This window comes from Rattus rattus, chromosome 2 (genome assembly GCF_011064425.1).
Source record: "Rattus rattus isolate New Zealand chromosome 2, Rrattus_CSIRO_v1, whole genome shotgun sequence".
In the NCBI taxonomy this organism is placed as follows: Eukaryota; Metazoa; Chordata; class Mammalia; order Rodentia; family Muridae; genus Rattus; species Rattus rattus.
The window spans coordinates 181,095,027-181,167,115 of NC_046155.1; the positions used below are offsets into that span (position 1 = coordinate 181,095,027).

Genomic DNA, 72,089 nt, shown 5'->3' on the forward strand with positions numbered 1-72,089 from the left:
TGTGTGTGTGTGTGTGTGTGTGTGTGCATGTGTGTGTGTGTGTGTGTGTGAAGTTGACAAGGTGTTGAGCATGATGATTAACTTTGATCATCAACTTGACACAGTGTAGAGTAAACTGAGAGAGAAGTCTTTATCGGAAATTGTTTGCATTCTGAAAGCCTGTGGAGATGATTGATTGATGTCTTAGTTGCATTGGTTGATGTGCAATGATCCAGTCCACTGTGGGTGGTGTCATTGCCTGGACAGGGTGTCATGAGCTATGTAAGGGTGAATCAGTCAGACTAAATACAAACAAACAAGCAGACAAACAGGACTGGATGCATTTGTTTCTTTCTGGTTTGACTATGAATATGAGTTATAATGTGAATATGGTGAATATGATGGTTTTTCAATGCTCCTGCCTCTGTGACTTTCCCACAACAGTGGACTATAGCCTACAAATGTGAATTAAAGCAAATGTTTTCTCCTACTTAAAAAAAAAACTGAACTAACAATAAAGAAAAAAGAAGAAAAAAGAAAAAAAGCATGTAGAGAAAAAAATCCAGAAGTGTAGAAACATGACAAATAAGTCAAGTCTCCCCCAGGTTTTGATAAAAGTCTGAACACAAGTAAATAAGGTTAATGTTTTTGAAAGATATTTTTGGTAAGCCAAAGCCACTGGGGAACTTGACTCTTTTGTTCTACACAGTCCTGAGAAGGAAATACCGTCCCACAATGTCCTTTTCTATAGAAAGGACTTACATTTTAGTGATGCTTCAGTTATTTCAGACATCTTGAGAAACTTCACAGTTTTGAATGGCAAATGGTTTCTGATGAAACTATAAAATTCCCTTCAGGAAGTCTCTTTCTGTCACAATGTCCTTATGCATCTGTTTCGTTGAATCTTGTCATAAGTTTTTCTTTACATGGTCTAGGAAGGAGAACAACTGCCCTACTGATCCACCAAAATGTTTCTAATCCATAGGAAAGTAGACCACCCTTTGCAAGATTTATAATTGGTTCTTAAGTAAAAATCTTGATAAGACTTTTTGGTATAATTGGAAGCCATGCATATGCAAGGTTGTGATAATTGGTGTAGTTAGAATTACTATATAGTATGTTGTTGCCTTTATAGCTCTGTAATTGTGCTGTTCATGTTCCTTTGCCTATTAACTGTTTTGTTTTTTCATATGTTCTCTTCACTTATCCTGTTAATCTGTGTATATATACTGAGAGTTTTCTTAAGCGATAGAACATGAAGCTTTTGGCCAAAGTGGCAACAGGGATGGCATTGACAGCAAATTTAGAAGAATTTCTGTGGCATAGCCACATAACTGAGATTGTGGATGAGGGGAGATAGAAAGAAGACAATACTTAGAACCTAGATTATTGAGGAAGATGGAAAGAGTTCAGAGGGTTCAGAGGGGTTAATACAGAGGTTTGGTAAGAACCTGTGTCTCATCATCTACTCCTTCCATCAGATCTCACCTTTTAAAGGTTCCCCAACCTTCCTAACAGTACTACCAACAAGAAAACGGTTGTTAAAAAACCATGTGTCTCCTTGTGGAATTTTTAATTGTCAAGAAATGAAAGTTGGTCAAAACAAGCAGAGGAAAGTGAACTAAGGAGGGTAATGAACATCAGATACTATAATGGATTAGTAAGAAGGACCAAGATTACAGAGTAATCAGCATAGCTCAAGTATCTGGCTTTACAGGAGTGTTCCATTTATTATTTTGACAAATTCTTGAAGTACATAAAAGTTGAGAATCAAGGCTTCCAAGGTTGTTTGTCATAAAGGACATATGGGCCTATTATGAGTTGATATATTTGAATTGCAGGCAGATACAGGATAAGCAGAAGACAGAAATGATTAGTTTATGGACAGTGCAAAAGGTACTGTCTTAGAATAATGACAAAAATTATTCCAGATGAAGTGAAGAAGTACCTCAGAGAGATGGCAGGATACATGTGGTACAGCACAGATGTGAATGGTCAAATGGAAGGCAGAAACTGTGAAAGTGTATGGATGTCTAAAGGTATCATGGGTAATGACATGGTAGATGGTGTGGGTTGAACCATGTACTCGACAGGAGCCTAATTCCATCACTATGTTGCAGCTATGATGTTATTTGGTAAAGTAGGTCCTGGGATTCCAGCCTGATCCCTCTCAGACATAGATGTGGAAGGCCCTGGCAATAACTGCACTGATTTGTATCACTTACTGGGTATAGAGGTAGTAACATAATTTTTAATCTTCTAGCTAAAAAGCATAAGTCATTGCCCCACAAAGACATATTTCATTTCATAGAGTTACTATACTGTAACAAATCTGTTAATATCATTTAGTGCTGTATGTTGGCAATACCTCTTTTCAAAAAGAGTGCAGGAATATCAGATGTGTAGATAAAATAAAATTAGGGGGCTGCAAATTGTCCACTTCCAGTTTCAGACTGAAATACACAGATACATGAACTCATACTGGAACTGAGGACACTCAAATATGTTGCAATGCGTGAATATGTCAATTCATTCTTCACGAATTATTTAAAGAAGTTCATACCCCCAAACACTAAAATTTCCTAAGTTAGTGATATAGTATAGTTACTACTATAATTGGTCATTAAGTTCTCCCTAGCCTTATATTTGTTCACCAAATATCTAGTACAATGCTAGAAAATATTCCATTTGCACCTTACCACCAAAATTATGATTGGTTTTGCAACAATTCCATTTTAGTAATTTTTCTTTATTAATTTTCTGTTTCTGTAATAAGATACAATGATCATGGACAAATAAGGGCAGTTATTATGTGTGCTCAGTTCCATAGTAATTAGAATTCATCATGGCAGGAAAGTAAGACAGGAAATGGTAGAAACCCAGCAGGAGCAGAAAGCTAGGATACACTCTCTTGACTCATTTAGTGCTGTATGTTGACTCACAAGAAATAAGCAGAGTGTGACAAAATCAGAACCTTCAAAACTTGCCCTGCGAAACAAACTTCCTTCCAAGATTCTATAAACATACTACCTCCTGGGTATGAAGTGTGCAAATGTCTAAGCCTATGATGATACTTCTCATTCAAACCAATATGATTAAAGTATTCTTAGATTCAAATTTTAATATCAAGAAGGGACCATGTCTTCTTTGGCATTTAAAGGATAAACTCTGGAGAGATAGAATAGTAGTTCAGAATACTTGAATTTGTTCCATAAGACAGGAACTGCATGATCAGCTGTTCCTGAGATGCTAAACTGCCTGTAAACAAAATTACAGGGGATCTGACAACCCTTTTCTGGCCTCTTCAGCACTAGCACAGATTGGGTATACACTTATGGAGACACATGCACATAGAAATAAGTCAAAATCAAAATGTGTTTAAAACCAACCAAAAACATAGGTGCTTTAAATAATGATGAATGCTTGATAACTTGTATTTTAAGAATGAGGCTCTGACTACCGAATTCCTTCTATGAAGCCACAATTACTCTTATACCTAAACCACACAAAGACCCAACAAAGAAAGAGAACTTCAGACCAATTTCCCTTATGAACATCGACGCAAAAATACTCAACAAAATTCTGGCAAACCGAATCCAAGAGCACATCAAAACAATCATCCACCATGATCAAGTAGGCTTCATCCCAGGCATGCAGCGATGGTTTAATATACGGAAAACCATCAACGTGATCCATTATATAAACAAACTGAAAGAACAAAACCACATGATCATTTCATTAGATGCTGAGAAAGCATTTGACAAAATTCAACACCCTTCATGATAAAAGTCCTGGAAAGAATAGGAATTCAAGGCCCATACCTAAACATAGTAAAAGCCATATACAGCAAAACCAGTTGCTAACATTAAACTAAATGGAGAGAAACTTGAAGCAATCCCACTAAAATCAGGGACTAGACAAGGCTGCCCACTCTCCCTACTTATTCAATATAGTTCTTGTTCTAGCCAGAGCAATCAGACAAAAAAAGGAGGTCAAGGGGATACAGATCGGAAAAGAAGAAGTCAAAATATCACTATTTGCAGATGATATGATAGTATATTTAAGAGATCCCAAAAGTTCCACCAGAGAACTACTAAAGCTGATAGACAACTTCAGCAAAGTGGCTGGGTATAAAATTAACTCAAATAAATCAGTAGCCTTCCTCTACACAAAAGAGAAACAAGCCGAGAAAGAAATTAGGGAAATGACACCCTTCATAATAAACCCAAACAATATAAAGTACCTCGGTGTGACTTTAACCAAGCAAGTAAAAGATCTGTACAATAAGAACTTCAAGACTCTGAAGAAAGAAATTGAAGAAGACCTCAGAAGATGGAAAGATCTACCATGCTCATGGATTGGCAGGATTAATATAGTAAAAATGGCCATTTTACCAAAAGCGATCTACAGATTCAATGCAATCTCCATCAAAATACCAATCCAATTCTTCAAAGAGTTAGACAGAACAATTTGCAAATTCATCTGGAATAACAAAAAACCCAGGATAGTTAAAACTATCCTCAACAATAAAAGGACTTCAGGGGGAATCACTATCCCTGAACTCAAGCAGTATTACAGAGCAATAGTGATAAAAACTGTATGGTATTGGTACAGAGACAGACAGATAGACCAATGGAATAGAACTGAAGACCCAGAAATGAACCCACACACCTATGGGCACTTGATTTTTGACAAAGGAGCCAAATCCATCCAATGGAAAAAAGATAGCATTTTCAGCAAATGGTGCTGGTTCAACTGGAGGTCAAGATGTAGAAGAATGCAGATCGATCCATGCTTAGCACCCTGTACAAAGCTTAAGTCCAAGTGGATCAAGGACCTCCACATCAAACCAGACACACTCAAACTAATAGAAGAAAAAACTAGGGAAGCATCTGGAAACATGGGCACTGGAAAATTTCCTGAACAAAACACCAATGGCTTATGCTCTAAGATCAAGAATCGACAAATGGGATCTCATAAAACTACAAAGCTTCTGTAAGGCAAAGGACACTGTGGTTAGGACAAAGCGGCAACCAACAGATTGGGAAAAGATCTTTACCAATCCTACAACAGATAGAGGCCTTATATCCAAAATATACAAAGAACTCAAAAAGTTAGACCGCAGGGAGACAAATAACCCTATTAAAAAATGGGGTTCAGAGCTAAACAAAGAATTCACAGCTGAGGAATGCCGAATGGCTGAGAAACACCTAAAGAAATGTTCAACATCTTTAGTCATCAGGGAAATGCAAATCAAAACAACCCTGAGATTTCACCTCACACCAGTGAGAATGGCTAAGATCAAAAACTCAGGTGAAAGCAAATGCTGGCGAGGATGCGGAGAAAGAGGAACACTCCTCCATTGTTGGTGGGGTTGCAGACTGGTACAACCATTCTGGAAATCAGTCTGGAGGTTCCTCAGAAAATTGGACATTGAACTGCCTGAGGATCCAGCTATACCTCTCCTGGGCATATACCCAAAAGATGCCCCAACATATAAAAAAGACACGTGCTCCACTATGTTCATCACAGCCTTATTTATAATAGCCAGAAGCTGGAAAGAACCCAGATGCCCTTCAACAGAGGAATGGATACAGAAAATGGGTACCTCTACACAATGGAATATTACTCAGCTATCAAAAACAACGACTTTATGAAATTCGAGGCAAATGGTTGGAACTGGAAAATATCATCCTGAGTGAGCTAACCCAATCACAGAAAGACATACATGGTATGCACTCATTGATAAGTGGCTATTAGCCCAAATGCTTGAATTACCCTAGATGCCTAGAACAAATGAAAACTTAAGACGGATGATCAAAATGTGAATGCTTCACTCCTTCTTTAAAAGGGGAACAAGAATACCCTTGGCAGGGAAGAGAGAGGCAAAGATTAAAACAGAGACTGAAGGAACACCCATTCAGAGCCTGCCCCACAGGTGGCCCATACATATACAACCACCCAATTAGACAAGAAGGATGAAGCAAAGAAGTGCAGGCCGACAGGAGCCGGATGTAGATCGCTCCTGAGACACAAGCCAGAATACAGCAAATACAGAGGCGAATGCCAGCAGCAAAACCACTGAACTGAGAATAGGACCCCGTTGAAGGAATCAGAGAAAGAACTGAAGAGCTTGAAGGGGCTCGAGACCCCATATATGTACAACAATGCCAAGCAACCAGAGCTTCCAGGACTAAGCCACTACCTAAAGACTATACATGGACTGACCCTGGACTCTGACCTCATAGGTAGCAATGAAAATCCTAGTAAAAGCACCAGTGGAAGGGGAAGCCCTGGGTCCTGCTAAGACTGAACCCCCAGTGAACTAGACTGTTGGGGGAGGGCGGCAATGGGGGGAGGGTGGGGAGGGGGATGTTTGCCCGGAAACCGAAAGGGAATAACACTCAAAATGTATATAAGAAATATTCAAGTTAATAAAAAAAAAAAAAAGAATGAGGCTCTGGTCTGATTTTTTTTTCTTTTTAAAGATTTATGTATGTATGTGAGTACACAATTGCTATGTTCAGACACACCAGAAGAGGGCGTCAGATCCCATAACAAGTGTTTGTGAGCCACCATGTGATTGCTTAGAATTGAACTCAGGACCTCTGGAAGAGAAGTCAGTGCTCTTAACTACCCCTGGTCTGAATTCTTACCATGACTCAACTAGTATTTGTAACATTTCCTAGCATATTGGCATACCACTATTTCTCAGTTAACTTGCATTCAATTGTGCAAATAAGCAGTCACTTCTAGTGTAGATGACATCATATTTTCCCTTTGACTCATACTTCAGTAAATATCTGTTGAGACTTGCTCGGAAGTTTCATGAATTAATGGAATCTTAGCTACAAAGCTCTAAAACAAAATAGTTGCAAAAAATCTCAAGTAGAAAGTTGTAAAGTCAGGACTCAGTTCAGACCTGGGCTGTTATTTTAAAGAATAGGGCCCCACTTTTTGGCATTGAAGTGTGTCTGAGCTATAGCACATGGTCACCTACTGCTGAAAAAAGCTATGAATGGTACCAATAAAGAATCAAAAACTTGACTAAAACATGATTTATTGCAGTGTGTGTGTGTGTGTGTGTGTGTGTGTGTGTGTGTGTGTGTGTCTGCAGGTAGCTAGCCCTATGCATAGATTAGTGTGGATATTAATATGAGTGCCCAAGCCAGAGGACAGTTCTGGTTCTTATGAACTTTTAGGGGCTTGTTTTGTTGTAATTTAGTACTGTGTTAATTGTGGATATGTGCCACTTCATATCTATGTTTGCATTAACTTTGAGCATTTGGTTCTCACCTTGAATTTTGTTGAGGGTAGTCTCTTGCTTTGCTCTGGAGCTTCAGCCTAATGTTTTTATCTTTCTTTCCCGTTTTATCTTAAAGATGGTTGGGGTAACAAGTACATTTCATTATATCTAATTTGTATGGATTCTAGAATCCAACTCAGTTTGTCATGTTTGTGTGGCTATTCTGTTTACTACCTGAGGTATCTCCCTGACCCTGCAGTTTTTCTTCAGAGATAGGATCTATCATTGGCCTGAATTTCACTGAAGAAAAGTAACCTGGCTTGCTAGAAAGTCCCATGGATCCACATGTTCCTCCAGTGCTGGAATCAGGATTAGATGTATATTCCCCATACCTGTGCTTTTTGTTTTTGTTTGTATGTTTTTTTGTTGTTGTTTTTTTAAGTAGTTTCTGGGGATTGAATTCAGGTCTTCTTGTTTACAACATGTGATTTGCCAACCAAACATTTGACATAGCCTTTTGTGTTTGTTTTTTATAATTGTAGTGAGGACTTTGAGGACAGCAGATTTGGTTATTTATCAACTGCTTGTAGCCAACTCTCGTTTTCTAAAGAAATCACTCATACAAAGGCACTGCTTGGATGGAACCTTGTGTTCAAGGATTTTGTATGCATCTTCTCTTTATATTTTCACAGCACGGGGAGGGATGTGTCCATCAACATCTCCTGTCTCTTGACTGTCATCCAGCCTGCCATGATCAACCCTTGGGATTCCAGCTGGGCAGAGATAAAAGGAACACTCCTAGATTCTTAGACATGTTTTCTCTTGTGTTGGATCTACAAATGATATTTAGTGTCATTTTTCTTACCTATTATTTGGGTAACTGAACAACAAAATATCACAAATGTCAAAGATTTTGGATACTGCTCTGGTGTTCTTCATGATTAACCATGGGCATACTGCATACACTGTTACTAATACTGTCAGGTGCTACCTCTGTGGGGATTATGCTGTGGGCCATTAGCTCCAGGACCATTAGCTACTTACTTTACAAACAAAACAGAGCATGCAAAGCATGCACAGGACCAAGGTGTCCTCCAGATTCTCTCTTGAATCTAGAGTTAAGAAAACCATCTTTCACCTTTCAGCACATTTGTTTGCTTTGTCACACTCTCCTGTATCGTTCAAGTTCATACGTCTCTTGCTTATAATTACAGCTACTTTCTGGAGAACATATCTACAACTGACTCTAAGTTTCTGAACCACTAGGCTCTTTGTGCTAATGAGTCCAGACCTCTGTGCATTCATTTTCAGCTTTGCCTGGACAAATAATAGAACACTCCCCCAATCATCTAAGAAACTTGTAAGTCATATGTTTTTTAAACAACTTTGTATGTTTGATTCACTTATTCACAGCAGTCATACATAGCAGTCACAACGCAACACAGTAGTGGCTCTTATGTGCCTACATAGATGAGAATACTATAATATTATTCATGTACATTTATAGAGGAAGAAAACTATTCTTATATCAAGATCAGGATCATTATCAATCAGTAATTCTGGGAAATTGTTTCAAAATATTTAATTAAGGAAAACCTTTTACTTACTTTAATAATCTTTACCTGGTATTATTTCACTCTTTTCATTTAGCTTATAAAGAATTATTTTCATTAATCTAGTTGTAATATTTTATCTTACATACATCTGATGAAAAGCCCAAATGAATATAGTAAAGCATTATTGGACTTTATAAATTTTTAATGATTAGGGGTGATAGATGGATCGGGGGTCAAGAGCACTGGCTGTTCTCACAGGAGACCCAGATTCAGTTCTAAGCACCTACATGGTGCTCACAACTGTTTTTACCTACAGTTCCAGATGATCTGTAATCCCTTTTCTTGGCCTCCTCAGACACTGTATATACACGTTGCACATACATACTTGAAGGCAAAACACTTACATACATAAAATAAAAATAAATATTTTAAAATGTTAATGTAATTAAGTATTAAGTGTTAATATAATTAATGTGTTAAGTGGACAGGTATGCATTTACTGTCCTACTCTGTAGTTTTTCTAAGCTGTACTTACTTTGTTTTCTCAACTATTTTGACTTGTTTAAAACAAGTTTTGTAGTTATGTTTCATACACTTTGTATTTATAAATGAGAAACTGTCTTCCAAACTTAATCATATGTAAAAGTAGGAAACGGTCTTTTTCTTTATTTTTCATTCGTTAATTATTTACTTTACTTTCTGACTGCAGCCCCTCCCCCTCCTCTCCTACCTGTCCCATGCCTATAAATCTCTCTGTTCAGAAAAGATGGAAGAGACTTGGGGAGTCATCATGAGGATGTTTTTTCTCGAGTTTTCTTTTTAAGTTCACATCTCAGTGTTATCTTGTTCTTCTGGCTTTGTGAATTTTCAACATATTCCATGTCCTGCCGCATGTTTCTACATACAAATCCTTTTTCCTCTCAGAGAATTATCTTGAGTCTGATAGGCTTTATAAAGTCAGATTTTGCTAGTTTTCACTAACCTTGCATTAGTTTTTATTGATTCATGATTACTGTGCATTCTAATATACACAGGACAATAATTCTTTAATATCTCCTTTCTAGCTGCAGTCATGATACTTACACATCCAAAGGTATAATTTCAAATGAATAAAGTTAATTCTCCCTCCCTTCCTATTTGTCTACGTGGATAAGAGGGGCATGAGCTGGGAAGGATGATTCAGAAACAAATGGAGAGGTATGAGAATGTATCATGAGTCATTACCATTCTGTGTAAGCAGGTTGCAAGATTTGATTTTTATATTATGTAGTACGCACTTGCTCATGTGTACCTATATATGTTTGAAAATGAATGTGTGTTCATGTGTGGAGGCCAGAGTTAATTATATGTCTTCCTCACTGACTCTCCAACTTATTTTTTGAAACAAGGTTTCTAACTGAACTTGGAGCTTGCAAATTCACCTAGCCAAGGTGGCCATCAAGCCCCAAGGATTCTTCCATTTCTGCTTCCCTGATGCTAAAGTTAACACCAGATGCCACCACGCTTGGCCTTGTTTATACATGGATTCGGGGAATTTGCAGTGAGGTCCCAAGCATATGCAATGAGACATCTCCCCAGTTCAAGATTTTAGCTTCTTAAAATGACATAAAAGTTAGTATATATTGCAAGGAGCACATTTAATACCATGCAATAATTCCCTTAAATATTGTGAAGTCTTTAGTACCTCAATAACATAAATTCATAATAGAATGACAGATGTAAAAATGAACAAAGTTTCAGGAAGCAAAGAAGTTGAATGTTTCTCTAAACAGTGATATTACCTTCTTGGTAATCAAGCTTTCAGGAACACATTGAAAGATACAAGAGCCCATTTGTAGTGTAACTGGAGCATGGACATCATCTAAGCATCTCTACATCTTCCAAAGACCCACTACAAATGTATCTTTCAAAATGCATCTGAAATCTTGAATTCTAAGCTCAAGCACTCGCAAAAATAGCAGAGATAGCTCCTGGGATGACTCTTGAGACTGTCTCCATAATTCTCATATGGGTAGTCCAGGGTTCTCATACTCCTGAAGGTCACACAGAAGACATCAAGTGTAGTGGGTACTGCGGTGCAACTGCCAGATCCACCCTCCTCCAGAACCAATGTGTACACCCTCCTTTGATTCTAAATCTTTTCGGGGATTTATCTTAAATTAATTCTAATGACAATGGTATAAGTTTCTTCTCTCTAAATCCACTTTCTTAAATCCATCTCAGCAAGGACCATAGGTTTTCCAGTTGAACCTCTACATGCAAACCTCAGCCTTGGTATTTGCTCTGAGGTGTGGCACTCCAAACCAACTCTTGATATCATACCTTATTTCTTACAAGTGTTCTACATACCTCTTCCTACACCATACCTGCCTATTCCCCTATGCATCTGGGGAATAGAACATTTCAATGGGACATGCATATCTCAGGAGGATACTACATACCTATACACATCTTCTCACCTAGGATAGGGAAACTATACAAATTAATGATTCTATCAAAGTTGAACATGGGTGAATCAATGAGTTTTTATTGGAGTTGCCTAAAGGAGTGTGTGTGTGTGTGTGTGTGTGTGTGTGTGTGTGTGTGTGTGTGTGTATACACGGGTATTTTCAAGAGTAGGAATAAATAAAATCTACCTGTATCACCAAAAATGCCACCCCAACATAAGTCTCATCTTATTAAAGCTGCAACCATGGATTTTCTGCATGGCTTGTAGGTGCCCACAGCTCACAATGTCTGACTGAGTTGGTCTATTCAGAGTTAATTCCCCCAGCAATTGTTTAATGTTTCTCTAACCCTGAGGAGGGTCAGTAGTCAATCTTACTAAGTTTGTTCACTCTCTGAGTCTTAGGAGCTTCCCAGGGCCTTCAAAGAGCAAATGTTTCAACTCAGAGGAAATTGCTACACATTCTCTGAAATGCACTATGACTCACTGTTCCTTAATTGTACTACATAGTATCCTATGACACTTACATAGTATTTGTATCTGTGTAAGGCAGGACACATGGCACAGCAATAGACCATGGTCTAGGGAATTAATATTATGTGCCCATCAGTACATACACGGAACCAATAATATTTTTCCTCCTTTTCCTGCCACCTGCTGAGACATACTATAGCTGTTATCGCTTTTACATGTAAATGAAAATATTCATGGTAGACTAATTAATTCTTTGGTAACAGATGGCACCACTTCCTCCCTCAACACAAACCAAACAAAACCCCCAAAAAAAGAAAAAAATTAGATAGAACATGCCAACCCAAGCCAAAATAGCATGGAATCTATTTTGTTTTTGTCAACTATTCCCAGGAAGTATCAATCGGAAACAGCTTTTTAGCTTGGGGGTGGGACTTTGTGTCACTTTTTCTTCTCAGTACTGGGACTTTGAGCCTGTGCAGACTTTGTGCATGCTGTCTCAGTTTCTATGAGTTCATATGTTCATCAGCCCTGTTGTATCTGGAAGATACCTGTTTCCTTGGAGTTATTCATTACCTGTGGCTCTTACAATCTGTGTTTTCTGGTTCTTTTTCCATATAAATCCTTGAGCTTTGAGGGGAGGAGTTTGACAGAGACATCCCATTTAGAACTGAGTGTTCTATAGTCTCTCACTTTCTGCATATTGTCCAGTTATAGATCTCTGTGTTAACTGCCATCTACTGAAGGAAGAATTTTTTCTGATGAAGATTAAAAAATGCACTGAGTCCCAGCCAGGTACTGGCAGAGACATATTAAGAACAGCTGTTAAAAAAAATGACATACTCACACATTGTGGATATGGGTGGCACAGAAGAAACAAAACAAAACAAACACCTAGGAAATCATCCATGCAGAATTCATGCTGAACAGGCAGGATGATCTCTACCTACCCCTCTCCACTTACAGAGCTCTCATGTTAGCCAGGTTGCCTTTTGAATATATACCCAAAGACAACCTTTAACTTCTGATCCTATGTCTGTCTATCCAATTTTGGGATTACTGGTGTTTACACTCAATTTTCCATGGTGCTAAGGTGTCACAGCTAGTTTTTGTCAACTTGACAAAAATCTAGATATATCTGGGAGGGACTCAATCCTTTTCTTCTTCTCTATGCCTCTAAGCTTCCATCTCTATCCTTTCATCATAGCAAATACACATACCTGAAACTATTTCATATGGAACTGCTTAGCACTGTCTGGAGAATGATCTATGATAGTTGTGCTTTTGATTTGAATGAGCGAGTTTACTATGAATATAGTAAGGGAAGTAAAAGAATCAATAGTGGGGAATGGGGGAAGCTCCAAAGACTCAATGTGACTGACCTTAGCCAAAATGCCCAGCAGTGGGGATATGGAACCTGAAGAGACCATCTGCCGTAATTGGACTGGGCCCTGAGTTGAGGAATAAGGACACAAACCCACCTACAAAACTCTCAACCCCAAATTGTTCCTATCTAACAGAAATGCAGGGATGAAAATAGAGCAGAGGCTAAAAGAAAAGGTCATCCAGTGACTGGTCCAACTTGGGATCTATCCCATGGGCAGGCACCAAATCCTGACACTATTACTGATACCATACTGTGCTTATACACAGGAGTCTAACATGGCTGTCTGTGAGAGGCTCTGCCAGTAGCTGACTGATACAGATACAGATACTCATAGCCAAGCATTGGACTGAGGAAGGGGACCCATATGGAAAAGTTATGGGAAGGGTTGAAGGAGCTAAAGGGGGTGGCAACCCCATAGGAAGAATAAGTGTTAACTTATCAGGACATCTGGAAAGCTCCCAGAGATTGAGCCACCAACCAGAGCATTCAAGGGCTGGTCCAACCCCCTCCTCCCAACATATGTAGCAGAGGACTGTCTTGTCTGATTTCAGTGGGAAGGGATGAGCCTAATCCTGTAGAGACTTGATGCCCCAGGGTAGGGGGATACCTAGGGGTTGGGGAGGCACCCTCTCAAAGGCAAAGGGGAGTAGGGATGGAAGAAAGAACTCTGTGACAGGTGAACAAAGGGGGTTGACATTGAGGATATAAATAATTTTACAAAAGCAAAACAAAACAGAGACACATTGAGCAAGAACTGGTAGGATGACTAATAACTCTAGCCATTGAAACTACTTACTAATAATGTTTTTTACCTAATTTCCTAATATACAGAACCTGCGATTATGTAACATGCATTTCTATTATATTGTATATAATTGCACTTGGTCCAGATGGTCTGTAGTTCCTTTCTCAAGCAACCCTGACCCAGATGTGGTTTCCTGATTGAAAAACTGGAAGCAAGAGATAAAATCTAGGAGGAATGTCTTCTGGGGTAAAAGAAGCCAACAAGGGCAGTGAAAAAAAAAAAAAAAGACAGAATTAGATAATGGAACCAACTCTACTTGAAATTTCCAGGTATAAGCTAAACAATATGTAAACAAAACTGGGAAAAATAAGAATTATTCATTCTTAAAGTGAACCTAGAGTCTTGTGTCTCTGTCTCCCATTACTTCCCTTGCTAGTCCCTGTTGATGCCCAGCTGTGCTGGCCATGGCATAACTGCTTAACAGTTAATAGTTTTAAAGACCCTAAAATGGAATCTTTAATCATATATATGATTATGTCAATGTCGCTAAACATTTAGTGTTCTTCAGCATAAGAGATAAAGAATATAAACTTAAAATAATAAAAGTAAATGAAAACCTTATTTTTTGTTGTCATAATTCACATAAATTGATTAGAAATGTCAATGCTAACTCACCTAGCCCTTGAAAAATCCAGGACCAATTACAGCCTTATATTAACTAATTAAACTTACCCTCATCTTGTACTTGTTAAGAAATCCAGTGCTGGAGTTGGGGATTTAGCTCAGAGGTAGAGCGCTTGCCTAGCAAGCACAAGGCCCTGGGTTTGGTCCCAGGGGGTTTGGGGGGGAAGAATGTAAAAGAAATTCAGTGCTTCCTACAATCTAGGGCAGTTCAAAATGAGACTAAAAACCTTTACTATGTCTGAAAGGAGAGGAGACAGGCAAGAGAGCATTTTTTTTCCATAAAGATCTGTCAAATCAAAAACAAAACAAAACAAAAAGAAAGTGTCTAGGAAGGCACTGTTTAGAGTTCCTCTCCATACCCTTCCCTGAGCTCCCCAGTTCCTGTATTTACTGTTGATTGATTTCAGATGAAACATATAGTACAGTAATAGAAGAAAATGAAGAATGGACAGAGAGATTACAAAGAAAGTACACTCACAAAGAATGAACAATGGTACCACTGTGCCAAACCCATATTGAGGTAGAGTATAAACTGAAGTTTCTAGAACAGACAGACCATTTGGATTAACTCTAATGGGATGGGGCAATGGTATGGCTCTCTTCTGAGGGTTACACCATATAGCTCTGACTGGCCTGGGGATCACTATGTAGAACAAGTTTTTGCTTCCAGAGTTTCAGTATTGAAAGCATGTGCACTTTCACACATGGTTAAGCCTTTTGTTCTTTATCACAAGACCATGTGTTTACCATTCAGGGCCAGGGATACATGATACTCAAATATGTATCACTGATTACGAATGCCCACTCTCTGTGAGAGTGGGTGCTTTTTCCTTTGTTTCCACTCTCTGTGAGGGTGTTTCCTTCTTAATTTTCTCTCTGATTGGAGAGGAAGAGGGGGTAAGGGAGGAATGCAGGTAAGGGGAAGGAGGAAGATGAAGGGAGATCGAAAAAGAAGAAAACAAAAATCAAGAATAAAAGCAGTCACGCTTTAACAACCCTGCTACGTTTTCGTATTTTCATTCTTAAGGAAAAAGGATTGTGATACTTTTATAATAGCCATATAAGAGGTTTGGCGTCCAAGCTCATTATGCGGCAGGGGTCCATCCTCAAATACTTTCGACCTGGCTCATTTCTTACTCGCTACCTAGAAACTCCCCAGCAGGATAAAGTAAGAGGTCGCCTTGGCTGCTCTATTTCTTCAGGGTAAGGGGGGACTTTAACAAAGCCTTTAACACCACCAGCCCTTGAACGCCACCAGCCCCAGGGCCGCGTTCTAGAAACTGAGCAAGGCAAATCTCCCTACTTAGGAGTTCCTTCTTTAGAGACCGATATAACAGCCGCAGAAGCACAACCAGACCAGCCTGTTCTTCATTACGTCACGCACAGTTCCCAAGACTCGGGTTTGAGTCTTCGAGTCTCCCCAAGAGACCATCTTCGCCACCTCCCATTCTCGACTCTCATTGGCAGTTAGACCTGCTTGTTCCCGTGGTTGCCAGCAGCGACGTAGGCGGGCACAATCCTGGTCACTAAGATACTTAACTTCCGCTTCCGCTCGTTCTGCGGAAAAACATCTGATTCATCCGGCCAATGGTGAATGAGAAGTAGGCGGGACTTGGTTGGTTCAGACCAAACAGACGCGAGCTTGTGCGGCAATGGCGGCGAGACAGCCCCTGTAGCGCGGCTCGGGCGCCCCCACGTCCGCTTTGCGTCCTTTCCCCGCACCGCCCCTCCCGAGCCCGGATTCCGCCCGGAGCTCGCTGCTGCCTGATAGAAACGCCAGGGAGTCAAGATGGCAGCTGCCGACGGCGACGATTCGCTCTACCCCATTGCGGTGCTCATAGATGAACTGCGCAATGAGGACGTTCAGGTGCGGGGATCCTTCCGTTAGAGTGTGTGGGGGAGATCGGGGACGGGGTTCTTCGCGGAATGTGGAGCGATGGCTCAGGGTTCTCCAGGAGTGGCGGAAAGCAGCGGCGGCCAATCAGAATTCAGGTCTCATCTTTCTTGATGGCAAGGTTCGATGAGATGGCAGCCTTCATTGGGTGCCCAGCCAAGCGGAGGGCAAGCCTCGAGGGTCCCACCTGAGTGCGCGCGGCAGCCCCGGATCTGGGCCTGGGCGGCCCGAGATTGGGTGGCGGTCTTGCTGCCGCCTTCCAGTCGGTGATTGGCGGCCGACACAGAATGGCTCTCTGTAGGGAATCGGCGGGGGCGCGTGACCTGCTGAGTAGGGGAAGCCCTCAGGGGCCCTGGGGAGTTACCATCGCTTTTAGTGTTTTTGTTTATTTTAACTGGGACGAGTGGGGATTGATAACTGGGACTTCTATCCATTCTTCACGGACCTCCGCCTTGCATTTTGTGGTATCTCTCCTGAAGGAGGAAGGAGACTGAAAGTATGCACTCCAGAGATTTAACCTAGCCATATCTGGGATAGGTCACGTGTACACACCCACCTGTTCTCCAACATTGTCCCAGGCCGGTCTGCCAAGCGAGTTGATAGTTCTGGTTCACGGGAAAAAAATGAGCCAGGACCCCTGAGTTTGCTGTGGTTTTGAAAAAGAGGTCAGACCTCAAGGCCGCATCCTTTCACCTGAGGATGACCTTGTGTGCACATTATTTCATCCCCCCTGGCTTCTGTTTTCTACAAATACCAGCTAATAATAGCCCTGGCTTCCCTGGGTGGCTGAGGAAAAGTAGTAAAATAAAACTGGCTGTTTGTAAAGGCTCTATAAATGTTAGCTATTATTTTGGGGGTGTGGCTATTGTGGCACTACGGCCTTCTACTTTTCCTTTTATATAGAATTGTTCATGCTGCACTTGGTCAATTTCCTGAGCCTGGCCTATCTAAGTTTTATGTATTTATGTCTGACTCTGGTTCCATTATCAGCCAGGCTGGATTTGTACTCCTGGGTCTTGCACTTTTTGCTAATTGATTCAGGCAGTCTGTATTTCTCTTCTGTTAAGTGAGAATAATAATCTGGTTTTGAGCATACTGTATGAATTTATGTGTGTGTGCTCTGTAAACACATGCAAAGGATGAGGAATGTTGTTGGGGTCATAAAGGAGACCAGAACCTGGTATAGTGGTGCATGCTAGCAATCACAGCACTCTGGAGGCAAAAGTAGTGTCAAGGCTAGCCTAGTCTGCATAGTGACACTGTATCAACAAAGAAACAGGCTGGTTGCTATACAAAGGCTAGGTGTGAAACAGGCAAACAGAACTAAATCTGCATATTACCACATGTAAGAAACCAGATCTGTCAATGTTGAAATAGTGAATCAGCAAATGTTTGTTGGACATCAGAGTGGTGCTCTAGATGTTGACAGCTGGGAGCAAAAGGACAAAACTTGCCTTAAAGGAATTAACATTTTAGTGAGTAGTGACAGGTAAATAGGTATTATGTTGACTATGGAAAATATTAAGAAGAAAATAAGAAATATAGGGTACAATATTAAAGTAAGCATGGGAAAGTCTTGTAGAAATTTGAAATAGTACCTGCTTGTGGAAGGAGCCATTAGATTCTGGGTAGAGTGTGTATACTAGACAGTTGAGTAAGGAATTAAGCCAGTCAAGGGAAGCTCCTTTCAGGATGGAAAGTTTAAAAATTTGGAGAAGATAATTCCAGAAGGAGGGTATGTCTCTCTGTGTGTGTGTGTGTGTATGCATGCAGTGGCTATAGTTATAGTTTTTTGCCTCCAAGGATGTTTAGTAATGTCTAGGGGATGGTTTGTTTGTCACAGCTGGGAGATTGTTACTGCTTTTAGTAGGTTGAAGTCATGAATGCTGTTAAACATGATTGCAGTATATAAGACATCCTTCATAGGAAACAAAAAAATGTCCCTCTTTTAAAAAAAAAAAAAAAAAGATTTTAGTGCTAAGGTTGAAGGAAGCTGTTGGATGAAATGTTCACCCAGAGACAATAAGGAACTTGTTTAGCGAGGTCAGCTGGCCAGTTTTGTCAGAATTCTGTAACAAGTCACTATAAATTAAATATAAAACAACATAAAGTTTTATTATGTGTTTCCAGAGATCAGAAGTCTGTCAGAGATCTTGCTGGGTGAAGGTGACCTCATGACAGCATAGCCTTGAATTAGGCAATAGGGCTACGCAGCCTTCTGCCACTTTACTCAAACATTCAGAGTGCCATCTTCCTGAAGAAAACAATGCACGCTGTGAACAAAATCAAAACTAGAGTGAGAGAACTGTCCACAAATGGACAGTTTTCCAGCAGCATCCTCACCTGTTAATATTGTTTTTCTAGAAGACCTCAGAGCCTTGTGGGAATAACCAACCCGAGCATACAGGGAACAATCTGTAGATGATACATGCTACTATGACTGGCATGAAGATTATGAATGGGATGGTAGTTTCTCCCTGATACCATCTATTGTCCTTAGGGCTGCTGCTTACTACTCACCAGTTGTCACCCTGGCCCATTATTTCCCACAGTGCAGCTAGGAGAGGAGCACAAGCATGTTAAAAAAAAAAAAAAAAAATTGAGGCAAGGATGTTGAAAAACTAGTTTACAAGTCATCAAAATATAGCCGTAGTACCATATCCACCTACAGCCAGCTTTTGCAAGTAAGGTTTTGCTGGAGTAAAAACCATGCCAGTAGCTTTACTAAATAAAACTTTGCAGGAATAAAAGCCATGTTAGTTTGTTTGCATAATGGTTCCTTCCCATTGAAACTGTTGTGCTGTGAGCACAACTTGAATGATTCAGAAACTGGCCTGTGATGCTAGGAACATTTACCAACAATTTAAAGAACTCAACAGTGCACTGAGCACCTGCAGGCTAACAGCCAGCATCTAAGAATTGTTAGTATTTGGTATTTGCTATTTTTTTTTCCTAACCTTTCTATAGATTTCTACACATTTTATAGTTTTGAGTGAAAATAACGTTTTTTTTTTTTGGTGGGGGGGTGTTTATAGTACTTCATGTTGAGATCTTTTTACTACCAAGATGAGAATTGGTGCCTCTTTGGTCCTTCCACTGCTCCAAAAGACAGGATGACATGGAATGAAAACTGTGTTATGTACATGTTTGTTTTGAGTTAAGGTATTGTTTGTAGCCCTGGCTGACCCGGAACACCTAATGCTCCTGCAGTAGCCTCCCAGGCTTGTGCGGCTGTGCTTAGGTAGTTTTCATCATAGCATTTTGTCAAATTCTCAGCACTGTCTGTGAGCCCATAGACCCCGGAAGTCCCCTGATGGGAGAGCCATACTTTTCCAAGACAAAGTTCTCTTGTAGATGTCTTTCTAATTGTCTGGGACCTGAAAAGAAAACTTTAAAGAGAGAGTCCATTTCTCTTCCTACCTCTCCCTCAGCCTTCTCTCTTCTCTTTTTTTCTTCCACTAAGAGGGTTCCCCTGTGGGATAATCTGATCTCATTACATTCTTGACACAGTTACGGAACTAGCTACAATAAAAAAGCACCCTGTGGAGAGACGACAGGGACATTGTCACAGTCATCTGTCAGTGCTATTCTAGCTAAGTGTCTCTTTTCTGAGCCTCGGTTTGTATAAGAGAGAGGCATGGTCACACATAAATTGCTAGGGTAGAGACAATCAAGTGAGAACCTGGCATGCAAATACTTAAAGACAGACCAGTTGGGTGTGTTACCAAGACAGTGTTTGCTACAGCTGCTGTATTAAATCACCACAAATAGGGTGGGTTAAAACAGTCAATGCATCCTCTCAATGTAAACACCAAAAATCTGAAGTCAGTTGGGTCCTCTGAGGTTCCAAGGGAGGTCTGCCCCACATTTCTCTCTTAACTTCAGGTAGCTGTTGGCAATTCTTTATGTTCTTTGCCTTGTGGATATGCCTCCCCTATCTCTACCTTCATTTTCACATGACCATGTGACTTCTGCAAATAGCCTTCTCCATTTCTGTTCCTATTAAAGATGCTCATAAGTCAACTCTGACTTGAGGATGGTTTCATCCTCACCCTCACTACTAGCAAAGAGTAAGGATTGGTGTGTCCCCCACATGCAGTGGTTGAAAGAACAGACTACTTGTTTTTTCCTCTGTTCTCACATCACAATCAAGAAAGCTCCATGATCCTAAAATGTGTCCCTACTAACAAACAAGCATCTTCCACCAGCCAATGATCTGTAACATGGAGAATGTGAGATCTCAGAGTTGATCCGTATGAATGTTCTGCAACCTTCAGATTCTAGTTGCAAGCCCTGGGTCTTGTGCTTCTTTACCAAGAATAAAATCAAGATTTTATTCTTGACCACTGCAGCATTCATTCCCCTAAGGGTATACAACAGAAGTCATTCTGAAATGGTATTTATAGCTTACAATCAGGATACATCATTTATGACTACTATAGGAAAGCAAGGTATGGAGAAGATGGGGCTTTCTGTGTGTGGGTTTTGGCAAGAGACATTCTGTGTTACTGTATGTGTGAGGGGGAAGCTATAAGCCAGAAACAGTAAGCAAAAACATTACGTGGAAACTGAGTATATACCTTTATCGTGTAGGTCCACCCACTGAACTGGGGGAATTAGAACTGTTAATGCTAGTCTCGATTTTTGTTTTTATTGGCATATATTAATTATACATAATAGGGACTTCATTATGAAATTCTTCTGCATCTATGTGGTACATTTTGATCATGATCCTCTCTGTCACTGGCCACTCCTACTGATCCCTTTCTTCACACAGTCTTCCTTCGACTTACAGTCACCTTAATTCGTGTTGCATATAGGAGCAGCAGTACGATGTAGGGGTTTGATGTGATCATGCTGTGTACTTCAAGTAGTTCTCAAACTCAAGGTTTTTTCTGTCCCAAACTTCTGAGTGCTCAGAGGACCGACCAGTGTACCACCAGTCAGAGCTGTTTTGCTCTTAAGGCAATGTTAGATTGTTAGTTCTTGTTGTTACTGTAAACCACCAGTCCTGGGTTGTTAGTTTGTTTCTTGAGACAGTTTCTCTTGTAGCTGAGGTTGGCCTGTAACTTTGTATGGAATCAAGGATGACCTTGAATTTATGATCTTTCTGCTCTCTTGCCACCACCTACCTCCAGTGAGAGAGAACTCTGTAATAATGGGACAATGGAGCAAAAAGGAAGGGTTAGGGGAATAAAGTTCAGTTTTAGTCTAAATTTGGAAAGACCCAGGAGAAGTTCTGTCTTCCAGTGCTAACGTTGCTAATGTTAAATATTTCTTCTAGGAACACAGAATTGCTTAGTTGAATTTTACTATCTATTGTTGATCACTGAGCATCTTTATACACAGCAGCCAGTTTTCCAGGGATGGTCCTAATGGTTTCAGGGCCATGGAACGCCTGTTTGCAAAATCCCTAACTTTCTCCCTCTCTTTGTTTGTTCTTTCATTAGCTTCGTCTCAATAGTATCAAGAAGCTCTCTACCATTGCCTTGGCCCTTGGGGTTGAACGGACCAGAAGTGAGCTCCTGCCCTTTCTTACAGGTAAGCATTGCTGGGGCCCAGATGCAGGGAGGACAGTTGGGTATTTCTTGCTAGTGAGCAAGATTCCTCACTGTAGGTAAATACTTTATAAGTATTCCCTATACATGGAGCACTCTACAGGAGCCTAAGTGTAATCCTCTAAGGGAATGATCTGGGATGACAGAGCAATAGAACCTAGCATGAATCACAGCTTCCATTGTTAGTATTGACCTTAGATAAATTTAGTAAATTATTTTGTTTATCTAGAATGAAGATAATCTTCTCCACTCTTTGTTGTTGATTTTAGGCATTAAAGAGCAATAATCATTAACTTTTATTACATAGTTGTCACATGCTAACTGTCCACTGGACTCCAGTTTTGTGCTACTGAGTTAGCTTATAGAGTAGAATGGTGCCTATACTCTTAAACGTCCATCTCCAGTGCCACTCATCTCAGTCTCACAGCAACACCTACAGCTGATCTGTACGTGAGGAAACTGAGGCATAGAAAGATGCAGTGATTAATTTCCATTGGATTTTTCTGTTTGGACATAACTAAGGGAGATTTTATATTCAGGGTCCATAGTCAGCAGGTTAGTTAATCATGTAGAATTGGCGTATGATTTCACATTTGTCCCCTCCTAACTTCCTGTGGTATGACTTTGGTTAAGATATTTCACATCTACCTACTTCTGGGGGCTCATGGGTAAGACAAGCATGATTCTGTAACTTAAATGAAGATTAAGGCTCCTGTGGAGGTCGAGTAAAAGGACCTCTGGAAGAACAGTCAGTGCTCTTAAACTCTGAGCCATCTTTCCAGCCCCTCAGCTAGTTTCTTGAGGGAAAGTCAACAAGCTTAGTTTTCTAAAGACAAAAGCCCCAGGTTGGACATGTTCAACAGCTGTGTTTTTGCTGTTCTTGAATCTGGAAGTGTGAAGTCGGGGTATCAATAGCTTTGGTCCTGGTTTCTTCTGAGGCTGCTCTTTTTGGCGCTATTATGGCAAGTCCAAGGTAGAGAATGCTAAAATACTTTACATTCCACTGGAGGTCAGTGTTTCCTTCAGCAAAGGCAGGGAGGGGGTTGGGGGAGACACATGCGCGCGCGCGCTCGCGCACGCACGCACACACACACACACACACACACACACACACACACACACACACCCCTACCTTTGAGTTTGGGCAGTATGCTTTGTTTCCCTGATATTTCATTCATTCACATTCCATTCTGGCTCTGCACACACACACCCCTACCTTTGAGTTTGGGCAGTATGCTTTGTTTCCCTGATATTTCATTCATTCACATTCCATTCTGGCTCTGGCAGGAGCTGGGGCACACCAAATCTAGTCTTGGGCACAGGTGATCAAAGGTAGAAAAGAATTTCCTGGTTGAAGACATAACTCCTGAAAGTGAGTTCCTGTATATTTAAAGTTTTACTGAACATCCTGTGTTGCATTTATCTATGTGGTCTTTGTCCCTGTTGAGAGGAACCCAAAATTGAGGTTAGAGCAGTTGTGCTACACAGTTACCATCCCACACCTAGCATGGGCCAGAAAAGGCAGATGTGGCGTTTGGACTTATTCTGCTCACCAGGTAGATGATGATTAGGAATGGCAGGTTGGGAGATAGGGGTGCTGACAGTGAGGAAGCTGAGTGGTTTTGCTTATTGGAAGCTTGGGTTACTGGTTCGGCTTGAGTTTTTAATGGACTTGGTCTTTGACCCACAGATACCATCTATGATGAAGATGAGGTCCTCTTGGCTTTGGCTGAACAGCTGGGAACCTTCACCACTTTGGTGGGAGGACCCGAGTATGTGCACTGTCTGCTGGTGAGTGAAAGCTTCGAAGTTTCTTAATCCTCTTTTCTGCCTTGGGATTAGAATGGTGGTCCAAGAAGCAGAGGATTTAGGAAGGCTGGATGTGACCTCAGAATGGATTACCTTTGGATGTAACTTTAACTCAAGTCAGTAGTGTCATTTAATCTATAGTCGTCATCCATTCTGCAAACTTAATCACACTAGGACCCTGTGGCATTCCACCCATAGGATTTTGAGTTTGGGTCGGGCCAGGTTCTATTATTTACTGGTATGACTTTAAGAGTACTATAGTAAGTATTCACAGTTAGATTTTGTGGTTGTCATGGTTGTGTAAAATATGTTATCTACCAGTTTGGGTTGCAAGGTTCACTTGATGGCTGAACCACCTAGAGTACCAGTAGGTTAAACCATCTCTCATCAGGGACTCTTAGCTAGTAATCATGCATTGTCAAGATTGACATGTCTGCTTGATTGCACCAGGCTATACCATACCTTGCCGTACTGCACCGTACCATACCGTACTATACCAAACCATCTGTGTATCTCTGTTGAGTGACAGCTAGAAACACCAACAGAATCTGATCCTGACAGGACCTGCTAGGTAGGGAAGGATAACCAAGTGATCTTTTAGATCTTGGCTGTTAGCAGCTTAGGCAAATTGCATAACCTATATACTTCCAATTCCTGCTCTTTGATTAATGAGGATAGTATCAAAACTGTTTTACAAGACTCACATAAAGGAGTTTTGATCAAAAAAAGGGTGAGCAATACAGTATCTGAAACCTAGGTCATGGATATTAGAGCCGCATCATTAGTGTTTATTGTATATTGAGAGCCACACACGCACATGGGCCTCCTAAGAGATCCTTGTAGGAAGCTTGTTATCACAACATGGGGCTGGGGAGATAAGAGGAGTCTCCCTCCAGTCAGACTATGAGGTAGGGTTCCACAACTGAAACAGTAAGAAAATCACTGGTCTCTAACCTTGTGTTCTCATCACAGCCACCTCTTGAGTCACTGGCCACAGTGGAAGAGACAGTAGTGCGAGACAAGGCAGTAGAATCCTTGCGGGCCATCTCTCATGAGCACTCACCTTCCGATCTAGAGGCTCACTTTGTGCCTCTGGTGAAGCGGCTGGCGGGTGGAGACTGGTTCACCTCCCGCACCTCAGCCTGTGGTCTCTTCTCAGTTTGCTACCCCCGAGTATCCAGTGCCGTGAAGGCAGAACTTCGACAGTGAGTTCTCATTCCCATCACTTTACCTAAACCCTCCTCTAAGCCTAATGTCCTTGATGTCTCCCTACTCCCTCCCTGCTCCTAGCTCTCTTCAAAGAGGCTTGTCCTTCACAGTGATCATTGGACACCATACCTCAGCATCGAATTTTCCTTTTCTGCCTTCATGGAAATTTATTCCTACCATTAGTTATACCTGTGGGCTTGGAGCAGAATACAACACAACAAATAGTATCTAGTGTTATCTCCAGCCTGCCCCAGGTTTAGACCCCTCATTTGACAACTGCCTTGTTGTTCAGACCTAATAAGCCAAAGTTTCTGAGTTGTCACTTCATACACATGCTGTATGTCTCCATTAGTTCTTAGGAGGCAATTGCTCCTGAAATGGTAGACGAGTCATTTGCATTTTAAACAGTTGTTAGTACTGTCTTGTACTTTTTGACTGAGACCTCAAGTCAGCTTTGTGGGGACGTGCTACTGCCATTGGTCAATTTATAGAGCTGAGAAGACAAAGAGGTCATGAATTATACAAAGTCACCATTGTCAGCACCAGAATTTACTGCAGACCCAGCAGTGCTCTGTGCTGTGCTGTTCTGTGCTGTGCTATGCTGTTCTGTGCTGTGCTATGCTGTGACACCAGCTGGTAGGGCTTTCCAGGATTCCAACTCTGAGCCTCCATCCAATTCCAGGTACTTCCGGAACCTGTGCTCAGATGATACCCCCATGGTGCGGCGGGCCGCTGCCTCCAAGCTGGGGGAGTTTGCCAAGGTACTGGAGCTGGACAATGTCAAGAGTGAGATCATTCCCATGTTCTCTAACCTGGCCTCTGACGAGCAGGTAAGTCAGTCACCAACTCTCACCATGCCCTTGCTAGCTGAGGAAGGAATGCACCCTTAAGGCTCAGTGGGCCTCTGCTTCCTTGCCCCTCCCTGTGTTTTCCCAGGACTCGGTGCGGCTGCTGGCAGTAGAGGCATGCGTGAATATCGCCCAGCTTCTGCCCCAGGAGGACCTGGAGGCCTTAGTGATGCCCACCTTGCGACAGGCTGCTGAGGACAAGTCTTGGCGTGTTCGCTACATGGTGGCAGACAAATTCACAGAGGTAAGTTGGCATAGTTCCACAGATGGGAACACTGAAGCTTTCTGAGGGGAGGAGGGAGCAACATATAGGAGATGACATGCTTTATTTTTTAGGACAGCAGTCCTGAGTCTTAATGGGCAACCGAATCATCTCCCAGAGCCAGTCCTTGTGGGTGATTTGAATCAAAGTGCTGTAATGAGAATGATTTTGAAGCCAAGTTTCAATTCCATGAAAGCATTTTTCCTGAACTCACAACTTCCCTAAGAAAGACACAGCCCCAGTAATAGTTGTCATCAACCACATGCTAGTCAGATCAGGGACAAGTGCTCTTTGTGCCGAGATCCAAATTTTCTTGGCCAAGAGCATGCTGGTTTGTTGTTGTTTTTCCCCTTGTTAATACTGAGAGTTGAACCCAGTTCTTAACCCATGTTAGGCAAGTGCTCTACTGTTGTTGCAATATTCGCAGGTCCATAGTTATGTCCTTTTCTTTGTTTGTTTGTTTGTTATTAGCACTACCTTTGGTAGAGGTTCTGGAGTCAGTTATGTGTACGCATTCCTGGCCTTGAAGGAGCAGACTAAAAGTCAGCCTTACTAGAAAGTGCTGATGGGAGCTAGAGAGATGGCTCAGCGGTTAAGAGCACTGACTGCTCTTCCAGAGGTCCTGAGTTCATTCCCAGCAATGGTGGCTCACAACCTACTGTAATGCAGTCACGTGCCCTCTTCTTAAATAAATCTTTTTAAAAATATTAGTTCTAATGGAGTATGTTATGTCTTGTTCTGTGTGCTTGATGGCATTGCGATTGAGTGGCAGTTAGATAAGAAATATGTCAGAACAAAAAGACAAGCTCATGCAGAGTATATAGGAGATAAGAGACAGTAAAGCAGGAGCATTCATGGCTTGATGCTGAGATTAAGTGAGCAAAGGGGCAGGAATGATGGACAAGAGCTCCTCATTGTGATGGTTAGTTTTCTGGTGTCTGCTAGAAGACTCATCCCTAAGTTTTGTATTCCTGGGTCTAGTAAAGTAGTTTGAGACCTGGCCATGTAGAAGTATGTGTACCTGGGAGGCTTAGTACCAAGTAAAGGCAAGTCAGGCTTCTGATCTGCAAGGGAAGCAGGCTTAATTCTTTGAGTAGTAGAGAGTCATCCTGCTCCCAACTGTTCTTCCAGCAACCTAGTTGAAGCTGTCTGATCTAGATCCTTTTCCTACATCCTTGTTACTGGCATGTGTTTCCTTCTTCACTGTTTTTAATCATTCTAATCATTTTACTTTTGAAAATTATACCAACCAGTTTAGTAAACTGTTAAGTATGTTTACATGTTTTCATGTTAGTGAAAGCAGGAACCACTTAACAGTGTTTAGGGAATGGGAAATTCAACCTCAAAGAACCTGAACAATAAATGTAAAACATACTGTGGAGGATGTCCTGTAACCATCATTCTATTTCTGAAGACGTCATCAGAGAGGTGACAACTTCACTGATTGGTCATGTCTTTATGCTGGGACTATGTCCCTTGTGCTGTGTCCTAACCTCATTCTAGTGCTTTCATCTCCATTTTTGCCTCTTTAGCCCTGAGTGGCTGCCACACTCTTCAGTTCTGCTCCTCTTCTCTTTGTGTACAGCTCCAGAAAGCAGTTGGGCCTGAGATCACTAAGACAGATCTGGTGCCTGCCTTCCAGAACCTGATGAAAGACTGTGAGGCCGAGGTGAGGGCCGCAGCCTCCCACAAGGTCAAAGGTTGGTGCTGGCAACCAGAACACAACTAGTTGGGTGGCTTTCTAAGAGGCACAAATGGGCTCAGAGCATCAAGTCTCACCAGCACCTTCCTGTCCCTGCCCACAGAGTTCTGTGAAAATCTCTCAGCTGACTGCCGGGAGAATGTGATCATGACCCAGATCTTGCCCTGCATCAAGGTAATAGAGTAGTGTTTGATGGTAGGATTTGAGACTGCTAGAGACGGGTGAAGACTTTGTTTTAGGTGCAGTCTGATCCAAGCCAGGTTTTCAGTCCTTTTGGGATGTAGTAACTGAGCTGTAGACAAAATCTGAGGGTTGCTGCTGACCCTAAGGTCCAAGGGATGTATTTGCTGCTCCAAGACCAGAGTCCCCTTATGAACAGAGTTTTTGGAGAATGAGGCAGTGACCCTGGGTTGGGGTTCACATAACAAACAATCCCTGTTGAGAATAAATCCAGTGCAGCCCTGTGATGCCCCACATATGTGAAAAGCAGAAGACTGTGGTCTTCTTGGGCCATCGGGGCTACTATCTATGTGGCCAGTTGCAATTAAAGGGGATTTCTGACCTTTGTTACCTCCTTCGTTCTTTTCTGAAGGAACTCGTGTCCGATGCCAACCAACATGTCAAGTCAGCACTGGCTTCAGTCATCATGGGCCTCTCTCCCATTCTGGGCAAAGACAATACCATCGAACACCTCTTGCCCCTGTTCTTGGCTCAGCTGAAGGATGAGGTAAGAGTGGCAGGAAGGTTTGCAGAGTCAATCAATTGTCCAAGAGTATAAAATTTTGGCATCACACTCCACACTCCCTGCTTTGCTGAGTAGATGACAGGCATTCATGTCTGCTTATTCATTCATTCTTCTCAGACATTGCTTCAAGTTCCCTTAATTTTGCACTCATCTGTCTCCTGAGTATTTAGGACATGAACAAAGACCAAGACAGTGGTGATCTTTAAGGACTTACAAATGTGCCAGTAGAGAGGAATAGAGAGATAAAGTGTTCCATAATTCCACTCAGAAATTGTAGGTACTGGGAGAGGTGGGCCACGGTTTAAAGCTTTAGGTGACATAGAGACTAGAATACAGTAACATCTAGTCAGTTATGATTATTCCTCTCACATCATTCCAACTGGCCCTATTGTGACAGATTAGCCTTGCTGGCCTGCCTTTCTTGGTCTGATGCCACAGCTGTAATTTGTCTCCTGGCCCACTGAAGGTCCCATTGAAATAGCTCTAGCTTGTGTCTTCTACATGCTCTGTTGGCCATAGCTAGTCTGGTCACCATACTTGCTTGTGCAAGTGGCTTTAGACTATGGAGAATGAAAGAAGTCACTGGTAAGAGTTTAGAGAATTGGATTTGAACCTGTAGGCAAGTGCTGCAGCTGCAAGAGATCTTTCTGTTAGGAAAGTATAGCCAGTGGTAAGGAGAGAGAAGAGAGATGGCCAGAGGTCCTGGGAAGCCAGACTAGTGTGATGCTGTCCACTGACAGTCTTTAATGGAGCTTGTTGGTAGATTACACAGTGGCTAATTCTGTGATGGTGAATGCAGATTTGTCCCCTTTCCCAGACTGGGTCAAAGATGCTTCATAGGCTGTTTGTACTCAGGAAGTCTTTCTTGAAAATGGTGTGTGAAGTCAGTTGAAAGGTTTTAACATTGATAGCTCTGGATTTAGTTTCTAGCACCACAAGAAAAAAATAAGGCTCTTGGGTCTGCATTTTCAGTTTTCCAGAGAAGTTTCTCTTCATAGCCAATGTGGGGCTGCTCCACATGTCTGTTCCCATAGATGTCCCTGCCCTATGGAATGAGTGTGAATGGATACATTGGAGTTCATAATACCTCTAGTCAGAGATTTGCCACATGCATCTCAAGGTACAGAGTTCCATGTCAGTGGGAAGAAATGAGTGATAGAGAATAAACACAGCATATTCATTCCTTTGTGTTCCAGAAACTGGATACTTCTTTCAGTTTATCCAGTGGCTCCCATTTCCCCTTGCATAGCCTCCGCTACCCTGAGTGAGACTAGGTGGATATTTTGTGTTAAGGGACAATAGCCAGAAAGGAGCTCTTGGCTGTTCCTCTCACCCTTCTTAGGTCGCTGTATGTAGTATCTTCTCTCAACCTTCCTGTTTTCTTTCCAAGTGTCCTGAGGTGCGGCTGAACATCATTTCCAACCTGGATTGTGTGAATGAAGTGATTGGCATCCGGCAGCTCTCTCAGTCCTTGCTTCCTGCCATCGTGGAACTCGCTGAAGATGCCAAGTGGCGAGTGCGGCTGGCCATCATTGAATACATGCCTCTGCTGGCTGGACAGCTCGTGAGTGAGGACCCAGGTTTTGCTGTCCCTGAAGTGATAAGAGAGCAGGGTCCAGTCATAACCCCAGTACCAGGGCACTGTTGCTGTAACAAGGGACTTGGAGCTGCCCTTTGTAGGCAGTGACAGCTGCCCATGGAGGGAGGACTCTACTCTGGAACTAGGTTCTTAGCAGATAAATGGGGTTCAGTCAGAGCAAGAACACAACTAGCATCTCAGATGGGGTTGAGAATTGCATGATTATTTGGGACCCCACCCTCTTTTCCATCCTTCCTCTCAAGCCCTTACCAATCATTTTTCCCTGCAGGGTGTGGAATTTTTTGATGAGAAACTTAACTCTTTGTGTATGGCCTGGCTAGTGGATCATGGTAAGTTTCCCCAGCAACACAGCAGGTTAAGTTAGCCCCAGAGACAGACAGATGAGCTAGGACATTCTCCTGCTGTCAGTGCTTGCATATTGTTGTTAAGAAACCATAGAGGAGTGTAGGTTGGGGTTGTGGGTAGATGCAGAAGACCTGAGTTTGAATCCTTTACTTTGTCTGCTGAACCATACCAAGTCTCTTCCCATCTTTTAGCTTTATACTCATTCCAAAACATGAAGATTTCTCACCATGGCCTCTCAGCCCTTGTGAAACATGTTTCTTGTTTTTTATTACGTGGTTAAAAAGTTTAAAAAGTTACTGATTTTCTCTACAAGGCAGTTTTAATTAATATGCATTAAATAGCTTGGCATGTGATCAGTCATTCTGAATAAGGAGCCAAATGGTGCCTGCCTCTGTGGGTAGCCAGAAGGGGTATATGAGAAAGAGAAACTGAGTAAAACACAGCAAGTGCTATTTTCTGGTTTTGCTTAATTTGCTGATTGTGTGTAACTGTTAACGCCTTCCTGGTCAGTCCTTCACATTGAATCACCTCCCTTGCTCTGTCCCCATTGCAGTCTATGCTATCCGTGAGGCTGCCACCAGCAACCTTAAGAAGCTAGTGGAGAAGTTCGGGAAGGAGTGGGCCCATGCCACTATCATCCCCAAGGTCTTAGCCATGTCTGGAGACCCTAACTACCTGCACCGAATGACTACACTCTTCTGCATCAATGTGAGCACCCCAACTGCCTGTAGGTCCTGGGGAATAGGAGTGCTACTGATATGAAGATGGAGGAAGGCCCCTTGTCTATCCAGGTGTTTGGCTTGGGAGTAGAAACATGACTTGGTGTTAGGGATGAGTCTCTGAGGACTGTAGGCCAACTTGAATCAGCACTATTTGATCAGGCCTCTACAGGGCCAAGATTACCTGGTGAGAGATCCAAAATTGGGAGGGTTTTGTGTGAGAGGAGCAGCTGCATTTTCTGTGCACCTCTGCTGGTTGGAAAGAAGAACACACATGTTTATGTCACACATCACAGAACCTAACCAGTTAGTACTTTGGTTTTCTCATCTTTTGAGATTTATGTCGGTGCTCAAGAGGCTGTGAAGAATAATGTAATAATCGAGGGCATAAAACAGTTCTGATTCTGTGTCAGAATATACTTACTACTCATTTTTAGTAGCATTTTACTTCCTTGTTAATACTGTTTAGTGACATGTAAATCCTACCCATGCTAGAAGCTAAAGGATGGATTAGAAACAATTTTAAGTAAACATTTTTCTCATTTCCTCACCTACAATTTTGAGACTCCTACATGAAGGAGGCGTTTCAGGGGTTAGGAATCCATGCCTCTCAAATGGTGAGGATGATAGCAGTTCAGATATAAAGTCTGAAAGATCCCTAGTGAAGACTATGTTAGGAATTGAACTTTAACAAGGTTAACTCCCAGAATGATGCTTTTAGACCCAGGTCCTTCCGTGCAGCTCCTGGGTCCAGGTAGCATATTCAGAAGAAGATGCATGTGGACTTAACAGTGAGCCTTTCATAATCATACTTCTGCCATTCACTGGTCTTCAGGTGTTGTCTGAGGTCTGTGGGCAGGATATCACCACGAAGCACATGCTGCCCACAGTTCTTCGTATGGCTGGGGACCCAGTCGCCAATGTCCGCTTCAATGTGGCCAAGTCACTACAGAAGATAGGACCCATTCTTGATAACAGGTAAGGTCTGGGGGTTGTTCTAAACATCTTAGATTTTGAAGATGGAGCCCAGGGTATGATTTCTTCAGATTTTGTAACCCTTGCTGGTTCTTTCCTCTCCGCAAAGTCTGTCTTCTCTGTTTTAGAATAAGAATCCATTTCCCTAGAGTAGAGTGAAAAAAAGAAGATGGTGATAGATAAGAAAGAAATTACTAGAAAATGAAATTAGCCAATTTTTATATAGTGTTTTTTATCTATGTAGAGAAAGCTGTACGTATGTTGAAAATTCATAACAAAAAATACATGTAATGTAATATACTTAACAATTCTAATGAAACTATTAAACACTGCCTCAGAAAGTTTTGGGAAACATGTACAGTCTTCAGGCCCTGAACGTATATTTAATATGAGACCATTATATATCAGCAGAGCTTTAGTAGGAACTAGCCTGGGAATGCAGAATGCTTGGCTAGCCCATGCATTCTAAAGAACAGAGCTGTGCAGCTCAAGTTTCCCTGACACATAATTAAGAAACAGCATGGTGGGGTTGGGGATTTAACTCAGTGGTAGAGCGCTTGCCTAAAAAGCACAAGGCCCTGAGTTCAGTCCTTGGCTCCAGAACAGAAAAGAAAAAAAAAAAAAAAAAAAAAGGGAAAGAAACAGCATGGTGCTGGGACAGGATATTCATGTCTCTCTTGAACATTTTCTAGAGCACACAAAGCACTCTGGTGTATGGAACTGTAGGTAACATTGTAGTTTGATGGACAAGTGTTTGTCTTCTAAAAATGACTGGATCAGTTGGACGCCCACATAAACCCAAACAGAATTTCTGTCTCTGCATAAAGAAATTAAGTTTTTGAGCTAGAACCAGGATGAATAAATTAAAACACATAGAAAAATGTAGAAGAATGTCTTCATGTCTTGGGTTGGGCATAGACCCGCTAAGATGTGAAAGGAAGATTAATAGGATGGCTTTCATGTAAATGAAAAGCTGTGTATGAGAAGGCTAACCTCAGCAGTATGGAGATGTTTCTGTGTAAAGAACTCCTCTAGTATCGTATATATAGGTAGATAAAGAATTTCCTGATACACATGGGAAGAAGACATAGAAGAAAGTACAGCATGTGACATTCAGTGGGGAGTATGGGAAGCTGAGAAATGCAAGTAGGGGAAGAGAGGGGAGGGAGGTAGTCAAAATAGTGTATGTGAAAATATGAGAATGAGGTAACTTGCACTCTTGTTAATTTAAAAGTAGTCTCTTCACGTGTTTGTGAGCATGTGACTGTCGCTCATCTGACTAGGTGCTCAGTAGTATAAGCTGATAGGACAGCACAGGTTATAGCTGAAATACTCTGCTGAGCATCATGCTAGTGGGAACTTTGGTAAAGTTCATTAGGCTGAACTGCTAATGGTTTAGAAGGCTGAACAGTTTAACTGGAAGGATGCAGTTAGCTAGATGTAGACTCTTGAGCCAGTCCTTAGACAGACGAGTACTCAGTATTGCTCCTTCCTTCACCCCTTGAAAATGTGATGGCCTTATGTATAATAGTCATAACAGAATCCCCCAAATCTGGTAGAGTACGTTGTGGCTTATTTGCAGGATAGAACACTCAGTAATAGATGAGATGCCTGTTTTAAACAGTAGCATTGATATTTTTGATGATGTCTTGGTACCATATTGAGGGAAAAGCTAGACCCAGGAAAATGAGCCTTTTAGTAGTTTAAATGAGTTTCAAGTAGTTAATATGGGGCTGGAGAGATAATGGTTCAGTGTTCAAGAGTACTAGCTACTCTTGAGAGGACCTGGACTCACCTCACAGCATGTGTACTTAAGATCACACGTGCCATTAATTCTAGTTTCAGGGCAACTATAACTGGCCTCTGAAGACATACACATGGTGCCCATGAGTTCAGATGTGTGTGCATACATATACACAGCGGGGGATGGAGGGAGAGAAGGAGCGGGAGGGGGGAGAGAGAAAGAAAAAATGAATGAATGAATGTGTTGTCGTAAATAAATAAAAATAAAGTAAAAGTAAAAATGTATAAACGAAAACCGGGGGTGGAATGTTTTCCCTCAGGGTGTTTTTCCCTGCTAGGGTTCCACACCTCAGTGCCCCAGATATCTGCTGGATATCTTGGCATAAACTCAGCCCAGCCACACTTACTTAAATTGAGACTCTTTCTTAAAAAAAAACACACTCATTTAGCATTAAAGCAATCCAGCGTCTAGATTTGGCAGATCCACATTACACTGTCCTAATCCCAGTTCCCAAATTACTCATCCCTGCACCTTTTATTTACCAAGTCTCCAGCTTCTTCTCCCCCCTGGTACCTCTAACTCCTCTCAGTTCCCCATCGTCTCTCCAACTCCCCCTCTTCTTCCTCCTGGCTTCCTTCTCTAACCCCTCCTCCCTCAACTGTCAATCCTCACCCCCCCCTCCTCAGGTTCCACTCCCTCAACTGTCTCCAACTGTCAACTGTCAACCTAACCTCTGAATCTAATCCCCCTCTCACTCCCAACTCCTACCTCTGCCCAAATCTCACGCTCTTGCCTTTATTTAACAAATTCAGAGAAAAACCCAAGGCAAACCACAACATTTCCCCCTTTTGTCCAGTTAAAAAACTTTTTCCTATACATAGGTGAACTAAGCATCATTATTACCATTCTGCAATTTACAAAACCAACAATATGCTGATCACCCAGTCCACCAACTCTGTTCACCAACCATGTTATCCACACCACATCTTGGCAAGGCAAACCACAACATTTCCCCCTTTTTGTCCAGTTAAAAACTTTTTCCTATACATAGGTGAACTAAGCATCATTATTACCATTCTGCAATTTATAAAACCAACAATACGCTGATCACCCAGTCCATCAATTTTGTTCATTAACCATGTCATCTATACTAAAAACTATACTTGACTATATCCTGGTTTTAGATCCTATGCCACCCTAAAACTACTCTAACAGATTTATCATCTTTCTCAATACTAAACCATTCGGGTTGTCTATGAGACTACTAGTCTCCAACCACATCAGAAATCCAAGAATGATTAATATTACCTGAAAACATAGGAAGCACAAAACATGGCTTCCAAGCTTAGCCAATTTTATAAAGACTGCTGATCACCTGACAGTCCCCTTTATTCCTTAATATGCTGGAGCATCAGTCTTCAGCCTTCTGGCCCAGGATCATCTGACAGACCTTATCATTGCAGATTTTGAAGGGCTGATCACCCTGCCTCTGCAGAGATTATCAGTCGACTATTCTGCATAATTTGTCCCTTTCTGGACAGTGTCTTGTCTGTAGATGAATTGAAGCAATTTGCTCAGTGGCTGCGTTACCACGATTTGAGCAACTCCATTGATGCTCAAGTTCTTCTTCGAGTCTAAGGGGCCCTGTCAGGGGCAGACAAGTCTCTAGTAAAATGATCTAGATGAAGAAATGTCCATAAACAGGTTATTCTTTGGACTTCTGATGCCCTTGAAGATTTCCTATCTACATAGGCGTTTCTGAACTGTTAAGCATAGAGTACCGTTGGCCCTCTCTANTCNANGNATTTACAAAACCCATCTAAACTGACTTAGAACCATAACCTTGCCATCTGACCCTTAGCTGGTACTGGTTAATCAACTAAAAATAATGTATAACAGCAGTTATAGGACCGGGTCTAAGACTTGTATTCTTAGATGCATAGTGGAGGCACAATGCCCATGTTAAAGTAGCAATATTAATCTCAATTATAAATCAACAAGAAAGTATACCATTGAAAACCTCGCATTTGTGTAAAATGCATTCTATACCAATGAAAAGATTACAGCTTCAACTTTGTATCAATTACAAACATTTCTATCAATGTAAAATATAGCTGTAAAATTTTGTTTAAGAGTAAGTTTGCCAATCTATCTGTTTGTCTATTTCTCTAATTTCTATGTATTACTATATCTAAGAAGGATAAAAAAAAGGAAAGGAAAAGTAGCAATCCCTGAGTTTACATTCTCTAGTTTCCCCTGCCCAAAGCTACATTTGTATTGTATCCCTTAAAAGAAAACTTATCCACAGTTCTTAAAATAAACAGAACCATCCACCCCAACATAAGGAAATGGGACGACGATCTTCCTTGTCTGCTTCTAGCTGGATTGGGGCGGAATTCCCTTCTGGGGCCCAAGGGTATTAGGAAAAGTTGGCTTTGTCGGCAGAGCTAGCCGGATTTGCCTGCCAGTCATTCTGTGCTGAGAAAGTTCATCGCTAGCTGACATCTTGACTATGACAGTCTGAAGGGCTGGATAAGTAAGATGTCCATTCTGGGAAAGTTCTGAAAGCAGGCCTTTAAATCAAGCATCTTCAGTGTAATTAAGGGAGAATCAAACACAAAGTTGGACTGGAAAGTCACGGAATCTCAGCATACCAGAGTGTGTATCATTTCAGAGCTATCTTTCTTCCTTCATCCTGCAGCACACAAAACTTTACAAGCATTATATAGTTCTATAAGCATTTTCAAATGGGATAAACAGGGTGCACAGTTTTGTAAATAAAGATCAAAAAAAAAAAAAAATGACTACCTTTTTTCAGGTTAGGTTAATCATATAATCAAACCAGAATATAATTTTGTAATACATACGACATACAAGTTATGAGGAATTTGCACTCAAAATATCACTGGCTGTTTATAGACATTTCAGTCTCAGCCAGTTCATACACGGAGACCTAAATAACCTCATATATACATCACCTATTTGTTGATTGTCTTATTCTCCTTTTTCTTCTGTGTTGCCAAGGACTTCAGGAGGTCTCCCCCTTTCATTTCTGATTTTTATCAGCTTGGAAGGAACCCACAGCTTTTCTTCTCCTGTAGAAACATAGGCATAACCCCTTCCCCAGCGTAACACATTTCCCATTTTCCATTCTGACGCCAGAATATCCTTAATATAAACAGGCTGGTTTAGTTCAGTAGTCTTTTCCACAATCCAATGTCTTTCAGCAGCTGTGCTGTTTTGTTCATCAGCATTTAAAAAATTTAAGGTTAATAAAGCACTATGTATCCTATCTCTGGGAGTTTTTGTTGACCCCTTTTGCCTGTTAAGCATCTCCTTTAGACTTCGATTAGATCTCTCCACAATCGCTTGTCCTGTAGGATTGTGTGGTATACCTGTAACATGTTTTATATTATAATAGTCAAAGAAGCGCTTAATCTTGTTAGAGATATATGCTGGACCATTGTCCGTTTTAATTTGTATGGGTATTCCCATTATAGCCATAACTTCTAACAAATGTGTAATTACAGAATCGGCCTTTTCTGACGTTAAGGCAGTTGCCCATTGAAATCCTGAATATGTATCTATAGTATGATGTATGTATTTCAGCTTACCAAACTCTGTAAAATGGAGAACATCCATTTGCCAAATTTCATTTTTTGGGTAAATTTTAGGGTTAGTTCCTGTAGGCAATGGAGTTTGATTATATAACGAGCAAGTAGGACATTGCCTCACAATCTTTTGGCTTGTTGCCAAGTGATAGAAAATTCTTTCTTTAAGCCTTTGCTGTTAACATGGTGTTTTTATGAAATTCTGAAGCATCTAGTACACTTCCTATCAGTAGCTGGTCAATTTCATTATTACCTTGTGTCAGAGGGCCTGGCAGACCTGTATGGGATCTTATGTGTGTATATATAGTGGGTAACTCCTATTTCTGATTTTTTGTTGTAGCTGAATAAATAGTGATGTCAATTCGAATCATCCTGAATAAGTTCAGCAGTCTCTATGTGCAAAACAACCCTTTCTGCATATTGAGAGTCAGTTACTATATTAAGAGGCTCTAAAATCTGACAACACCATGAGTATTGCATACAGTTCAGATTTTTGAACTGACTTATAGGACTCTCAGTCACCTTGTTTACATTTTCCGATTTATATCCTGCCTTCCCTGACTTACTGGCATCAGTGTAAAATGTAGGGGCTCCAGATATTGGAGTTCCCTTTACTATAATGAGGGAGGATCCAGTTAGTTCGCTTTTATGAACTGAAGTCTTTTGCTTTTAGGGTATTTGTTGTTAATGTCTCCTAAGAAGTTACTGCATGCTCTTTTGCCAATGTTCATTTTGTACCCACAAAGAGTTAATTTCTGCATTAGTAAAAGGTACCACAATTTCAGCCGGATCCATTCCAACTCATTGTCGAAGTCTCAATTTTCCTTTAAGTATCAATTCAGAGACCTTCTCAATGTAGGTTTTCAGTTTCTTACTCTGTTTATGTGCTAAAATATCCATTCTAAGATATAATCTTCCTTTGCATGAGAATTCCTGTAGGGGAATGAGTAGAGGGCAAGATGACTAATATGTAGGGCCATCTTTGGATCAATACGATCCAGATGGCCCTGCAGTTTCCTTTCTACCAAAGTTAGCTCTTTTCTCAGCCTCAGCTGATAGTTTCCTTGGGCTATTTAATTTTTATCGCCTTGTAGTGTTTGAAATAAATTGCTCAACTCTTGAGTGGTCAAGCCAATCACAGGCCTCAACCAGTTAATGTCTCCATGTAGTTTCTGAAAATCATTAAGTGTCCTTAATTTGCTTCTTTTGATTTGCACCTTTTGTGGCCTAATTCTTTGTACACTTATTTTATACCCTAGATAATTAATAGAATCCCCTCTTTGTATTTTCTCAGGGGCGATTCGTAATCCCCAGCATGGTAATGTTTTTTTTACTTCATCAAACATTCTTTCCAGGATATTTATATCTGAATCAGACAATAAAATGTCATCCATGTAATGATAAATAATAGATTGGGGAAATTTTTTGCGAATTATATCTAATGGCTGCTGTACAAAATATTGACACAAGGTTGGGCTATTTAACATTCCTTGTGGAAGGACTTTCCATTGATATCTTTTTATGGTGCGACCTCTATTAAGGGTAGGCACCGAAAAGGCAAACCTTTCCTTATCGCCTTCATGTAGAGGAATAGTGAAAAAGCAATCTTTTAAGTCAATCACTATAATAGTCCACTCCCTAGGCAACAAAGAAGGCAGTGGATCCCAGGCTGCATGGAACCCATCGGCTGAATAATCTTATTAATTGCTCTGAGATCTGTCAATACCCTCCATTTGCCAGACCGTTTTTTAATGACAAATACTGGAGAATTCCAAGGGCTGGTGGACTCCTCTATATGCTGAGCCTCCAGCTGCTCCTGGACTAGCTGCTCTAATGCCTGTAGTTTTTCTTTTGTCATGGACCACTGATCAATCCAGATGGGTTGGTCAGTCAGCCACCTTAGTGGCAAGGCTGTTGTTGTTTTAACAGCAGTGGCTCCTTGGGGTAGCACTAAATTGTCAGCCTCTGCTGTATCTTGCTTATGGACAGCTTGGACAGTCTCTAACTGTCCTTGATAACATTCCCTGACTAATTTAAAGTTTTTATTAGGAGTCTGTTGAATTTTAGGGCCAGAACCTGAAACTGAGGGGATATTAATTTGAGTTTTCCACTGCTGTAGTAGATCTCTTCCCCATAAATTAATGGCTATATCAGCCACGTATGGCCTTAATTTTCCTACCTGACCTTCTGGTCCTATACATTTAAGCCACCTGATGCTTTGTTTTATTTGGGATAAAGTGCCAACACCTTGAAACTGCATATCCACTCCTTGAAGTGGCCAACTAATGGGCCAAGATTTTGGAGAGATGATGGTAACATCTGCTCCAGTGTCAACCATTCCTTCAATTTCGATATTATCTACCAGTATTTTTAGTTTTGGCCTTTGGTCCTCTATAGACGTTAGCCAAAATATTCGTTTTGAAGTCTTGTTGTTTAATCGTTCTGAGGAGGAGAACTCTCCCTGCCTGGTATTGGGGCCTGCGTGAGGCCCCCTTGGGAGTTTTTTTGTCAGGATGCGGTCCCATCTGTCTGTTGTTGCTGTACACTTCCTAGTCAAATGTCCATATCTGCCACATCTTTGACACATTCTAGGAGGCACAGTCCCCCTTTTTGTATCACTTTGGTTTTTATTACAGTAATATCTGAGATGGCCCTGCTCACCACAATTAAAACATTTGAAATCTTGGGTCATCTCTAGCTGTCCAGTGGCAGCTTCTCCTATCAAAGTAGTATCAGGAGAACAAGATCCAACATCAGCTGTATATCTAATCCACTCATCTATTGGTGCGGACCTTGCCTTTAGTGGTCTAATTACTTCCCTGCATTTGGTATTTGCATTTTCAAAGGCTAAAGACTCAATTATCGCCTTTCTTGCCACTGAATCTGATACACTCCTTTCCACAGCTGAGGTAAGCCTTTGTAAAAAGTCAGGGAAGGTTTCTTTAGGACCTTGTATGACTTGAGTGAATGTTTCAAGTCTTTTCCCTGATTCTGCGACTTTGTCCCAGGCCTTTAAGGCTGACAATCGACACCATGACAGAGTTTCTTCGTCATATATAGCCTGCACCTCTACTTCAGCAAAGCGGCCTTCACCAAGCAGTTGATCTGTGGAAATCTCTCTGCCCCTAGCTCTATTTTGTCTTGCTATCTCCCTCACTTCTTCTCTCCACCATGAAATCCATTGCAAATTTTCAGCAGGTCTAGAATTGCTCTTACCATATCTTTCCAGTCTTGGGGATTACTCTATTTTTAATAGCCCAAGAAATTAAGATTTGTTTTACAAATGGCTAATGCATTCCAAAATTAGTTACACTTTCCTTAAATTTCCTTAATTCTAATACATCCATGGGTTGCCATTCAAATTCTTCATAACCCTGTGGATGATCATCGTTTGAGGCCTTTTTGTTGCACACTAACTGGATAGACTAAAGTTTGTTTCCTAAAACCTTAGGTTGGCTTTCCTTAATTTTATCTTCTGTCTCTACCTGAGTTTTTTCTTTTAGTTGTAATTTTAAATTCCTCTCTTAAAGTCTGTATCCGTGCTTCATATTTCTCTTTCTGTCTTTCCCCTGTTCTTTGAGTTCCTGAATTCTCTGTTCAAGGTTTTGCTTCCACACTTTGAATTTTTTCTTTTTATATTGTACTTCTAATAATTTGTTATCCATTATCTTTTTGATTGATTAATTTTAAAAAGTTATTCTCTAAGTCTTGCTTCCAAACCTCATTACTTTCTCTCTGCTGTTCAGTATTATCTTTTAGCTGTTGTATGTTCTGTTCTAACATCCTTTCTAGTTTCTGTCTATCACTTTCATTTTCATCTTTCTGTCTCTTATTCTGATCTATAATTTTCTGTGTCTTCAATTCTAGTGTTCCTTCTAGGCTACATTGCCAAGATTTAATTTTCTCTTTCTGTTGTTCATGTTGTTCCATAATTACCTGTATCTTCTGTTCTAAGGCTAGAAATTTGCTATTTAGGGCTGTGTGCTGTTGTATGTTCTGTTCTAACATCCTTTCTAGTTCCTGTCTATCACTTTCATTTTCATCTTTCTGTCTCTTATTCTGATCTATAATTTTCTGTGTCTTCAATTCTAGTGTTCCTTCTAGGCTATATTGCCAAGATTTAATTTTCTCTTTCTGTTGTTCATGTTGTTCCATAATTACCTGTATCTTCTGTTCTAAAGCTAGAAATTTGTTATTTAGGGCCCTGTCTTTTGAGAAGATATAGTAAATCAGAAGAATGAATATTGCAATACTGGTAAATGATAAAGTGTCTTTTTCCTCAAAATTCTCAACTGTCAGACCATTCAAAATATCATTCCATAAGGCCCAAAAGATATTCATTATGTTTCTCATCTTTAAGTATCATAAAGTTATATATCTCTCTTACATCAAAGTAGTATCTGATCTGAAGCCCCTTGTACCTTTTTCTCCCTCTGCTTCAGAATACGTTTTCCTCTCGATTCTTCTTTCCAGACCAGTCAATTCCCAATCCACTAGTACTCCTGCCTATTCTGGGGTTGAGAGGGAAGTAAACTTTTTATCTCAGGTTAGTTGAGTTCTAATGGTTTAGTTAGGCGCCATATGTTGTAAATAAATAAATAAAAATAAAAGTAAAAGTAAAAATGTATAAACGAAACCGGGGTGGAATGTTTTCCCTCAGGGTGTTTTTTCCTGCTAGGTTCCACACTCAGTGCCCCCCAGATATCTGCTGGATATCTTGGCATAAACTCAGCCCAGCCACACTTACTTAAATTGAGACTCTTTCTTAAAAAAAAATACACACTCATTTTAGCATTAAAGCAATCCAGCGTCTAGATTTGGCAGATCCACATTACACTGTCCTAATCCCAGTTCCCAAATTACTCATCCCTGCACCTTTTATTTACCAAGTCTCCAGCTTCTTCTCCCCTGGTACCTCTAACTCCTCTCAGTTCCCCATCGTCTCTCAACTCCCCCCTCTTCTTCCTCCTGGCTTCCTTCTCTAACCCTCCTCCCTCAACTGTCAATCCTCACCCCCCCTCCTCAGGTTCCACTCGCTCAACTGTCTCCAACTGTCAACTGTCAACCTAACCTCTGAATCTAATCCCCTCTCACTCCCCAACTCCTACCTCTGCCCAAATCTCACGCTCTTGCCTTTATTTAACAAATTCAGAGAAAACCCCAAGGCAAACCACAACATTTCCCCCTTTTTGTCCAGTTAAAAAACTTTTTCCTATACATAGGTGAACTAAGCATCATTATTACCATTCTGCAATTTATAAAACCAACAATATGCTGATCACCCAGTCCACCAACTCTGTTCACCAACCATGTTATCCACACCACATCTTGGCAAGGCAAACCACATGAATGAGAATATTCAGGGAGGGGAAAGTACATAGCTTGTGATCACATACAGTTTTTTTATATATGTATATAGACCTGCTTCCCAGAAACTAAAACCAAGCAAGCAAACAACAAAAGCCAAACAGCTCTAGAAATGGTAGAAATGAGGGCAGTGGTTATATGGAGGATAGAGGAGCTGTCTGCCAACATTTGATGCCTATGTGTCTCATCGTTGCTCTATAGCCCTTCTCTCTGAGATCTGCCTCTGTTACTTAGAAGATAGGCAGATTCCTCCTTGTCTGCTTACATAAAGAGTATATGCCACTTCTAGGCCCCGTAAAACCAAGAAGCCTTTGATCTAATTGCCATACCCATTTATTGGCCCTGTCTTCTAGTCTTTGTTTGTCCGAGCAAGAATCTAAAGTGGTGTATCTTTGCATTCATACTTGGCATACAATGCCTCAGTAAACATAGATTCAGTCACTAAAGTAATCTGTTTGCTTAGCTTCGGGACGGTGGGCTCTGCTTTCCCGACGTGCTTGTATCCTGTGCTGGCCCAAGAGCTTTCCTTATTTAACTGTTTGATTCCTAGGGATCAGATTTTTCATGTGTATGGTTGTGTGTGTCCTTGTTCTATCCTCTGCCTTATGATGTGGTGTGTTTCTGCCTTGATACTTAGCTACACGGGGGCCCTCTTCCTACCTGTGGACACACACACACACACCCGAGGCAAGACTAACTTAGCTCACTATCTTCTTTTCCTCTCACTTTACAGCACCCTGCAAAGTGAAGTCAAGCCTATCCTAGAGAAGCTGACCCAGGACCAGGATGTGGATGTCAAGTACTTTGCCCAGGAGGCTCTGACTGGTAAGAGCCTGAGAGTATAGAGCCTCTGACAGAAGGGTGGATTACACAGAGTTAGGGCTCCTGGGAATGGGGCAGTACTTAGGAGTGTGGTTGCAGAATGTGGTGTGGTTCTGAGGCCTATTGTTCTTGTTTCCCCAGTTCTCTCTCTTGCCTGATGCTGGAAGAAGAAGCATTGCCGGCCTCTGGTGTCCACCCTCCAACCCCCACAGTTACCTCCCTTAGGGAGGTGGTGGGAGCAAATGACTGTCGCTCCCTGTGCATGGTCTGACCCCAGGCCCCTCCCTCAGCACGGTTTGGTTTCTCCTCTCTGTAGCCTGGGAAGACTTCTCTGTCCACCTCCTGCGGGGCTGGGGCAGTACAAGTTGGGGCAGGACAGCAGCCTGAAAAGAAGGTCTGGTTGTTCCTGCCCATATTGGGAGAGATGGGAGCATCCTAGGTCACTGGCTTTTGCTGCTGTAATGGGGACCCCCCTCCCCCATCTACTTACAAGCACCCTTCCTAACCCCAACCATGGTTTTTTGTGTGTGTCAATTGTGCCATTTTTATTTTATTCCTTTCCCTACTCTTTACACAGAATAAAAATGTAGAAATACTTGGTCCTCTAGTCTAAGTAATCAGAATGGAGGAAAGACCACTGCCTGTGGATTGTTCTCTGTTTTCTCTGAGGAGACCTTCTTGTAGTTATTACTCCTATCCCAAGAGTGAAGACTTGGGTCCAGCAAGAGTGCAGCAGGAGACATAGTGTCTAGAGACTGCTTAGGGCAGAGTTTCAGGTTTTCCAGCACCAGCAGAGCAGAGTTCTCAGGTTTGTGCAGCATAAACTGGGATAGCACCTGTGAGTGTGAAACTCCCCATTTGCTGTACAATCACTTTGACTAGTGGATCCGTGTGTACCTTTGCAGGCCAAACTTGCCTAAAAGATTTTGTGAGGCCCCTGTGAAGAGTCTCAGGACACAGCTCACCAGTGCTTTATAGACGTCTGTATGGAGACAGAACCATTTATCTTCAATATCTTCCCTGCCTTTATTTTTAATATTGATTTTTACAAGTTTTTTCCCCCCCAATAACATTTCTGTGTAGCCATGTGTATGCAGGTAGCCCCAAAGGCCAGCATAGGGTATCAGTTACCATGGAGCTGGAATAGCACTTGTGAGCTTTCTAATGTGGAAGTTGGGAACCAAACTCTCTAGCCCTCTGAAAGAGCAACAACCACTTTTTTTTTTTTTTTTTTTTTTTTAAATTAAAGGGTTATTTTATTTCTTGGAAATTGAATTGCAGCAATTTTCATATTTTCCTGAGTAGATTTTCTTTTTATGAATAACTCTCCGTTCAATCAATTATTTGTATAATTAGTGGTATCTTAACTCTGTTGCTGTGGTCATTGGAGAGTTTAGACATTTTGTTAACACCAGGAAAAATGACATTTAAGGAAGACTCTTAAGGATATTTATTTCACATTAGGCTGTAATACATAATCGTACATAACAGTATATATTATGTATGTATATACTGTACATAGTATAATAATATATAATATATCTTATATAATAGTATATACTGACCTCAGTCACCTTTATTTTTTTTTCATCTTTATTAACTTGGGTATTTCTTATTTACATTTCAATTGTTATTCCCTTTCCCGGTTGGCCCGGCAACAACCACTCTAAACCACTGAGTCTTCTTTCCAGCTCCTGCTTGCCCTTTAATATGGAAGTGCTAGTTTTCAGCTGACTATATAACTTCTTTAGTTCACGGCATTTTCTACTGGAACATCTGGTAGTGTTACTAAATTCTGACCAAAATGATATAGAGAGAAATAGTATACACAGTAGCACAGGAGAGGCTTGATCCTCCTCCTTTGCTTTGGAATATATTCCAGATGGCTGGAGTAGGGGCAGCCATCTCAGGCCAGGAAAGTCTTAATGTAACCCAGGCAGGGCAGAAGAATAAGACAGCCTTAGCCACTCATATTGAACAGCCAGCCTTTACTGGACTCTGAAACTATTCAGTGACTGGAGTCCTCTTGAAGGTCATCCCAATTCTTACCAAAGGTTTGGTACCAAGGACCAGTCTCAGCTAGGAAAGGGGTTCTGAGAGAAGGAGTGTTTGACAGCAGTGAAACAAATGACTTGAAGTCAAATCATGGGTCCAAGCTGGTGGCCTGTGTTCTGCTAAGATAGCTTTCTAGACTTCTCTGTTCTGCTCTGCTCTAGTCAGCTTCTTCTTGCTGTTCTAAAACTCTGGTTGAGACAGCTAGCTTTTTGCTTGAGACAACTCTTTTCTAGTAACAATTCTAAAAGCTCTCTGGATAGCCCATGGGTTTTCCTGTCCAAAGTTAGATCTTCAACCAAGTCAGAAATCCTGTTAGAGGAATTCTAAAAGTAATTCTTGTGTTTTCTGATCAAAATCAGAACCCCACCCCCAAATATCTAAAAGAGTTTTGTTCTTCAAACATCCTTCTCTGAATAGCTGCTGGAAAGAAAATATTCTAAGAGAGTTGTGTCAGCCTTCTAATTTTTGGGTCGAAATTTTGTTAGAAAATATTCTAAAAGGGGTATAAAAAGTTCTAAAAAGATCTGTGTTCATAGATTTTCCAACCAAAATCAGAAATCCTGTTTAAAAAATTTCTTGAAGAGATGTTTTTGCTCTCCAAAGATCTCCAGACAGCTCAGCTCTTGCTAGGAAATAAAAAAATTCTAAGAAACTATTACTTTCTGCTAGCTTATCATGTAGACCAAAAACCCATTTTTTAAATTTACATATAAATTCAGTTATTTATTCCAGGTTCTTTCTTGACCATCCCACAGCATTTCATGACCTTAGTCCCTTGACTCTTAGGAAAAAGATCGACTATATTTTTTTTCCTATTTTTTTAACATTGCAAAAAAAAATTCAGAGATCTGCCTGTCTTTGCAAATTTAGCTGGGAGGCACCTTGTCCTGAGATTATCTTTTCGACTGTGCTGGGACCTAAATTTAAATTAGCTTTGTCCCATGCTGACCCTGAACTCAGTAATCTGCCTGTATTTGTAAGTATAAGCAACAAGGTAAAACTTAGCTGGGTAGGATCTTGCCTTTTGATTACCACTCCCTAAATCTTTATTTCTTTCATTTGGTGTCCTTCTGACAAGCTGGCTCATAGTGCAGGTGCCTCTGTTCCTTTATATCTGAGAAGCCCCTTATACAATTTATATTTCCTTATAATTTTGCATAGTTGAAAAAATATATATTTTATAACTCGTGTTTCCTGAGTTCTTTTCCATAGCTTTATGAACTATCCTGAATGTACCAGTGTTTACCATTTTGCTGAGACATTAGATACACCTTTGCCTCTCAGACTCAGGCTGTCTCTGATTATCACGGAGTCATTAACATTAACAGGACATTGCTTGGAGGAACATGCAAATATGTACATTATTATACAAATGAACCTCATGCCCACAGCATGAGGTCCACACCTGCTGGCCTTGCCCTAGGGGCAGGAACCATGTCATTCTGTTCCTACCAAGGCTGTGTTGGACTCTGCATGTAGGAGGCCAAATGGCACTGAAAAAGGAACAGGGGACTTTGAGATACATTGTCTACTAAGGACAGTGTCATGGAAAGTAACATGAGATAAGTGTCTCAGCTGAAAGCAGGAACAGTATGTCATTGTGTGACTCATTTTCATCAGTTCTGCCCTCATGTTCCTTTTAGGGATCTATTGTAAAGCAGACCAATTATATCCTCGAACAGTGTAGCATGCACCAGAATGGGTGAGAACTGGGCATCCAGTCTGGTATTAATCCAGTCCTTACCCTTCTACAGACTATTCCAGAGAACTTGGGATCGTCTCAATAGTTAGCACTTCTGTAGGCTTGTTAGATGTGCAGGAGTGTGAGCTCTAATCCATTCCTTAGTCTCCGAGTCCTAACTCTTACAGCATCTCCAGGGACCTCTTAGGTAACATGAGGCTCTGCCTTAAGAACCCTCATCCAGTTTTTCTTTCTTGGTATTGTCTTTAATGGCAGGGGACATAAGGCTCAAAGATGAAGTGTCCACTTGGGTAGACACATAGACATGGCTACAGGATTGGGTAGTGTTACCATGGTGATCAAACCTGAATTTATGTGGGACTGAAACTCAGGATGGGCCGGACGAGGAGGTCACCTTGGCCAAGAAATGAAGATTATGAAATGCTTAGTAGAGGATTGCAGGTTTAGGCCCAATACTCAGAGGTGGCAGAATCAGCAGCCTCCATGTCCTTATGAGATACCCATCAGTGAAGGTACTGTTAGATATAGGTGAAACTTTACTTGTTCAGAAAGTCAGGCCTTCTGTGGGAGTTGAACTTTGTTCTGTGGCACCTTCATCCTGGATCTGGTTCAGAGAACAGATACAATGTAGAGCTCAACCATCCTACCTTGTCCTGTAGGCCTGTCCTCACATCTGCATACCTATGGTCAATATATATCCTTTGGTCAATTTCATAGCACCATTCATAGTACACACCCACAGATTTTATCTTCTTTCTGGATCTGGCCAGTATCTTTTTCTATTCAACCTTTCAACAGCTTTGACTCAAACCTAGATGTAGGGTTCAGAAGTAGCACTAAGTTCAAAGTATTTTCAGCTCCCACAAAACATCTGCCTCTATATGAGCTTCAGGTGGCACTGGGGAGATTTCCATTGCTCCGTTAGATGAAGACCACAAAGTGGGACATGCTCACATACAAGGACAATATTCTGCCTCCCTTTATCAAGATGGAAGAAGACATGAGGTTCCTCTGTCCCAAATCGCAGCAGGACAGAAAACGACCTCCAGGCCTTGCATGTCCTCCAGTAGGGCAGGGTGTATACCTTGGCAGAATGTATCACTCTGGTGTGACTCCTCAATCAGGTAAGGTCCAGGTCAATTTATGTCTGGAAGTTTAGCTGGGGGATGAGGGATTTTTCTCCCTTGTTAACTTCTCCCCACTCTACTCCAGTGTCTCTTCCATTTCTCATGAGGCACCCTATGATTCTATCACAGACATAAGCACATTAATTTGGGATCCTTTTGCTCTGTGTTGAAGCTTCAAGCCATGTACCATCTCCATCTAGTCTTTGCCAGTAGGGTACGCAGGTGGATCTGAATTCAGTCAAGACTACATACATAGTAAGACCCTGTCTCAAAAAAATTGTCATCCCCTCTGTTCTGAGTGGGTCTGCTTGGGAAATGTAATACATCTCACCTGCATCTTTCAGGCCTGTCATATTTCTATTGCCTTGTTTTCTAATGTTCATAACAAAATATTTTAATGAAGTAGAGGACCCAGATCAAGTATAGGTAAAACTATGTACCTGTGGTATTTTTCTTTAACCTGTGTCTTTCAGGTAGTAGTGGATTGATGTGGATGGCATGAAAAATCCTCAGAAAGCAGATGCTTCCAAAAGAGTCACCCTTGCCCTGTCTGTGGAGATAGAAAAGCAGTTTGTAAACAAAGTCACAGAAATAAAACTTGAATTCAAAGGCTGCCATTGTCTGGGGTACCCATTTACATAAGAGTATGAAAAAGTTAACTAATTAAATTCATCAATGTCAGATCTGTGGGCTTCAGCCTACACACGATACAGTAAAAAGATGATAAAAGGAGAAAGGAATTTCCAAGAACTTCAAGCACAGTTTGTAAAAAAAATCAGTCCCACAATCACCTCATTGGCCACCATCTTGGCATTTTTCTACACTCTGAACATGAGATTGAATGGGAAAGCTAAAGCATTATTTCAAGCACCAATTACCTGAAGCACAGTGTTTTCTGGCCACAAATAATCTCAGTTGGTATATTTCTGTTTATTCTTTTACTAAGAAGTTTCTGGAAATTGCAATGTGAGTTTGGGTAGCACTTATGCACACATCCTCTATAGATGAATCATACTTTTTCATTCTTCATGATGTTTATATTATAAGGATGAGAAAAACTATAAAACTAATGAGAGATTAAGTATAAAGTTCAGCTTTTTTAAGACAGCCATGCATTTGAAACTGGTTGAGATTTACAACAAGAACAGTCACCAGCCTCCCTGACAAAGTGGGTTCTTCAAATGAGGTAGTTTGATAATGCAGGTTTGTCTGTAGACATTTCTATTGACTCCTAAATTAGTGGCACTTAACAAGTTATGCTTTAGCTTTTGTTTTCTTATAAAGTTTTATTATGCAATCCATTTATGTCTGAATATTGAATTATTGCTTTGGAATTTTAAAATGTTTTGTATATAAGTGCTTTGTGAAATATGTGTGTACTTGGTGCTTGTAGAGGTGAGAATGTGCTGATTCTCTGGAACTGGAGTAATACATGTTTGTGAGCCATCACGTGTGCTGGGAACCAAACCCCGGTCCTCTGCATCAACAGCGACTGTCTTTTTTTTTTTTTTTTAATTTTTTATTAGATATATTTCTTTACTCACATTTCAAATGTTTTCCCCCTTCCCGGTTTCCTGTCCATAAGCCTCCATTCTCTCCCCTCCCCCTCTCCCCCCTTCCTCCATGCAGGTATTCCATATTCCCCTGCACTGGGGATCCAACTTTGGCAGGACCAAGGGCTTCTCCTTTCACTGGTGCCCCAACAAGGCTATTCTCTGCTACATAGGTAGTTGGAGCATATGGGTCAGTCCATGTATAGTCTTTTGGCAGTGGTTTAGTCCCTAGAAGCTCTGGTTGGTTGGCATTGTTGTTCTTAGGAGGTTGCAAGCTCCTTCAACTCTTGCAATACGTCCTCTAATTCCCCCCAAGGGGGTCCTGTTCTCAGTGTGGTGGTTTGCTGCTAACATATTGGACATGCTCTGGATGTGTCTCTCAGGAGAGATCTATATCCGGTCCCTCTCAGCATGCATTTTTTTTTTAGCTTCATCAATCTTACCTAGTTTTGGTGGAGATATATATATATATATATATATATGGGCCACATGTGGGGCAGGCTCTGAATGGCCATTCCTTGAGTCACTCCTCTAAACTTTGCTTCCATATCCCCTCCTATGGATATTTTTTCCCCCTTTTAAGAAGGAGTGGGAGCATCTATCTGCATTTTGGTCATCCTTCTTGAGCTTTCTATGGTCTGTGGATTGCACCTTGGGTAATTCGAGCTTTTTGGCTAATATCCACTTATCAATGAGTGCATACCAAGTGTTTTTCTGTGATTGATTTATGTCACTCAGGATGATATTTTCTAATTCGTTCCATTTGCCTATGAATTTCATGAAGTCATTGCTTTTGATAGCTGAGTAGTACTCCATTGTATAGATAGATGTACCACATTTTTTTTAATCCATTCTTCTGTTGAATGGCATCTGGGTTCTTTCCAGTTTCTGTGCTATTATAATTAATGCTGCTATGAACATAGTAGAGCATGTGTCTTTGTTGTATGTTGGAACATCTTTTGGTTATAAGCCCAGGAGAGTTATAGCTGGGTCCTTAGGTAGTGTTCCTCTTTCTCCACACCCTCACCAGCATCTGCTGTCACCTGAGTTTTTGATCTTAGCCGTTCTGACTGGTGTGAGGTGGAATCTCAGGGTTATTTTGATTTGCATTTACCTGATGACTAAGGATGTTGAACATTTCTTTAGGTGCTTTTTGTCCATTTGATAATTCTCAGCTGAGAATGTAACTGCCAAGCCTTCTTTCCAGTACCAGAATATTGAGATATTTTAAAAGAAGTTCACAAGGGAAAGCAAATGTGCCCAGAACTCGCTTAATGAAAAGTTATACGTACTGAAGCACATATCTTGAGAGTGACCTATGACTCACTGGGATCTACATTACAAACTAGAGTTTTAGTAAACCGGTCCTGTGAAGCAGTTCAATAATTATGTGTTCTACCACAATCTCAGCACAACTATTAACCCTAGTAAAAGAGTAAAAGAATGTAGGTAAGAACCTTATCTTATTTCTTACTGATTTCAGTTGATGGCTTAAATGATAATATTTTGAGTAAAATTGAAATTTCTGACTAGTATAACAGACATAAGCAAATTGGTAAATGTATAACATGAACAGTGAAATATTTGAAATACAGGTTAGGCTTTCATTAGATTGTATACATCTACAGTTTATTTACAACAAGTAAAAGTTCATAGTGAAACTAAACAGCCAGAATACTTCCCATGTGCCCACGTATATTTACAGATTCTCCTTAAGTTTCTTTTGTGTGTATTACAGGAAATTCCATGAACAAATGAAAGAGATGATAATTTTCTGAAGGGTCTTTTTAGGAAATCAGGATTGTCAGGCATTGTTAGCATGTATGCCTTTAATCCTAGTCCACAAGAATCAGTAGCAGATTTTTTTGAGTTCCAGGCCAGCAAGAGCTAGTTTCTTAGTGAGACCCTGTCTCAACGAAATGGCAGGCTGATGATGGTGACTTTTTGTAGCAAGCTTTAATAGGCGAAGCGCTTCGTCAAAATCACAGTCAATGGCATTTTCAGGATGGATTCTATTATTTTAAACACTCATTACACCCTGTGACCACACTGAGCATAACAACCTATGTAGGTCCTGTTTGTTTGTCATCATAAGCCTTGTATCTTACAGTCCCAGCTCTGGGGACTGTGAAAAACAGGGCTAGGACTTTACGATGGAGGTAGAGTAGCAGGCCAAGAATGCAGCCATAATCACCTTCAGCATCAGCTCTCATCACATGGATTTAATCCCAGCAGCCACTGTTAAAAAACATCTGGGTTTGGGATGTGTCTAGGACCTCCATTGTTCTCATCCTGAAAAACACAAATTCAACATGAACATAATACTGGTAGTAATGCTGAGGATTTACACTGTGATGTGTATAGACTGATGACGTGACTACTCTACAGTATGGTTTGAGAAGGTTTCATTGTAGATATAAAAGAGCAGCCAGAGGCATGTAGCAGAGTCCAGAGGAGTCCAATGCAGAAAGAGAAAGTAGACCTGAGAAGGCAGGAGTCAGGAGAGGAAGAGTGCCTGAGAGAAGAGAAAGTGGGAGGAGGAAGGAAGAAAGAGACAGCAGGATTACAAGGAGACTGAATAGATGGAGAGAAAGAAGCCTGGTGTAAGGAGGAAGGGGTAGTGGGGGAGGTGAGAAGAGCTAGGATTCTCATGAACTTTGAAATGTGTAACAGGTACTTACGATACTGAAGGGACATAGGATATCATTGGCTTTCATATGCTAATAGGCACAACAGATACCCGTTTGTTCTTTCCACCCTTTGGAATCTATGGAAATGGGAGTTTCCTTTGGATCTTGGATGATGTATGTAAAGTTATGTGAACAACAGACATATCTCTCTTCTCAAGTCATGTAAAGCCTTCCTTGGGTATGACTGGCATGATTCAGCTGTGTCCATTTCTAGAGATCATCGCATTAAAATGCATTAATGGCTCAGACAGAGCTCCTGCCAGATAGATAGATAAATAGGTGGATAGATGGATGGATGGCTGATTGATAGAGAGAGAGAGAGACAGACAGACAGACAGACAGACAGGTCTATCCCCAGAATCTGTTCGAATAACAGCAATTACAGAGACTCTTTCATCCCTTCCTTTGTTCTGCCTCAGAGACTACAGTAAACAAATCCCCATGACAGCTTCCCTTTGCAGGACTTAGTGAGTTGTAAGGACACAATAGCCAGTGCATGTGTGGGGACTACCCTGAGATACAAATATCTCATTTCTCCCTCACAGTGAAAATTAGCTTTTCATCTGTCAGTGGCAATGGCATGTCAGGGTAGGAACCCAAAAATGTTTCTGACAAAAAGTTTTTATCTCAGTTACTAAGTACTAGTGTCTCTTAAGAGACCTTGAACTGTTCTGAGAGTGGGTCAGGTTTTTGTTATTCATTAATGTGAAAGAAACATGAAGTTTAGTATGTCTTTGTTGATTCCCTGATTGCTTGACATGTCATTAAAATTGAGTGCATCATTTTAAATATGCCAGTCAGATATTTCTAGTAATAGAAGTAAATTCTATCTAAACCAATCCTTTGATATACATTAATCTTTTTTTACTGTTGTGATTGTATTTGGAACTTTATTTTATTTTACTTAAAATAGAATTATATTTCTTTCTCCCAACCCCTTCCTCTCCCAGCCTCTTTCCTCCAACCTGTATTATCTTTATTAAGATAAATCAAATTTGCATACCAAAGGGATAAATCATTATTTTACATAAAAATTACTTTATGGATGAATATTCTATACTTCAAAACACAGAAAACCTCAGTGTATTTTGAAGTAATTTCAGAATGTGAGTTGCTGGGGGCTAGGATTGAAAATACGGGTTATGGACATATGCAATTCTAAACCAGGAGAATTTGTATTTTATTCTAGAATGTCAAAATGCACATGTGAATTTTTCTCAGACTGAGAAAAGACCATCCACTGCTACTTTCTTTTTAAAAAATTATTTTTCTTGGATATTTTATGTATTTACATTTCAAATGTTATCCTCTTTCCTCCCCTCTCCCATACCCTATCCCCCCTCTTCCATACCCTTTCTCCCTCTTTCCCCTGCTTCTATGAGGATACTCCCATTCCTACCCACCCACTCCAACCTCAATACCCTGGCATTATCCTACACTGGGGAAACAAGCCTTCACAGGACCAAGGGCTTTTCCTCCCATTGACCACTGCTACTTTCTAAGGAAAATGGCCACTCAATGTCAGATGCTGGCGGTTGTCATTCTCATTTTTTTTTTCAAGGTTAGAAAAATGACTGAGTGGTTAAGAATACTGGCTACTCTTGCAGAAGATACCCACATGGCTAGAAACAACCCTCTGAAACACTATTTTGAGGGTATCTAGTGTCTTCTGGGGCCTTACACATTTGATATGCCTACAGGCATGCAGACAAAACTTTCAAATGTGAAAAAAAAATATCAAAATTTAATTATGTTTCAGTTTTTCCTGAAGATGTCCTTCACCTCCCTATCAACATATTTTGTGTTTTATTTTCATATCTGTTGAAGGTGAAATTGTGTTTCTGCTTTCTGTTTGTTTGTTGACCCTGGCTTACCTCAAATATTTTTCTGGAAATTGTTTGCTGTGGGTAGGATTCATTTTGTTAGTCATAGCTTTTTGTTCATTTAACTACTTGGTGTTTGAATGGAATATATTTTCCTATTCCTCATTTATGTTTATTTGATTGGAAATTTGACATTTGATCACGATCTTAGGGAATAAAATTTACCCACTCCTAGATAGTAGAACAGAGGATAGATATGAAAAAGGAAGAGGGAATAATAGCAAGAGAGATTTCAGTGGGGAGAGGTGTTAGAGTGCAGATTAGAGGAGGGGGCAGAGGAAGAGATAACATTAAAGATATTTGAAAAGACATATAAACCTATCTTATCAGTTTCGTGTGTGTGTGTGTGTGTGTGTGTGTGTGTGTGTGTGTGTGTGTGTGTGTTTAGATATCAGTTAAACTGTGGTTCCACTACACAAAGGAATTATGCTCCTCCTAGAAGCCATAGGTTGGCAAAGAGAACAGTTCTAGGAGTAGGATACCATCCCTTAAATAGTTGGTCAGAAGTATTATGGAGACCTCTCAAACAATACAGGCTTTGAAATTGTTCTTGATTACCCACCAGAATTTGATGGCTTGACCCTATTGCAGGAAACAGTATAAAGTAGCTACAGGTCTTGGAAGAATCAAGTTGGCAGTGACCAAGAAATTTCTTACTTGATTACTAGCTTTCATAATATAGGAAGTTGCTAATCTGACTGCTGAGGAGAAAAGTCATCAACAGTCCTACCCATATATTGCCCCTGTGAACTACATGAATGATGAATGTGGCAAGATACTGTGCAATAGTGGCACAACTGTTACAGGGGTAACAAACTGCTTGGATATGATGCATGCTTTAAAGGAGAAGTGCATGCCTGGACCATAAGTCTGATCAAGAACCCATTTTGGGTATGCTCACAGGCCCCACAGGTGTAATTACTGCTGTTATCCTGCTAAATGGACATAATATGAAATTGCACTCTAAAACTGTATCTCTCTACCTATAGATTAGTGCATCCATCAGACCACATCAAAGAAGTTTCTTTGTACAGTGGGTGGCAATTAATAGTGAAATACTCAACTTATTAACAAAGAATGATTGTAATAGAATGCTCAGACTCAAATAGGATATATATTATCCCAAGTCTTACGGACAGTTATGGAAGAGGGAGCAGAAACATTATAAGACTCAGAAGTTGAGGATGATCTAAATAAAAGTGTCCTAGACATGACAAAACCATGACTAAATACACAACACCTATGGATTCCTGTATAAGACCTACACTAGAACAAGCCACACAATGATCTAGTATGAAGCTCTGCTAACTAAGGGGGTATTGAGAACTGATGGTTTCTAGGGGAAGGAGAGTTGTTATTAAGGTTGTGACCACTAGCAGATTGGTCATGTTCCAGTGAATGATGCTCATATCTATGGTTTATAGCCAGCACAACTTGGACCAAGGCTACTATATCCAGCAAAACTCTCAGTTAACATCGATGAAGAAAGAAATATATTCCAGCCAGACTAACGAGAGGACACAGAGAGTGTGTCCAAATTATCAAAATCAGAAATGAAAAGGGAGACATAACTACAGATTCAGAGGAAATTCAAAAAATCATCAGGTCTTACTATAAAAGCCTATATTCAACAAAACTTGAAAATCTGCAGGAAATGGACAATTTCCTAGACAGATACCAGGTACTGAAGTTAAATCAGGAACAGATAAACCAGTTAAACAACCCCATAACTCCTAAGGATATAGAAGGAGTCATTAAAGGTCACCCAAACAAAAAGAGCCCAGGTCCAGATGGGTTTAGTGCAGAATTCTATCAGACCTTCATAGAAGACCTCATACCAATATTATCCAAACTATTCCACAAAATTGAAACAGATGGTGCACTACCGAATTCCTTCTATGAAGCCACAATTACTCTTATACCTAAACCACACAAAGACCCAACAAAGAAAGAGAACTTCAGACCAATTTCCCTTATGAACTTCGATGCAAAGGTACTCAATAAAATTCTGACAAACCGAATCCAAGAGCACATCAAAACAATCATCCACCATGATCAAGTAGGCTTCATCCCAGGCATGCAGGGATGGTTTAATATATGGAAAAACATCAATGTGATCCATTGTATAAACAAACTGAAAGAACAAAACCACATGATCATTTCATTAGATGCTGAGAAAGCATTTGACAAAATTCAACACCCCTTCATGATAAAAGTCCTGGAAAGAATAGGAATTCAAGGCCCATACCTAAACATAGTAAAAGCCATATACAGCAAACCAGTTGCTAACATTAAAGTAAATGGAGAGAAACTTGAAGCAATCCCACTAAAATCAGGGACTAGACAAGGCTGCCCACTCTCTCTTTACTTATTCATTATAGCACTTGAAGTCCTAGCCAGAGCAATCAGACAACAAAAGGAGGTCAAGGAGATACAGATCGGAAAAGAAGAAGTCAAAATATCACTATTTGCAAATGATATGCAGTATATTTAAGTGATCCCATAAGTTCCACCAGAGAACTACTAAAGCTGATAAACAACTTCAGCAAAGTGGCTGGGTATAAAATTAACTCAAATAAATCAGTAGCCTTCCTCTACACAAAGGAGAAACAAGCTGAGAAAGAAATTAGGGAAACGACACCCTTCATAATAGACCCAAATAATATAAAGTACCTCGGTGTGACTATCAATAGTGATAAAAACTGCATGGTATTGGTACAGAGACAGACAGATAGACCAATGGAACAGAATTGAAGATCCAGAAATGAACCCACACACATATGGGCACTTGATTTTTGACAAAGGAGCCAAAACCATCCAATGGAAAAAAGATAGCGTTTTCAGCAAATGGTGCTGGTTCAACTGGAGGTTAAAATGTAGAAGAATGCAGATCGATCCATGCTTATCACCCTGTACACCTATGTTCATAAAAGAAACCTAACTAAACCTCAAATCATACATTGTAACTCACATAATGATAGTGGGAAACTTAAACACCCCACTCTCAGCAATGGACAGATTATAGAAACAGAAACTAAACAGAGACATAGAGAAAGAATCAGAAATAATGAACCAAATGGATTTAACAGATATTTATAGAACATTTCATCCTAAAACAAAACAATATATCTTACGCTAAGCACCTCATGGTACCTTCTCCAAAACTGACCATATAATCAGTCACAAAACAGGCCTCAACAGATACAAGAAGATTGAAATAATCCCATGCATCCTATCAGATCATCACAGACTAATGCTGGTCTTCATTAACAGTAAAACAACAGAAAGCCCACATACTCATAGAAGTTGAACAATGCTCTACTCAATGATAAACTTGGTCATGGAAGAAATAAAGAAACACTTTTGAGAATTTAATGAAAATGAAGGCATAACATACACAAACTTATAGGACACAATGAATACAGTGCAAAGAAGAGTACTCACAGTTCTGAGTACCTACAAAAAGAAACTGAAGAGAGCATACATTAGCAGCCTCAGCACACCTAAAAGCTCTGGAATAAAAAGAAACAAATACACCCAAGAGGAGTAGAAGGCAGGATATAATCAAACTCAGAGCTGAAATGAACCAAGAAGAAACAAAAAGAACTTCTGGGGACTAAGCCACTATCCAAAGACTATACGTGGACTGACCCTGGGCTCCAACTGCATAGGTAGCAATGAATAGCCTAGTAAGAGCACCAATGGAAGGGGAAGCCCTTGGTCCTGCCAAGACTGAACCCGCAGTGAACATGATTGTTGGGCGGATGGTGGTAATGGGGGGAGGATGGTGAGGGGAACACCCATATAGAAGGGGAGTGGGAGGGGTTAGGGGGATGTTGGCCCAGAAACCAGGAAAGGGAATAACAATCGAAATGTAAATAAGAAATACCCAAGTTAATAAAGATGGGGGAAAAAAGGAACTATGCAAAGAATCAACAAAAGCAGGAGCTGGTTCTTTGAGAAAATCAATGAGATAGGTAAACCCTTAGCCAGACTAACCAGAGAGTACAGAGAGAGTATCTATATTAACAAAATCAGAAATGAAAGGGAGACATAACAACAGAATCTAAGGAAAAAAAAAACCAGCAGCCTACTACAAAAGCCTATGTTCAATAAAACTGGAGAATCTGGATGAAATGGTCAATTTCCTAGACAGATATCAGGTATCAAAGGATAAAATAAACTATGCAAGCAGTCCCATAATCCCTAAAGAAATAGAAGCAGTTATTAAAAGTCTCCCAACCAAACAAAGCCCAGGACCAGATGGATTTAGCAGAGAATACTATCAGACCTTCATAGAAGATCTAATACAAATACCCTTCAAACTATTCCACAAAACAGAAACAGATGGAACACTACCCAATTGCTTCTACAAAGCTGCAATTATGCGTATACCTAAACCATACAAAGACCCAACAAAGAATCAGAACTTCAGACCAATTTCCCTTATAAATATGGACACAAAAATACTCAATAAAATTCTCTCAAATTGAATCAAAGAAGACATAAAAACAATTATCCACCATGATCAAGTAAGCTTCATCCCAAAGATGCAGGGATGGTTCAATAAACAGAAATCCATCAATATAATCCACTATATAAAAAAACTTAAAGAAAAGAAAACACATGATTATCTCATTAGATGCTAAGAAAGCATTTGACAAAATTCAACACCCTTTTGTGTTAAAAGTCTTGGAATGATCAGGAATTCAAGGCCCATACCTGAACATAGTACAAGCAATATACAGCACACTAGTAGCCAACCTCAAACTAAATGGAGAGAAATTTGAACCAATCCCACTAAAATTAGGAACTAGATAAGGCTGCCCACTGTCTCCTTACTTTTTCAATATAGTACTTGAAGATCTAGCCGGATCAATCAGACAACAAAAAGAAGTCAAAGGGATACAAACTGTAAAGGAATAAGTCAAAATCTCATGATTTGCAGATGATATGATAGTATATTTAAGTTCCACTGCAGAACTCCTAAGCCTGATAAACAACTTCAGCAAAGTAGCTGGATATAAAATTAACTCAAACATATCAGTAGCCTTCCTCTACTCAGAGGATAAACAGGCTGAGAAAGAAATTAGGGAAATGACACCCTTAACAATAGTCCCAAATGCCATAAAATACCTCAGTGTGACTCTAACCAAGCAAGGAAATAACTTGTGACAAGAACTTCAAGTCTCTGAAGAAAGAAATTTAAGAAGATCTCAGAAGATGGAAAGACCTCCCATGCTCATGGATTGTCAGGATTAATATAGTAAAGATGGCCATTTTGCCAAAAGCAATCTACTGATTCAATGCAATCCCCATCAAAATTCCAACTCAATTCTTCATAAAGTTAGAAAGAGCAATTTGTAAGTTCATTTGAAATAACAACAACAAAAAAAAAAGGATAGCGAAAATTATACTCAACAACAAAAGAATCTGGAGGAATCACCATCCATGACCTTAAGTTGTATTACAGAGCATAGTGATCCTATGTCTTATAGATTATTTAAGGTAAAAGTATGATATACAATAACTAGTTTGAGACTTTTTAAAGCATCTGATCTGATGTCATGTTGCTGACGTTACAATACAAGGAAAGAGACATTACCTGCCAGGAACATATCACAGACCTATATTTATTTGCTTGTGTTTAGAATTGTAATTGATTCAGAGTCCTCTCAATTGAGACTGTGAGCAACTGCGTACACAGCGTTGTTCATATTGTAACTCTCTTCAGTTATGACCACTTCAAATGTATTCCCTGGCAACAATTCTAAGTAGCAGTAGAGTTACAGTTCTCAAGGATTTTACAATCAGAATGTTTTAGTGAGCAATTGAAATTCCAGTTCCACAAGACTTGAAGAAAACTTTTTTCTGGGTACTTCATAGGGGTTTAGCATCCTGCATAACACTTGTGAAATCAGAAACCTCCCCATGATGTGGTGAAAAAGTGAGTGTATCTTAGAATAAACATAACATGTTATATTCTCTAAATTTTAGGCTAACACTTTTTAAGCTCATAACTCAAACTTTTCTCAGTAGATAATTTCTATATCCATTTTTATTAGAAATAATGTGAACATAAGATCTGCATAGATTATAATAACATTTGCTGATGATTTCAGAATATACACCTGAATATCACTTTGCAGATTATATAATGATTCCTCTACAAATGATACTACCTCTACAATAGCTATGCAGACTTTATTCTTGTCCAACTTGTTTCTCAAGGCTGACACAAACTGATCACTTCTCTGGTCATCTGTGATGAACAGTCCCAGATCTACTTGAAATGAAGCATTAAAGAAGCAATACCACACAATAGAGGTGTTTTTTGGAGCTACCTGGTACAGAGATGGATTCAGCCATCCGTCACTCAGAACATGGTCAAAAGGCCCAAAAGTAAGCTGAAAGGAATAAAGTATTTAAAGCAGCAGAACTAGAATTATCTTTAAAAAACAGCTTAAGTCATAAACAACAGATTGAAACGATAGAGATAAAACTCTGCTCAGTAGTTCTTAATGTCACTCCTCACTTCTGGAGCATTTCCAGAAAATTAATGAAAGGTCTCAAGATTTTAAACTACCTTGTAAATAGTTCAATCTCTTTATCATATTTCAAAATAAAAATATGGATGTGTGTTTAAAAAAGTATCTATGCAGTAAAGAAGTTGTAGAAGTTTAGGACCATGTTAGAATAAGTAATCCAAGAAAAAACATTGAGAATTAATAGCACTCGGTGTATAAGGAGCCTGTAACGTGGAATCTGTGTTTATGGAGCAGTTAGGAGTAACTGCAAATGCAAGTTGAAACATTTTCTGTTGATGTACGTAAATGCCCAAGGCAGGTACAGAGACATCAGAATTCAGGAGTGGTCATTGTAGATGTCCAAGTGAAGTTCCAAGAATAAAGTCCCTCAAGTGGGATGTCATATTATAATGCACAATAAAAAGCATCTAGAGATATTACTATATTAGCTATAAAGTTATATTACAGAGTGGTTCTAAGATAAACAGTATTATTGATAGTGGAACCAAATTGAGATTCTACATAGAAGCCCATACCTTTACAAATCTCTGTTTTTTGACAAACAATAATGAATATTGTAGAAAACACAGCATCAAAAAATGGTGGTTGAGGGGTTGAGGATTTAGGTCAGTGGTAGAGCGCTTGCCTAGCAAGCGCAAGGCCCTGGGTACAGGCCCCAGCTCCAGAAAAAAAAAAAAAAAAAAAAAAAAGAAAAAAAAAAAAAAATAGTGGTTGAGCTCTGCTCCCAAACCCCGTGGGAGAGAGACCTCACCGACTGGTCAGGTGGGCACTCCTGAGGCTGCAGAGCGGAAGAGACCACCAACACTGCCCACCCCTGCTCACATCCCTGGCCCAAGAGGAAACTGTATACGGCCTCTGTGTTCCCGTAGAGGAGGGCCCAGAAGCAGCAGGTCCGCTACATCTGAGACCCCACCAGAACCTGAAGGGACCTACCGGATAAACAGTTCTCTGCACCCAAATCCCGTGGGAGGGAGAGTTAAACCTTCAGAGAGGCAGACACGCCTGGGAAACCAGAAGAGACTGCACTCTGCACACATCTCTGACGCCAGAGGAAAACACCAAACGCCATCTGGAACCATGGTGCACGGAAGCTCCCGGAAAGGGCGGTACAGATCTTCCTGGTTGCTGCCGCCACGGAGAGCTCATAAGCAACACCCCACGAGCAAACTTGAGCCTCAGAACCACAGGTAAGACCAACTTTTCTGCTGCAAGTGACCTGCCTGGTGAACTCAAGATACAGGCCCACAGGAACAGCTGAAGACCTGTAGATAGGAAAAACTACACGCCTGAAAGCAGAACACTCTGTCCCCATAACTGGCTGAAAGAAAACAGGAAAACAGGTCTACAGCACTCCTGACACACAGGCTTATAGGACAATCTAGGCACTGTCAGAAATAGAAGAACAAAGTAACACTAGAGATAATCTGATGGTGAGAGGCAAGCCCAGGAACCCAAGCAACAGAAACCAAGACTACATGGCATCATCTGAGCCCAATTCTCCCACCAAAGCAAACACGGAATATCTAAACACACCAGAAAAGCAAGATCTAGTTTCAAAATCATATTTGATCATGATGCTGGAGGACTTCAAGAAAGACATGAAGAACTCCCTTAGAGAAACACAGGAAAACATTAATAAACAAGTAGAAGCCTACAGAGAGGAATCGCAAAAATCCCTGAAAGAATTCCAGGAAAACATAAATAAACAAGTAGAAGCCCATAGAGAGGAGTCACAAAAATCCCTGAAAGAATTCCAGGAAAACACAATAAAACAGTTGAAGGAATTAATAATGGTAATAGAAGCAACCAAGAAAGAATACATGAAAACAACCCTTGATATAGAAAACCAAAAGAAGAGACAAGGAGCTGTAGATATGAGCTTCACCAACAGAATATAAGAGATGGGAGAGAGAATCTCAGGAGCGGAAGATTCCATAGAAATCATTGATTCAACTGTCAAAGATAATGTAAAGCTGAAAAAAGCTACTGGTCCAAAACATACAGGAAATCCAGGACTCAATGAGAAGATCAAACCTAAGGATAATAGGTATAGAAGAGAGTGAAGACTCCCAGCTCAAAGGACCAGTAAATATCTTCAACAAAATCATAGAAGAAAACTTCCCTAACCTAAAAAAGAGATACCCATAGGCATACAAGAAGCCTACAGAACTCCAAATAGATTGGACCAGAAAAGAAACACCTCCCGACACATAATAGTCAAAACACCAAATGCACAAAGTAAAGAAAGTATGTTAAAAGCAGTAAGGGAAAAAGGTCAAGTAACATATAAAGGCAGACCTATCAGAATCACACTAGACTTTTAGCCAGAAACTATGAAAGTCAGAAGATCCTGGACAGATGTCATACAGACCCTAAGAGAACACAAATGCCAGCCCAGGTTACAGTATCCTGCAAAACTCTCAATTAACATAGATGGAGAAACCAAGACATTCCATGACAAAACCAAATTTACACAATATCTTTCTACAAATCCAGCACTACAAAGGATAATAAATGGTAAAGCCCAACATAAGGAGGCAAGCTACACCCTAGAAGAAGCAAGAAACTAATCGTTTTGGCAACAAAACAAAGAGAAGAAAAGCACACAAACATAACCTCATATCCAAATATGAATATAACAGGAAGCAATAATCACTATTCCTTAATATCTCTCAACATCAATGGCCTCAACTCCCCAATAAAAAGACATAGATTAACAAACTGAATAGGCAATGAGGACCCTGCATTCTGCTGCCTACAGGAAACACACCTCAGAGACAAAGACAGACACTACCTCAGAGTGAAAGGCTGGAAAACAACTTTCCAAGCAAATGGTCGGAAGAAGCAAGCTGCAGTAGCCATTCTAATATCAAATAAAATCAATTTTCAACTAAAAGTCATCAAAAAAGGTAAGGAAGGACACTTCATTTTCATCAAAGGAAAAATCCACCAAGATGAACTTAAATATCTATGCCCCAAATACAAGGGCACCTACATACATAAAAGAAACGTTACTAAAACTCAAAACACACATTGTACCTCACACAATAATAGTAGGAGATTTCAACACCCCACTCTCATCAATGGACAGATCATGGAAACAGAAATTAAACAGAGACGTAGACAGACTAAGAGAAGTCATGAGCCAAATGGACTTAACAGATATTTATTGAACATTCTATCCTAAAGCAAAAGGATATACCTTCTTCTCAGCTCCTCATGGTACTTTCTCCAAAAGTGACCATATAATTGGTCAAAAAACGGGCCTCAACAGGTACAGAAAGATAGAAATAATCCCATGCGTGCTATCGGACCACCACGGCCTAAAGCTGGTCTTCAATAACAATAAGGGAAGAATGCCCACATATATGTGGAAATTGAACAATGCTCTACTCAGTGATAACCTGGTCAAGGAAGAAATAAAGAAAGAAATTAAAGACTTTTTAGAATTTAATAAAAATGAAGGTACAACATACCCAAACTTATGGGACACAATGAAAGCTGTGCTAAGAGGAGAACTCATAGCACTGAGTGCCTGCAGAAAGAAACAGGAGAGAGCATATGTCAGCAGCTTGACAGCACACCTAAAAGCTCTAGAACAAAAAGAAACAAATACACCCAGGAGGAGTAAAAGGCAGGAAATAAACTCAGAGCTGAAATCAACCAAGTGGAAAGAAAAAGAACCATAGAAAGAATCAACAGAACCAAAAGTTGGTTCTTTGAGAAAATCAACAAGATAGATAAACCCTTAGCCAGACTAACGAGAGGACACAGAGAGTGTCCAAATTAACAAAATCAGAAATGAAAAGGGAGACATAACTACAGACTCAGAGGAAATTCAAAAAATCATCAGGTCTTACTATAAAAGCCTATATTCAACAAAACTTGAAAATCTGCAGGTAATGGACAATTTCCTAGACAGATACCAGGTACCGAAGTTAAATCAGGAACAGATAAACCAGTTAAACAACCCCATAACTCCTAAGGAAATAGAAGCAGTCATTAAAGGTCTCCCAACCAAAAAGAGCCCAGGTCCAGACGGGCTTAGTGCAGAATTCTATCAGACCCTCATAGAAGACCTCATACCAATATTATCCAAACTATTCCACAAAATTGAAACAGATGGAGCACTACCTCATTCCTTCTATGAAGCCACAATTGCTCTTATACCTAAACCACACAAAGACCCAATAAAGAAAGAGAACATCAGACCAATTTCCCTTATGAATATCAACACAAAAATAGTCAATAAAATTCTGGCAAATCGAATCCAAGAGCACATCAAAACAATCCTCCACCATGATTAAGTAGGCTTCATCCCAGGCATGCAGGGATGGTTTAATATATGGAAAACCATCAACGTGATCCATTATATAAACAAACTGAAAGAACAAAACCACATGATCATTTCATTAGATGCTGAGAAAGCATTTGACAAAATTCAACACCCCTTCATGATAAAAGTCCTGGAAAGAATAGGAATTCAAGGTCCATACCTAAACATAGTAAAAGCCATATACAGCAAACCAGTTGCTAACATTAAAGTAAATGGAGAGAAACTTGAAGCAATCCCACTAAAATCAGGGACTAGACAAGGCTGCCCACTCTCTACATACTTATTCAATACAGTTCTTGAAGTTCTAGCCAGAGCAATCAGACAACAAAGGGAGGTCAAGGGGATACAGATCGGAAAAGAAGAAGTCAAAATATCAGTATTTGCAGATGATAGGATAGTATGTTTAAGTGATCCCAAAAGTTCCACCAGAGAACTACTAAAGCTGATAAACAGCTTCAGCAAAGTGGCTGGGTATAAAGTTAACTCAAATAAATCAGTAGCCTCCTCTACACAAAAGAGAAACAAGCCGAAAAAGAAATTAGGGAAACGACACCCTTCATAATAGACCCAAATAATATAAAGTACCTCGGTGTGACTTTAACTAAGCAAGTAAAAGATTTGTACAATAAGAACTTCAAGACTCTGAAGAAAGAAATTGAAGAAGACCTCAGAGGATGGAAAGATCTCCCATGCTCATGGATTGGCAGGATTAATATAGTAAAAATGGCCATTTTACCAAAAGCGATCTACAGATTCAATGCAATCCCCATCAAAATACCAATCCAATTATTCAAAGAGTTAGATAGAACAATTTGCAAATTCATCTGGAATAACAAAAAACCCAGGAGAGCTAAAGCTATCCTCAACAATAAAAGGACTTCAGGGGGAATCACTATCCCTGAACTCAAGCAGTATTACAGAGCAATAGTGATAAAAACTGCATGGTATTGGTACAAAGACAGACAGATAGACCAATGGAACAGAATTGAAGATCCAGAAATGAACCCACACACATATGGGCACTTGATTTTTGACAAAGGAGCCAAAACCATCCAATGGAAAAAAGATAGCATTTTCAGCAAATGGTGCTGGTTCAACTGGAGGTCAACATGTAGAAGAATGCAGATCGATCTATGCTTATCACCCTGTACAAAGCTTAAGTCCAAGTGGATCAAGGACCTCCACATCAAACCAGATACACTCAAACTAATAGAAGAAAAACTAGGGCAGCATCTCGAACACATGGGCACTGGAAAAAATTTCCTGAACAAAACACCAATGGCTTATGCTCTAAGATCAAGAATCGACAAATGGGATCTCATAAAACTGCAAAGCTTCTGTAAGGCAAAGGACACTGTGGTTAGGACAAAACGACAACCAACAGATTTGGAAAAGATCTTTACCAATCCTACAACAGATAGAGGCCTTATATCCAAAATATACAAAGAACTCATGAATTAGACCGAAGGGAGACAAATAACCCTATTAAAAAATGGGGTTCAGAGCTAAACAAAGAATTCACAGCTGAGGAATGCCGAATGGCTGAGAAACACCTAAAGAAATGTTCAACATCTTTAGTCATAAGGGAAATGCAAATCAAAACAACCCTGAGATTTCACCTTACTCCAGTCAGAATGGCTTAGATAAAAAACTTTGGTGACAGCAGATGATGGCAAGGATGTGGAGAAAGAGGAACACTCCTCCATTGTTGGTGGGATTGCAGACTGGTTCAATCATTCTGGAAATCAGTCTGGAGGTTCCTCAGAAAATTGGACATTGAACTGCCTGAGGATCCAGCTATACCTCTCTTGGGCATATACCCAAAAGATGCCCCAACATATAAAAAAGACACGTGCTCCACTATGTTCATCGCAGCCTTATTTATAATAGCCAGAAGCTGGAAAGAACCCAGATGCCCTTCAACAGAGGAATGGATACAGAAAATGTGGTACATCTACACAATGGAATATTACTCAGCTATCAAAAACAATGGCTTTATGAAATTCGTAGGCAAATGGTTGGAACTGGAAAATATCATCCTGAGTGAGGTAACCCAAAAACAGAAAAACACACATGGTATGCACTCATTGATAAGTGGCTATTAGCCCAAATGCTTGAATTACCCTAGATGCCTAGAACAAATGAAACTTAAGACAGATGATCAAAATGTGAATGCTTCACTCCTTCTTTAAAAGGGGAATAAGAATACCCTTGGCAGGGAATAGAGAGGGAAAGATTAAAACAGACACAGAAGGAACACCCATTCAGAGCCTGCCCCACATGTGGCCCGTACATATACAGCCATCCAATTAGACAAGATGGATGAAGCAAAGAAGTGCAGACCGACAGGAGCCTGATGTAGATCTCTCCTTAGAGACACAGCCAGTATACAGCAAATACAGAGGCGAATGCCAGCAGCAAACCACTGAACTGAGAATAGGACCCCCGTTGAAGGAATCAGAGAAAGAACTGGAAGAGCTTGAAGGGGCTCGAGACCCCATATGTACAACAATGCCAAGCAACCAGAGCTTCCAGGGACTAAGCCACTACCTAAAGACTATACATGGACTGACCCTGGACTCTGACCTCATAGGTAGCAATGAATATCCTAGTAAGAGCACCAGTGGAAGGGGAAGCCCTGGGTCCTGCTAAGACTGAACCCCCAGTGAACTAGACTGTTGGGGGGAGGGCGGCAATGGGGGGGAGGATGGGGAAGGGAACACCCATAAAAAGGGAGGGGGGGAGGGGGATGTTTGCCCGGAAACCGGGAAAGGGAATAACACTCGAAATGTAAATAAAAAAAACTCAAGTTAAAAAAAAAAAAAAGTTAAAAAAAAAAAAAAAAAAAATTGTAAGCCCAAATAAACCTTTCCTTCTACAAGTTGCAAAAAAAAAAAAAAAACCAGACAAAAAAAAAAACGGTGGTTGAACTGAAGAGCACCAAGTACCAATATAAATGTTTGGCCTTATGTACATTGTTTTTGTATTTATTGACTTTAAAAATTGTATACAACTTATTTTGATTTTATGCATCCTCCCCTCTCTTTCTCTCCAAAACCAAACATGAAACATCAAAAGAATAACAGCAAAACCCTGAAGGCAAAAATTATAATCTAAACCAAAATGTAAAAAGAAAACAAGAACTTTAACCTCATTTTATGTTGGTCAACTGATCCAGAGAATGGGATATGCCCTGAAGTATGGCTCTTGTCATTGCAACAGAGAAAACCGATTTTCCTTCTCCTGTCAATAATCAACTGCAAATAGATTCTTACTCATGGACAGGTCTGTCTACCAGCATTCTTTTCTCCTTGCTGGAATTTTGTCAAGGTTGAACTTCTTCAACTATCATTCTTGTTTTACTCTTCATTAGATTCTTATCTCTCACCTTGTATAAAACTCAGGAGCAGTGTATAAAGAACTTAAACATGAGTTATAGCACCCTACATGGGAAAGAAAAGAAAGTAAAGAATATAGTTGAATGTATAGGCACAAGAAGAAACTTTTGAAGAACTCCAACAGCAGCCTCATTAAAACTGAAAAATTGGCAAATAGTATAAAATGAAACTAGAAAGCTTCTCTGAAACCATCAATTGAGTCAAGAGACAACCTGTAGAATGGGGAGGAAAAACTCTTTACCATCTATTCATCTAACAGAGTTAGTGCATAGAATAAGCAATAAACAACAACATAAAAAATACTGAAGAAGACAAACAACCCAGTGAAAAGTGGTATATCAAACTAGAAAGAGAATTCTCAAAAGATGAAACACGTGTTCAAAATCCTTCGCCAACAAAAAATGAAACAAAACTACTTTCATATTTAATATTTTATCTGATTCCAGTCAGAATGCATAACACTAATAAAAGATGATAGATGCTGATGCAGATGTGAAGGAAAAGAAACAGTCTTTGCTAATGGGAGTGGAAATTTGTACAGCTAGTATATAAGTTAGAGTGAAGGTTGTTCAAAAGCCTGCAAACAAAACTACTACATAACTAAGCTAAACTACTCCTCATGTATCTATACAAAGTACTCCTTATACTACTCTAGATATACCTGCTTATCCAGATTACCATCACTCTATTGACAAGAATCAAGATTTAGAAACAGCATAGATATCTATGAGCTTATCAATGGATAAATAAAATGTTGAAAAACTGTATAAGGGGGGAGGATGGGGAGGAGAACACCCACAAAGAAGGGGGGAGGGGCTAGGGGGATGTTGGCCCAGAAACCAGGAAAGGGAATAACACTCGAAATGTAAATAAGAAATACTGAAGTTAATAAAAAAATTAATAAAAAAAGTAAAAAAATATATAAGGGAATATTATTCAGATGTTAAGAAAATTAAAGTCATAAAATCTACTGTAGAGCTATTAAGAATTATTCATTGAAGTAACTTAGATTAAGAAACACAAAATTGTGTGTGTGTGTGTGTGTGTGTGTGTGTTTCTCATTAGTACATTTAACTTTGATTCTTTATGTGTTTTCATTGGAATACTCATAGATGTCAACTAATTATTACAGTAGCCTTGGAGTGAATCTTAAGATAGGGGAGATAGAATGTAGTGATGCCAAGATTAAAGGGAAATAATGGAACTACAATTTTTAAATATGGTGGGCTATGAGATGGGAGACAGAGAGGGAGAAAGAAACTCTGAAACGAAGAGTAAAACTCAAGAAAATAAAATTGAGTACTAATTTCCTTTTCTTTACCTTTTTATTGGATAATTTTTAATTTACATTTTAAATTTTAACCCCTTTCACAGTTTCTGGTCCATAAATACTCTATCCCATCCCCTTTCTGCCTACTGGTATGAGCGTGTTCCCTAATTCAACCATCCAACCCTTCCTGCCTACCGACCTTCCTGCCACCCTGCATCAACATTCGCCAACTCAGTGGGATCCAGCCTTGGCAGGACAAAGGACTTCTTCTCCCATTGGTGCCCAACAAGGCCATCCTCTGCTACAGATGAAGCTGGAGCCATGGGTCTGTCCATGTGTACTCTTTAGGTAGTGGCTTAGTCCTTGGAAGTTCTAGATGGTTGGTATTGTTGTTCTTATGGGATTGTGGACCCTTTCAGTTCTTTCAACCCTTTCTCTAACTCCTCCAATGCGGACCTCATTCTCAGTTGAATGGTTGGCTGCTAGCATTCACCTCTGTATTTGTCATGCACTGGCAGAACCTCTCAGGAGACAGTTATATCAGCTCCTGTCAGCATGCACTTCTTGGCATCAGCAATATTGTATGGTTTGGTAGCTATATGTATATGGCCTGGGTCCCCAGTGGGGCAGGCTCTGAATAGACATTCCTTCAGACCCTGCTCCAAACTTTGTCTCCATATCTTCTCCTATGAATATTTTTGTTCCCTCTGTTAAGAAAAACTGAAGAATCCATACTTTGTTCCTCTTCTTATTGAACTTCATGTGGTCTGTGAATCATTGGGTAATCCAAGGTTTGAGGTTAATATTCACTTATCAGTGAGTGCATACCATGTGTGTTTTTCTTAGGATTTGGTTATCTAACTCAGAATAATATTTTCTAGTTCCATACATTTGCCTATGAATTTCATAAAGTCATTGTTTATGATAGCTGAGTACCATATCCATTCTTCTGTTGAAGGACATCTGGGTTCTTTCCAGTATCTGGCTGCTATAAATAGGGCTGATATGAACATAGTGGAACATGTGTCCATTCTATATGTTGGAGCATCATTTGGGTATATGCCCAGGAGTGGTATAGCTGAGTCCTAAGGTAGTGCTACATGCAATTTTCTGAAAAATATTCAGACTGATTTCCAGAGTAGTTGTACCAGTTCACAATTCCACCAACAATGGAGTACTTTTCCTCTTTCTCCACATCCTTGCCAGCATCTGTTGTCACAAGAGTTTTTGATCTTAGCCATTTTGACTGATGTGAGATGGAATCTCAGGGTTGTTTTGATTTGTATTTCCCTGATGACTAAGATGTTGCACATTTATTTAGGTACTTCTGAGCCATTCGATATTCCTCATCTGGGAATTATTTATTTAGCTCTGTATGTCATTTTTAAATAGGGTTATTTGACTCTCTGGAGTCTAACTTCTTCAGTTCTTTGTATATTTTGAATATTAGTCCTCTATCAGATGTAGGATTGGTAAAGATCTTTTCCTAATCTGTTGGTTGCCATTTTATCTTAATGAGAGTGTCCTTTGCCTTACAGAAGCGTGGCAATTTTATAAGGTTCCATTTGCCAATTCTTGATCTTAGAGCATAAGCCATTGGTGTTCTGCTCAGGAAATTTTGCCAGTGCCCATGTGATTGAGGCTCTTCCCCATTTTCTCTTTTAATAGTTTGAATGTGTCTGGATTTATGTGGAGGTCCTTGATTCACATGGACTTAAACTTTGTACAGGGTGACAAGAATGGATCGATTTGCATTCTTCTACATGCTGACCTCCAGTTGAACCAGCACCATTTGTTGAAAAT

The 72,089-nt window shown here is 40.2% G+C and overlaps 1 protein-coding gene across 1 annotated transcript; it reads left to right on the forward strand.

The window, feature by feature from the left end:
- Positions 1 to 16,153: 16,153 nt before the first annotated feature.
- Positions 16,154 to 44,322, forward strand: Ppp2r1a (protein phosphatase 2 scaffold subunit Aalpha). The gene is made up of 15 exons (XM_032894628.1): positions 16,154 to 16,381; positions 21,859 to 21,949; positions 23,657 to 23,757; positions 24,748 to 24,980; positions 25,667 to 25,814; positions 25,921 to 26,076; positions 27,680 to 27,794; positions 27,900 to 27,970; positions 28,389 to 28,523; positions 29,932 to 30,105; positions 30,410 to 30,470; positions 31,040 to 31,194; positions 32,041 to 32,183; positions 43,636 to 43,727; positions 43,866 to 44,322. The coding sequence occupies exons 1-15, from the start codon at positions 16,304 to 16,306 to the stop codon at positions 43,880 to 43,882; spliced, it is 1,770 nt and encodes a 589-aa protein (XP_032750519.1). The 5' UTR covers positions 16,154 to 16,303; the 3' UTR covers positions 43,883 to 44,322.
- Positions 44,323 to 72,089: the final 27,767 nt, after the last annotated feature.

What these genes read in the sequence shown, in the direction of transcription:
- Ppp2r1a (XM_032894628.1), top strand. Translation starts at nt 16,304, where the DNA reads ATGGCAGCTGCCGACGGCGACGATTCGCTCTACCCCATTGCGGTGCTC. An exon ending in GCTCCTGCCCTTTCTTACAG is followed by an intron (nt 21,950 to 23,656) that starts GTAAGCATTGCT and finishes TTTGACCCACAG; the next exon opens with ATACCATCTATGATGAAGAT. An exon ending in GTGAAGGCAGAACTTCGACA is followed by an intron (nt 24,981 to 25,666) that starts GTGAGTTCTCAT and finishes ATCCAATTCCAG; the next exon opens with GTACTTCCGGAACCTGTGCT.